Source organism: Arachis hypogaea, chromosome 13, assembly GCF_003086295.3.
Source record: "Arachis hypogaea cultivar Tifrunner chromosome 13, arahy.Tifrunner.gnm2.J5K5, whole genome shotgun sequence".
Taxonomy (NCBI): Eukaryota; Viridiplantae; Streptophyta; class Magnoliopsida; order Fabales; family Fabaceae; genus Arachis; species Arachis hypogaea.
This window is the reverse complement of record NC_092048.1, coordinates 134,602,399-134,673,229: the sequence shown is the minus strand read 5'-3', so window position 1 is coordinate 134,673,229 and position 70,831 is coordinate 134,602,399. Positions and strand designations below refer to the sequence as shown.

General features: G+C 34.5%; 9 protein-coding genes across 9 annotated transcripts in view; 5 read left to right on the top strand and 4 right to left on the bottom strand.

Annotated features, from left to right (window-relative positions):
* Positions 1-31,649: 31,649 nt before the first annotated feature.
* On the top strand, positions 31,650-33,810 carry LOC112733838 (uncharacterized). Its single transcript, XM_025782933.3, has 2 exons — positions 31,650-33,006; positions 33,549-33,810. The coding sequence occupies exons 1-2, from the start codon at positions 32,535-32,537 to the stop codon at positions 33,602-33,604; spliced, it is 528 nt and encodes a 175-aa protein (XP_025638718.1). The 5' UTR covers positions 31,650-32,534; the 3' UTR covers positions 33,605-33,810.
* A 1,678-nt stretch (positions 33,811-35,488) lies between these two features.
* On the top strand, positions 35,489-38,721 carry LOC112736057 (protein NETWORKED 2D-like). Its single transcript, XM_025785416.3, has 2 exons — positions 35,489-35,910; positions 36,112-38,721. Exons 1-2 carry the CDS (start codon positions 35,817-35,819, stop codon positions 38,601-38,603), a joined length of 2,586 nt encoding a protein of 861 aa, XP_025641201.1. The 5' UTR covers positions 35,489-35,816; the 3' UTR covers positions 38,604-38,721.
* Positions 38,722-40,065: 1,344 nt separating this feature from the next.
* Positions 40,066-42,613, bottom strand: LOC112733837 (nicotinamidase 1). Its single transcript, XM_025782932.3, has 5 exons — positions 42,347-42,613; positions 41,971-42,154; positions 41,349-41,482; positions 40,811-40,996; positions 40,066-40,369 (listed from the first exon to the last, which is right to left on the bottom strand). Exons 1-5 carry the CDS (start codon positions 42,485-42,487, stop codon positions 40,292-40,294), a joined length of 723 nt encoding a protein of 240 aa, XP_025638717.1. The 5' UTR covers positions 42,488-42,613; the 3' UTR covers positions 40,066-40,291.
* Positions 42,614-46,213: 3,600 nt separating this feature from the next.
* On the top strand, positions 46,214-46,839 carry LOC112733836 (protein SKIP34). The gene has a single exon (XM_025782931.3). The coding sequence runs from the start codon at positions 46,214-46,216 to the stop codon at positions 46,514-46,516; it is 303 nt and encodes a 100-aa protein (XP_025638716.1). The 3' UTR covers positions 46,517-46,839.
* Positions 46,691-53,924, top strand: LOC112733834 (nucleobase-ascorbate transporter 11). Its single transcript, XM_072212695.1, has 13 exons — positions 46,691-46,831; positions 46,931-47,809; positions 48,372-48,760; positions 49,111-49,918; positions 50,234-50,331; positions 50,416-50,586; positions 51,605-51,705; positions 51,866-52,001; positions 52,102-52,152; positions 52,228-52,515; positions 52,626-52,860; positions 53,000-53,280; positions 53,384-53,924. Exons 4-13 carry the CDS (start codon positions 49,147-49,149, stop codon positions 53,606-53,608), a joined length of 2,358 nt encoding a protein of 785 aa, XP_072068796.1. The 5' UTR covers positions 46,691-46,831; positions 46,931-47,809; positions 48,372-48,760; positions 49,111-49,146; the 3' UTR covers positions 53,609-53,924.
* Positions 53,899-57,185, bottom strand: LOC112733835 (putative U-box domain-containing protein 50). Its single transcript, XM_025782929.3, has 6 exons — positions 56,875-57,185; positions 56,497-56,609; positions 56,295-56,419; positions 55,688-56,207; positions 55,147-55,614; positions 53,899-54,697 (listed from the first exon to the last, which is right to left on the bottom strand). Exons 1-6 carry the CDS (start codon positions 57,041-57,043, stop codon positions 54,119-54,121), a joined length of 1,974 nt encoding a protein of 657 aa, XP_025638714.1. The 5' UTR covers positions 57,044-57,185; the 3' UTR covers positions 53,899-54,118.
* Positions 57,186-65,221: 8,036 nt separating this feature from the next.
* LOC112733832 (AP2-like ethylene-responsive transcription factor AIL5) lies at positions 65,222-69,794 on the top strand. The gene is made up of 8 exons (XM_072212694.1): positions 65,222-65,387; positions 65,479-65,863; positions 65,973-66,055; positions 67,518-67,606; positions 67,729-67,802; positions 67,898-67,948; positions 68,031-68,110; positions 68,190-69,794. The coding sequence occupies exons 1-8, from the start codon at positions 65,273-65,275 to the stop codon at positions 68,531-68,533; spliced, it is 1,221 nt and encodes a 406-aa protein (XP_072068795.1). The 5' UTR covers positions 65,222-65,272; the 3' UTR covers positions 68,534-69,794.
* LOC112733833 (uncharacterized) lies at positions 68,730-69,585 on the bottom strand. Its single transcript, XM_025782927.3, has one exon. It carries the CDS (start codon positions 69,583-69,585, stop codon positions 68,959-68,961), a length of 627 nt encoding a protein of 208 aa, XP_025638712.1. The 3' UTR covers positions 68,730-68,958.
* A 139-nt stretch (positions 69,795-69,933) lies between the features above and the next one.
* The window catches only part of LOC112733831 (receptor-like cytosolic serine/threonine-protein kinase RBK1), a 2,890-nt gene continuing 1,992 nt past the window's right edge, over positions 69,934-70,831 (bottom strand). Inside the window, exons 6-8 of the mRNA XM_025782922.3 lie at positions 70,777-70,831; positions 70,460-70,609; positions 69,934-70,385 (exon numbers count right to left, since the gene is read on the bottom strand). The exon at positions 70,777-70,831 is cut by the window's right edge and continues 84 nt beyond it. Coding sequence (XP_025638707.1) covers positions 70,227-70,385; positions 70,460-70,609; positions 70,777-70,831 — 364 coding nt within the window. The 3' untranslated portion in view covers positions 69,934-70,226. The remainder of the gene's footprint in view (positions 70,386-70,459; positions 70,610-70,776) is intronic.

Genomic DNA, 70,831 nt, shown 5'->3' with positions numbered 1-70,831 from the left:
TGGAAAGGGGGCTAAGACAAGGAGACCCCCTATCTCCACTTCTATTTGTTCTCGTTGTTGATGTGTTGCATAGGATGCTGGGGGAAGCAGTCAGGAACGGGCGCATTGCGCCATTAATGGTAGGGGGAGATCAGGTGGAGCTGTCACACCTACAATTCACAGATGACACAATTTTATTCTGCCCGCCAGAAACGGAAACAATTGTCAACTATAAGAGGTTGCTGCGATGCTTCGAGTTGATGTCTGGGCTAAGCATTAATTTTGATAAGTCAAATCTGATACCGGTGAACTGTGAGCAAGGCTGGATTGATCATGCGTGTGGCCTACTGGGGTGCCAGAAGAAGGAGTTGCCTGTTCGATACCTTGGGGATTCCTTAGGAGCTAATCCGCGGTTGGTAAAGACATGGAAACCAATCATAGATAAGGTGGAACAAAAGCTCAGTTTATGGAAAGCGAAGGTTTTGAATAAAGCAGGTAAGCTTGTCCTTATCAAATCGGTACTAAATAGCTTGCCCATTTATTACCTTAGCTTGTATAAGATGCCAAGGGCGGTAGCGGATAAACTGATAGCTTTGCAAAGGAGCTTTATGTGGTGCAAAGAGGACGGCACCAATGGCATACCGCTGGTCAGGTGGGAGTTGGTCCAGGCTCCGAAAAAGGTGGGGGGCTTAGGGGTGGGAGATGTAGTGCTTAGGAACACAGCACTATTATTTAAGTGGTGGTGGAGATTCTCTAAGGAGGAATGTCCGTTGTGGAAAAAGATTGTCTGCTCTTGCAATAAGCTATCCCTTAATGTCATGCTAGCAACTCAGTCTCTACCATCCAAAGGGGGGCCTTGGAAGGACATATGCCAGCTCAATGTCAAAGAGCAAAGGGTGCGAGATAAACTGGTGAGTGGTTTGGCGATGGACGTCGGTAATGGTAGGCAAACCCGATTTTGGGAAGACAATTGGGTCAAGGGTGGTCCTCTGAAAGGAAATTTTCCACGACTCTTCGCTATTTCAATCCAACAAGGAGCTGTAATTGGGGACTGCGGGTTTTGGGATGGATTAGATTGGATATAGAATTTTCAGTGGAGGAGGGAGTTGTTCCAATGGAAACTTGAACTGGTTCATCAACTGCATGTGAGGCTAAGGCCAGTAAAGCTGTCTTCTGAGAGGGACGATAGTGTGGTGTGGAAGTTTGATAATACAGGGATTTTCTCCACGAAATCCTTCATGCAGGTAATCCAAACGGAGACGTTGTCAGACGAGATTACGAGCTATAGCTTCACAAATGCTCTATGGAGAGGCCTGATACCCCCAAGAATTGAGCTTTTTGGTTGGTTTGTGCTAATTGGTAGAATTAATATTAAGGAGAGATTGATTAGATTAGGAGTTGATATTCATAGTGATAATATCTGTGTCCTGTGCCACAAAGGGGTAGAAACTGTTGAGCACTTATTTATTAGGTGTGAGGTAACATGGAAAGTGTGGTGCTCTTGGGTGCGATTCTTTGGCAGCGTTTGGGTGATTCCTGGGAACATGAAAGATCTATTCGGAAGTTAGATTGGCATGCGTAACAGAAGACAAGGGCAACGGTTGTGGATGTCAGCGTTCTTTGCAGTGATCTGGAACATCTGGTTGGAGCGTAATGCCAGAATTTTCAATAATAACATCGCCAGTATTGACTCTATTCACACAAGGACAGTGTTAAGCTACAACGAGTGGACTGGGGGAGATTCTTTAGGTGTTGGATAAGCATAGACAAGGTGCCAGGAGGTTGTTTCTCTGTCTACATAGGTCATGTTTTATTTTTCTGGTTTATGTTCTTTGTCCTATGATTATGTGTTCTGCTCCACTTTAATGTGTTGAGCTTCCTATGTTTCAAAAAAAAAAAGATTAGTTTCAATAAATTAGAGAATTTTCATTCATTCACACACTCACTCTCAAAATTCTTAGTCACATGAGTCATGAATCTATGTAAGTATTGAAAAATTCTATTTTTATTTCTGTCATTTCAATTTTTTTATTTAAAATTCTGTTATTTTCATTCAAATTTTTATTAATTTTTACATATTTTAATATAAATTTTATAATTTTTAATTTTTTATATTTTATACTTGTTTTTTTTTATTTCTTACTTTTTATAATTATTATTTTTTTATATTTTATTTAAACATGATCTCCAATTTCTACGAGCAACCTACAAAAAAAATTATTTATTTTTCGAATTAAGATCATTGATATAAATTTGATCGACACTTCCTATCGAAATCTAAAAAACAAAATCTATGAGAAACACTTATTTACATAAAATCTCGAATTTAAAAATTTTTGATATGCAATTATCTTATTGAGGGAACCACCTATCATAAGCCAAATAGAATTCAAATTTGCCAATGGTCGGAAGAAAATTTACCATACTGAGCGTGCAAAAGAATAAATTATAAGGCACTAATTTAGGGGGAAACATCTTGCGGATGAAGCTTCTTTAGATCTCAGTATAGTAGGCCAGGCAAAAACTAGGTACGTTGGCGGAGAAGCTATTTTACATCTTATTATTATTATTTTTTAAAAATGTTTTATATTTGGAGAAGTTATGATTAACTTAATCTCCAGATTTCCATGGTCTGCAATGCATTATACAAATCCATTTCATCCTAAACATGATCATTATGATGATCACGTGAATTCAAGATCACATAGATGGTTGAAAGATTGTGATTAAGTTCATCAGTAGCTGATGATTTTCAGTGGCTAAGAGAAAAGGGTTAAATCCTAGTCCTTTTTTCACTTAATAATATTTGTTGGTCTTTGAAACAACTTCTGGAGACTTTTTATTTTTGTCTCGTACTTAGTCACAAGACTTTTTCTTTTTATCTCGTCACCCGGCACGAGATATTTTTCAGTTTTATCTCCTGGGCAGTAGAAACAGAAATGGAGTAGAAGAGAGAGAGAATTACACCAAGATATATTCTGGTTCAGCTGTTAAGTGCAAGGCAGCCTATATCCAGTCTCCATCACAACAATGATGGAATTACACTATAATCATTCTTGATTACAAACACCAATTCTCCCTAGGAACTACCTTTCCTATCCGGGACAAGTTCAGAATCTAAACCCTAATCCTGAACTTGACTTGGTCACTACCAAACTTTCAATTGCTAAGTGCTAACCCAACTTGCAAGGGGATTCCCACAGAATCATGAAACACAACACAGATGTACAAAGGACCTCTAAGGACATCTATGGATTTTTTTTTAATTTTGCACTCTCTGCCTTTTTCCGCTCTATGACTTTTTTCATATAAACTTCACTGTTTGCCTTTTTCCATGAGACTCAAGACAGACAAAATTAAACAGAAAATTACAAAATAGAAAACATTGAAGGAGAAGAACTTCTGTTAGCTTGGGGAGCTATAGGAACTCTGTGCTCACTCTTTTCCTTTTCTCAAGCCCTGACTGTTCTCCCTTACTTATAGGGGGAAGCCTCCACGGTTGAAACCAAATAAACCAAGCCAAACTTCTTCTTCTTCAAGCAAACCGGTTCAGCCAGAGAGGGAGAAGAGATAACCGAATGCTAAAACCCAACATGCAATTACCTCTGAGTCTTCTCTTTACACCAAGTTTCATCAATCTGAGCCATCCAACTTGTCTTGCTCTCCAAGAAGGACTCCTAGCCCTTGATGCTTCTTGATGTATGACAGCTTCTCCTACTCCACTTTTGCTTCCTCCTTCACGCAGCTACCCTAGCTACCTTCTGTGATGAGTGAACACAAAAGTAGAGACGAGCCATCATTGAGATCTTCTTCCTCTGACCAAAATATTCATCTTCCATTTTTGGTATGCAGAAGCTGAGATCTCTTCAACAAATCTTACCATAAGTGAAATCTCAGCCACAACATACTTTTTATTTTCTTTTTCTTGCCATCATTATGATGATCTTGTTGCTTGCTTTTTCTTCTTTTCGGTAGCTAACTTTAGCCTTCATGCTTTCTCTGTTGAAATAACCGAAAGAGAAGAAGGAGTAGAGAGAGAAGAAGAAAAAAAAAAGCAAAGCTATGAGTGTTATTACAAATAAATTAATTAGGATCAACTCTCCATGCTTTGTGTAGTAGCGTGTAAGCTACACTTAATGCCATCAAATCACTTTGACATTTTCTCTTTCATATTTCCAAGGCAATTAACTCAAGCAAAAAGAATTTTAAAATCCACTACATGATGGAAGTGGGATCCGTTGGAAGCATTCCTTGCTTTCTCTCTTTCTTGTTTTCGGTCCAAGCAAGCAAAACAATTTGGGCTCATAGTAATGATTGAATTCTGGCCCAAATAACATAACAACAATTCAGCCACAAGGATCAAAGGGATTTTGTATCTATGCTGAATGTTAATTTTAATACAATTGGGCTTGCAATTTTTTTCTTTTCGGCCCAATAACAAAACCTGCATAGCAAAATTATTTTAATTAACATATTTGAATTGGAATCAATTTAATAATTTTGCAATTAATCATATTAATAATGTTTAGTCATCACTAATTTAATTTAGAGTTTTCCAAACTCATCAATCTCCCCCTTGATGACAAACATTATTAAGAAATCGAAATGGAAAAAGATCAAGAGTTAGAGTACTCCCTTTTGAATACTTGAATTCCTTCATTTCCAATTATTATATGGTTCCCCCTTAATATATGCTATTTCACCAAGGGAAGCTTTATACCTGTAACAATTTTTATCAAGTCTAAAGCAACAATGTTATTCAACATATTATATGTAGGATGTTGAATGGCTTGATTTATAAGTAGAATTGGAGTGATAAACAAAACTCATTTGTTATCATAAATTGATTTTATGCTCAAACACATATAAAGCAATTGAGTACATATCAACCAAAAATATTTTTGATGTTTCAAGAAGTTGCTATTCAATCTATTTGAAAATATTTTTCAATCAACATAGCAGAGCAAAATAATCAGAGCAAGGAAATATTTTTAAGGATGATCATCTCAAAACATAGCAACTATTAGAATTTATTTACATATCACAGTTTAAAAGAACTGCCAAAAATAAAATATTCCTAATCCACTATACAGTACAGCCAACATATTCACCAAGGTAAATCAAATGCATATTTTTAATTCAAAACATAGCAGGCATATCTACAAATGCATCACAAGAATCAAGTTGATCACCACAACAAGTACTTGAAACAAGGGTGATCATAAATCCAAAAAGGATTTCATCCCCTGTTTTCTTAATTTCAATTTCTCAGCCATTTCTCCCCCTTTTGGCATCAAGAGGCACCTGCAAAAAAAATGACATTGGAAGCAAAATATCCAAAATATAACCAAAATACCAAGAGTGTATCACAGTGTCATAGGTCTAAAGTATCCAAGCAGACTACTACAGTATCAAATTGATCATCAGATAAATTGTACTAAGAGCATCTGCCTCCTCTTCACTAGCAGCACCCATCTCCTCCTCAAAATTCTGCAGCATTAGAACCACCCTATCTTTGCACTTCATCCAAGCCCTTTTGTTTTCAAAAGCTTGCTTGCGGGCAGCCTTATAGGATTGCACCATTAGCTCGGACATGTTGGAAAATTCAGTAAGAATTTTTTTGATCAATTCGGTTGTCTTGGAATGCTCAGGTGGCCGGCTCTCAAACTCGCTGTCAGAGGGAATAGACTTTTTCCCTTTGTTCCCTTTCATACCTCCTCCTCCCTTAATAAGTGAAATCTTATTTTCTACAGCTTCATTGATTAGATCAACTTTAAAATACTCAAAAATGCTGGTGAGAAACATGCCATAAGGTAAATTTACCTTTTTGGTACTTTTAACAAATTCCCACATATGCCTTATCATAAGGTATCCAAAAGAAATAGGAGAAGAGGTAACAAGTGCAAAAAGTAAAAAAGAGTCAGAAACAATTACTCTGTTATGTGAACCACTTTAAGGAGTTAGAATATGAGTGATGATCCTATGGAGCAATGAGTTTATGGGACCAAGTGCCTTGTGAGTCGAGATGGTGCCATCCAAACCAGACAAGTTTTCACAGATTTGTTGAAGGACAACCTTGGATGTGACGCCAACCTGAGAGTCCCATTTGTCAGTCATGTACGCTCTTGATCCCTCATCTGTGTAGCCTAGGGCAGCGCCAATTGTCTCTGAGTTCAGAGTCATGTATACCTTTTTCAAGTAGGAATGAATGGTGCCATCGATCAGCATCATATTAGCATAAAATTCACGTACCAATCCAGGGTAAACAGGTTTCTGAATATGGAGCAGAGGAGACTATTTCAGATTTTCAAACAGATGAGAAAAGTTGATTCTTTTGGCTGCCAGTGAGTCTAGATTCACCAGGTATATGGCGCATAAGTGGCGTTTCTCCAACACTTCTTTGTGGAACTCATAGGATGCACACGAATTGAACCTGGCTGGATCAAAGTGTGAATGAGATTTGTTGAACTTATTTTTGAATTCCAATGATTCCAAGTTTGCTGGCTCCCTCGTGTTGTGTAACACAAAGCTCTTGGTTCTTCTGGAAACTTCGTCCAGGGGTGGTATTCTTCGGCGGTGATGGCGGCGGTGATGGCGGAGGTGAGGTGTGGGACTCTTCTTCTTCTTCAGCTACGGGTACCTTCTCCTTCTTTTTTCTTGAGGAAGTCTTTGTTTCTATCATCTTTCTCCTCACGGTGTCCGTTTGCTTGGATGATGGTGAGGGAGAGAATGAGGAAGTGGAATGAATATGTATGTGGGTGTGGGTTTGAGGAGTGGTAGGTTTTTGGGAGAGAAGGACTCGTTCACTTTTCCTTGGAGCATTTTTCTTTTTCATGATAATAAAAATGGAGAAGTGGAGGGGGAAGATGAAGAGAGAACCGAATTGAGTGGAGAGATGAGGGAGGTTAGGGACGCATTAAATGTTGAGTAGAGAGAGAATTGGAGGGAGTTAATACCCATTAATGAGCGGTTATTAACTAAGGGAAGTTTCATTTTATTTGAAATTAAAACTAAAAGTTTGGTTCCTAGAATCAAGGGATGTGAAGAGGAAAAAGATTTGATTTGACAATAACCTCTTCCAACAAGATTTGATGAGACAACAAAAAGGAATTGTGATTTACACAAAGAGGAACTCAAAAACGGTCAGAGTGGAGTCAAATGAATTTGGTGGGCCCAAAAGAATTAATGTCTGCACAGTCTCCCCCTTGATCATAGCCCTTTCAACACATCCTGATTTTTATCTCCTGCTTTCCTACGAGACAAAACTGAGCAGAATCAAAAATTTCACAAGTTATCAATATAGCTTAAATCTATCATTCCCAAACTTTTTTTCAGAGTGCAGAATCTGTCTTCACAGAGGGGTTTTGTAAAAATGTCAGCAAGTTGGTCTTCAGATTTTACAAATTGAATATCAATAGTACCCTTTTGCACATGTTCCCTAATAAAATGATATTTAATTTCAATGTGCTTGGTTCTTAAGTGCAGAACAGGATTTTTTGAAATATTTATAGCACTCATATTATCACAAAATAAGGGTATACTATTGATCTTTAATTTGTAATCTTCCAACTGCGTTTTTAACCAAATTAGTTGTGAACAATATGCAGATGCAGAAATATATTCAGCTTCAACTGTGGATAGAGCCACTGTAGCTTATTTTTTTCTTGACCACATGTTGAGTGAGCTTCCAAGGAAGCAAAACATGCCGGATGTGCTCCTTCTATCCACCATATCTCCCGCATAATCTGCATCACAAAACCCTACTACACAAAAATCATCAGATTTTGGATACCACAAGCCATAATCGCTAGTTCCCTTAATGTATCTAATGATGCGCTTAACGGCTGAAAGGTGGGATTCTTTTGGGTGAGATTGAAATCTTGAACATACACCCACACTTTGAACAATATCCGGTTTAGAGGAGGTAAGGTACATGAGTGAACCTATCATTCCTCTATACCTTGTTTCATCCACATCTTTGCCATCATCATCCTTTTCAAGTTTGGAATTTGGATGCATTGGTGTTCCCATTGGTTTGGAACTTTCTAGGCCAAATTTTTTGATAAGTTCTTTTACAAACTTTCCTTGGTGAATAAAGGTACCACTAGGAATTTGTTTAATTTGTAGTCCAAGAAAGAAAGTTAGCTCTCCCGTTAATCTCGTCTCAAACTCACTAGTCATGAGTTTTCCAAACTCTTCACACAAGGACTCATTGGCCGATCCAAACACAGTGTCATCCACATAAACTTGAACTAGGAGAATATCATCATTAGATGCTTTAATAAATAAAGTAGTGTCGGTGGTACCCCTTTGAAATTGATTTTCCAACAAGAAGGCACTAAGCCTTTCATACCAAGCTCTTGGAGCTTGTCTAAGGCCGTAAAGGGCCTTTGAAAGTTTGAAAACATGGTTTGAAAATTCTTTATCTTCAAAACCGGCGGGTTGAGACACAAACACTTCTCTATCAATAAAGCCATTAAGGAAAGCACATTTTACATCCATTAGAAACATTTTAAAACCCTTATGGGCAGCATAGGCAAGAAGCAACCTAATTGCTTCCATTCTAGCTACCGGAGCAAAAGACTCATCAAAATCTATCTCCTCTTCTTGATCGTAACTTTGGGCCACTAATCTAGCCTTGTTACGAACAACTTTTTCATCCTCACCTAATTTATTTTTGAAAACCCACTTAGTACCCGTAACCTTCTTACCATCCGGATAGGGCACTAGTGTCCAAACCTCATTCTTGTCGAATTGAGCAAGCTCTTCTTGCATGGCTTTGACCCATGATGGATTTTCAAGAGCTTGTTTGACATGTTGGGCTCCATTTGTGACAAGAGAGCAAAATTGCTTGGTTGGATTTGCCTTTTGGATGAAGATCTTGTTGTTACACCTTGTGAGGGATCACCAATGATAAAGTCATGAGGATAACCCCTCATGGACTTCCATTCTCTAGGCTTTTGGAGTAGTGTTGAGCTTTGATGAGCTTATGTGGGTTGTTCTGTTCCAGTTTCTCTTGCTGGCTCAGGAGATAAAATGAAAATATCTCCTTCATTCTGACGAGACAAAGTTGGATTGACAGATTCTTCATTTTGAGTAGACTTGAGATTTTCTTTACTTGTTTCCTTGTTGACAGCGTCTTCACAATCTGAATCATTTTCTATCACAGTACTGGGAATTGAGTTAGAATCACAAAAAGAGACATGTATGGATTCCTCTATGGTCCTATGTTCTTTGAGATAAATTCTATAGGCCTTGCTAGTGGTGAAGTATCCAACAAACATTCCCTCATAGGATTTTGGATCAAATTTGCTAAGGTTTTCTTTATTGTTAAGTACAAAGCATTTGCATCAAAAAATACGGAAATACTTAAGATTTGGAGGGGTTCCTTTCTATAGCTCGTAAGGAGTTTTCTTCAACCCTTTTCTAATAATGGTCCTATTCAAAATGTAACAAGTTATATTTACAACTTCAACCCATAGAAATTTTGGAATCTCATTCTCACAAAGCATAGCCCTAGTCATCTCTTGAAGGCTTCTATTCCTTCTCTCAACCACCCCATTTTGTTGAGGGGTTCTAGGGCATAAAAAGTTATGAGCAATTCCAAAATCATCACAAAATTTTTCAAAGTCTTGGTTTTCAAATTCTCTTCCGTGATCACTTCTCAAATGGGCAATTTTTAAATCTTTTTCATTCTGAATTTTTTTGCAAAGGGTTGAAAAAGCATGGAAAGCATTATTTTTATGAGCAAGAAAAAGTACCCAACCAAATCTAGAGTAATCATCCACTACCACTAGACAATAGTGTTTATCTCCTAAACTTTGAGTTCTTGTTGGACCAAAAAGGTCAATGTGTAACATCTCTAATGGCCTTTTGGTTGAAATTCCATCTTTTGGTTTAAAAGAGGATTTTACTTGTTTGCCTAATTGGCAAGCGTCACAAGTAAGATCCTTATCAAATTTGATATTTAGAATTCCTCTAACCAAATTTTTCTTGACTAGCTTAGAAATTTGGTATATGCTAGCATGACCCAACTTTCTATGCCATAGCCATTTTTCAGATTCAAGAGAAGTGAAACATGTTACATTTTGTTCTTTTAAGTCCTCAAGAGTCAATCCATACACATTATTACACCTTTTAGCCTCAAACAAAATATCCCCAGTTTTTTCACAAACAACTAAGCACATAAACTTTCTAAAAATAACTTCATATCCTAGATCACACAATTGACTTACACTAAGTAAATTATGTTTCAAACCATTTACAAGAAGAACATCATTTATACAAGATGAAAAGCTTTTACCAACTTTTCCAACGGCCACTATCTTTCCTTTACCATCATCACCGAAAGTGACAAATCCTCCATCATACTCATCAAGCTTTATGAAGAAGGTTGTCTTTCCGGTCATATGCCTAGAGCATCCGCTGTCCATGTACCACATGTTGTCCTTTCTCTTGGATGCTAGGCATACCTACAAAACAAGCTCAAGTGACCTTAGGTATCCAAATCTTCTTGGATCATTTTACGTTAAACCATCTCTTATGTCTTAATCCATTATAATAAAAAACAACTTTGTAAACTTTATCACCAATCATCCTTTCACCAAAGAAGTATTGAATAGGAAAGTGTCTATTTCGGTTACATAGTCTACAAAACCTTGGAGTTGCTGTTTTGTTAAAGCGTGTTGGGTTTTGAAACCTTGTGTCATTAGAAGATGAGGCAATGTTTTCAAAATAAGGTTTCTCAACGGATTTATAGAAACCCAAGCCTGTTTTATCATAAAGAGGTTTTTGACTAGTCAAGATTTGATTTAGATTTTCAGAACTTTGAGTAAATTTAGCTAAGTCTTCTTTAAGCCTTTTGGCCTCTTTAAGCAACTCTTCATTTTTTTTAAAACAATTTACATATGCAACAACAGAATGATCACTTCGCAGCTCCTAAGTTGGGCTTTTAATTGCTTGTTTTTTTCAACAAGATTTACAGCAGTTTTGGCCTCCATTAGTTTTTCTTTGAGAAAACCATTTTCTGCTTTAAGAATGGTGATTTTTTGTTCAAGATCTTGATTATCCAGCAAAAAGCATCTTATTTTTTCAGAAAGGTGATCTATCATAAGATGAAGAGATTCAGAGTCAGGGTTAGGAATGACTACCTGTTCAACGTGGTCTGCCATAAGACATGGTTGAGACTTGGTTTCGGACTCTTCATCATCTTCAGAATCGTTTTCTAAGTCCTCCCAAGACGCCATCAGCCCTTTCTTCTTTCCTTTCTTTGGCTTCTCTTCTTTCTTCAACTTAGGGCAATCTGACTTGAAATGCCCAGTTTCTTTGCAGTTGTAACATGTCACCTTGCTGAGATCTTTCCTTTATTTCCTAGAGCTGTTTCCCTTGCTTCTCTCCTTGAACTTCACCATTTTCCTGAATTTTTTTGCAAACAACACAAATTCATTTTCAGAGGAATTATCACTGGATTCATCATCCATGGGTTAGTAACAGATGTAAAAGCAATTCCTTTCTGTTTTGAATCTTTTTTCAAATAAGTGTTTTCAAAAGCAAGTAGGTTTCCTCTCAAATCATCATATGTCATGGAATCTAGACCACTACTCTCAGATATGATTAAAGCTTTTGTTTCCCACTCTTTTGTAAGACATCTTAGAACTCTCATCACAAGCACAGAATCAGGATACGTTATTCCCATAGCATCCAAGCCGATAATGATGATGTTGAATCTTTCAAATATTTCATCTATTGATTCTCCTTCCTTCATTGAGAACATTTCATATTCTCTGTTCAACATGTCTATTCTTGTCTTCTTTACTATTGTGGTTCCTTCATGAGTGATTTGAAGTTTGTCTCAGATTTCCTTTGTCGTTGTGCATCGTGATACCCGTCGGTACTCCTCGAAGCTGATAGCACAGTTGAGCAAGTTGATAGCCTTGGCATTGAGCTCCACCTTCTTTCTGTCTTCTTTGGTCCAGCTTGATTGGGGTTTAAGAGAAACTACTCCTTCAGCACTTGTGGTGGTTGGAAATTAAGGACCCTCCAAGATAATCTTCCAAAGTCTGTAGTCTACTGCTTGTACAAAGATCTTCATTCTCTCCTTCCAATAGGTATAGTTTTTTCCATTGAAAAGAGGAGGTTTGTTGCTTGACTGTCTTTCTGTCAGGTTGTAAGACACCAGATTTGAGTCACTGTTTTCAGCCATCTGGATCTTTTCTCCAAGCTGCAAAGCTTGATCTCTTTGAGACCAAGCTCTGATACCAATTGATGGTTTTCAGTGACTAAGAGAAGAGGGGTTGAATCTTAGCCCATTTTCACTTAATAATACTTGCTGGTCTTTGAAACAACTTCTGGAGACTTTTTTATTTTTGTCTCGTACCCAGCCACGAGACTTTTTCTTTTTATCTCGTCACCCGACACGAGATATTTTTCAGTTTTATTTCCTAGGCAATAGAAACAGAAATGGAGTAGAAGAGAGAGAGAATTACACCAAGATATATTCTGGTTCAGCTGTTAAGTGCAAGGCAGCCTACATCCAGTCTCCATCACAACAATGATGGAATTACACTATAATCATTCTTGATTACAAACACCAATTCTCCCTAGGAACTACCCTTCCTATCCGGGACAAGTTCAGAATCTAAACCCCAATCCTGAACTTGACTTGGTCACTACCAAGCTTTCAATTGCTAAGTGCTAACCCAACTTGCAAGGGGATTTTTCACAGAATCATGAAACACAACACAGATGTACAAAGGACCTCTAAGGACATCTATGACTTTTTCTTTTAATTTTGCACTCTCTGCCTTTTTTCGCTCTATGACTTTTTTCATATAAACTTCACTGTTGGCCTTTTTCCATGAGACTCAAGACAGACAAAATTAAACAGAAAATTACAAAATAGAAAACATTGAAGGAGAAGAACTTCTGTTAGCTTGGGGAGCTATAGGAACTCTGTGCTCACTCTTTTCCTTTTCTCAAGCCCTGGCTGTTCTCCCTTACTTATAGGGGGAAGCCTCCACGGATGAAACCAAATAAACCAAGCCAAACTTCTTCTTCTTCATGCAAACCGGTTCGGCCAGAGAGGGAGAAGAGATAACCAAATGCTAAAACCCAACATGCAATTACCTCTGAGTCTTCTCTTTACACCAAGTTTCATCAATCTGAGCCATCCAACTTGTCTTGCTCTCCAAGAAGGACTCCTAGCCCTTGATGCTTCTTGATGTATGACAGCTTCTCCTGCTCCACTTTTGCTTCCTCCTTCACGCAGCCACCCTAGCTACCTTCTGTGATGAATGAACACAAAAGCAGAGACGAGCCATCATTGAGATCTTCTTCCTCTGACCGAAATCTTCATCTTCCATTTTTGGTATGCAGAAGCTGAGATCTCTTCAACAAATCTTACCATAAGTGATGAAAATCTCAGCCACAACATACTTTTTGTTTTCTTTTTCTTGCCATCATTGTGATGGTCTTGTTGCTTGCTTCTTCTTCTTTTCGGTAGCTAGCTTTATCTTTCATGCTTTCTCTATTGAAATGACCGAAAGAGAAGGAGTAGAGAGAGAAGAAGAAAAAAAAGCAAAGCTATGAGTGTTATTACAAATAAATTAATTAGGATCAGCTCTCCATGCTTTGTGTAGTAGCGTGTAAGCTACACTTAATGCCATCAAATCACTTTGACATTTTCTCTTTCATATTTCCAAGGCAATTAACTCAAGCAAAGAGAATTTTGAAATCCACCACATGATGGAAGTAGGATCCGTTGGAAGCATTCCTTGCTTTCTCTCTTTCTTGTTTTCAGTCCAAGCAAGCAAAACAATTTGGGCTCATAGTAATGATTGAATTCTGGCCCAAATAACATAACAACAATTCAGCCACAAGGATCAAAGGGATTTTGTATCTATGCTGAATGTTAATTTTAATACAATTGGGCTTGCCATTTTTCTTTTCTTTTCGGCCCAATAACAAAACCTGCATAGCAAAATTATTTTAATTAACATATTTGAATTGGAATCAATTTAATAATTTTACAATTAATCATATTAATAATGTTTAGTCATCACTAATTTAATTTAGAGTTTTTCAAACTCATCAATAGCCAACAGTTGATTTAATAGCATTCAATATCTGTATAAAATAAGTGGCAGAACTTGTTATGCATTTTGATTTTTCATTTATGCATTCTGATCTTTATGCATTTATGATATGATTTTAATTTGTTAATTATTATATCTTTTGATTTTCAGGTTTAAATCTTGATTTGCAAACTTTTAATGATGATGAAGATGTTGAAAGTGATCAAGAATAAGGGTTGAAGATTCCTTTATATCTAATATTGTAATTTCTTTATTATGGTGTTAAATTTGTAGTGATCTAATACTTTTTTTATTTCAAGTTATTTGAGCTAATGACATTGTATGAATTTTTATGTTTGTATTTTAATTTATCTATAAATTTTAAGTTTTTGTCTTAATTTAGATATGAATATGTAAAAATTAAAATATTTAAATTTTATAGGGGCGGGTAGGGGTGGGGTGGGTACTCGCAGGGACGGGTTCGGGTACTGCAATTTACTACCCGCGGGTTGTGGCGGGGCGAGTAGTACTTGAGTGACGGGACGGCGGGGCTGGGTCGGGTAGGGTAAAAACCCGCCCCTACCCGCCCCACTGCCACCCCTATTGACTGGAGCTATCGCAAATTACCCACCCAAAACCAGCACAATCATCCCCTAAGTTCACACTCCCATCACAATTTAACTTCCAAGCACCAGGTTCTGGCGGAGACCAAGACAGAAGTTTTAATCCCTGAACTCAACACACTCAATTCTGAGTTGTATATTCAAAATCCACCATGCACCTGCGAGCTTTGTATGCAATTGACCCAGGAGATCCAAAAACTCCCTGAAAATTACTCATATTTCTGTCTTGCCAAATTGACCATATTATAGCTGCAAATTTGGAACAACCTTCATTGAGGAGGCCATGCTTGAACCAATCATGCACCTTGTGAGAGCCAAAGAAACACACATCAGAAAAACCTAGAGAAATCCAAACTGATCGCACCACTTCACAATCCCGAAAACAATGAAGAATTGTCTCCGGAAGTTGATTGCAACGTGTACATAAGGATGAGGAGGAGAGATGTCGTCGAAAACGTGGATATTGAGTTGGTACAGCATCATGAAGGCAAATCCACACTAGGAGCCTCAACTTTTCAGGGACCCGCGCCTTCCAAAGCCAAAGCCAATTGATATTCCTATCCCAATTCAACTTATTCTGAATTAACCATAAATATCCTTGTTTAGCAGAGTAAAGAGTGTGCTCCCATCTCCGACCCAAATTACGACCAGAAGTCGAAATATGTACTAAATTAAGAATGTCTTCCCTTAAGTCCCTAGGAATAAAAGAGTAAATCATCTCTAAATGCCAAACTCCATTACGGTAAACATCTTCAATGGTCAAAGCAGCCTCACAGATATCAAAAAATTTAACCCTCGCTCCTACTGGCCGAGAGTGCAACCAAGAGTCAAACCAAAAATTTTTAAAAAGAGTTCCCACTTTCCAAACAAACTCTTCCTTTAATACGAAAGCTGTCAATAAACTTCCATATAGTACGAGATAATAATAATAATAAGAGAAATTAATGTTATATATAATATAATACTTTTTTTTGGGTGAACTAATAAAAAATATTTATTGCTGAATACTATATATACGTGGGAAAAAAATTCTTTAAAGTAGAAAGATTGATAAAATACTAAAGTAATACTTTAATTATCTTTAAATGTATAATTTTAATTATTTGTGAATTTTATTATTTTATTACTTAACCAAACTTTTTTGTTTAAAAGAGCTTGATCCATATATATCAGGTACTGTTAAAAACTTTTATTGAAAAATGATTGTTGAATTCAGAGATAATATTTTCTAAATAATTGTTTAATAAAAAGATTCAATCTTCAAACAATATTAATATATCACCCTCGAATCAATAATAGTTGTCCATTTAAAAACAAAATTTGTATGGTAATATACAAATAATTCATTAAAGTTATTTATATATGATGATAAATAATTTTTTAATATATATATATATATATATATATATATATATTTTTAATTTTGTCTTTTGATTAGTGTGAGAATGCTACATATATGAGATGAAATATACTGAATATATAAAATTATTTTAAACAAATATTTAATTGTATGACCAATTTACATCATGATTGTAAAAAATTATTAATACAGTGATAATATTTAGATATATGTACGAAATTTTTGTACACACTAATACATCAAAATTAAATGATTATTTTTAGATATATAATTTTGAACAAAATAACTAAAAATATGAATCACTTGTAGGAAGTAGGAATTGATTATGGAGGATATGACAGAGAACTGTAATTCCGTAAGCTTCAAATTGAAACGAAAGATGTAAAAATAAATAGATTTAACTATGTCAAATGAGTCAAATTGTAAAAAGCAACGTTAAATAATAAATAACGTAGAAGTATCGGATTCATATATTCTAATTAAAGACGGTGCACCAAAAAAAAAAAGTTATTCTAATTAAAGACGGATAATTTCCTGAGGAAATCTGTTTTGGTTGACTTTTGCTCGTTTGGCTCACTTTCTTTCTTTCGAAAATGACATGCCAATCTAAGTTTATCAATGTTGATGTTTATTAAGTGTAATATCAAAGGAAGCTGACATATATTTAATTATTTATGTAGTTTATAAAATATTAGAGTGATGTTATTTTAGCATTATAATTAGGACAATTTACTCAAATAAAATAATTGAAGCAAAAGTTTATTATACAACAATCGAAAACTGGTTATTTATTTGTTCTATGTATATTATATAGCAATCGTAGAATTTTTTCCATTTTTTAGAGAAACATATAAATTGTGGTACCCCTTTTACGGTTGACTTAAAAAATATTGTGGGTATAAACTGTGGTATCCCTTCCACGGTTTACGAGTAGCTATATATATACATAATTTGCGAGACCAAGTGACGGATTACATTGTTGGGGTAAAATTGTTGGAGGGGAGCAACGTGCGGATGAGCTGGTGCAACCGCAGCTATTGAACTAGAAGCACCACCCATGACAGTCGAGTGAGGAATCGGAGCTGATGCTTTAGAACTGTGTACAACTCGTGTATTCTGATCTCTGAAAACTCCTATGACAATGAAACAGAACCCGAAGATCTTCATCAGACGCTATTACAAACGTATCATATTTCACACCGGTAGACACAACTGCGATAAAAATCTTATAAAATAACTCCTTCACCCACTTGTTTTCAAACACACCAATCTTATGCAATATGCTGTTCTTTAAATCTGACAAGGTATTCGATGAACCAATAAATACACTCAAAAGTTTTCTCTCAGTGAACTTCACACCATATTTCTTGCTTCTACGAATTTTTCCAGAACAATACACTAGCACTAGAAAATTTTCTTCCTCACTTGCAGTTTATTTTGTGAGAAGAAAATCAATTGTATTCTCTCTAGCTATTTCAATGTAGATGTACAAATATATAGAAAAAAAATATTTACTATTCTAGGCCCTATCATTTAGCTACTGACCCTATAATTTAGTATCCTAATTTATAGCTTCTATATTTACAAAAAGAAATCCCTAAAAATAAGTTATAGAATTCCTATAATTAAGCATAAGAAATCTCAACACTCCCCCTCAAGTTGGTGCATAGATATCACACATTCCCAACTTGCTTAAGAATTTTGAAAAAACTTGACTTGAAACTGCTTTTGTGAGGATATCTGCTAGTTGATCTTCTGATCGAATCTTAGGTAACTCCAAAATCTTCGCATCTAGTTTCTCCTTAATGAAAAATCTATCTACTTCCACATGCTTCGTACGATCATGTTAGACTGGATTATGAGCAATATCACATGAAGCCTTATTGTCACAATACAATTGAATTGGTTGCTTGGGGGGAAATCCAAATCCATCAAGAGGAGTCTTAGCCATAGTGTTTCGCATAGTCCAAGTGCCATTCCTCTAAATTTAGCCTCTGCACTTGAACGTGCTACAACATTCTGCTTCTTGCTTCTCCAGGAAACATGATTACCTCCTACAAAGGTGAAATAACCAGAAGTTGAACGTCAATCATCTATTGTCCCAGCCCAATCAGCATCTGTATATGCATCCACATTTTGACAATCTGCATTTTTAGTGAACAAGATTCTTTTTTCTGGAGAAGATTTCAGATATCTCAGAATACGTACCACTGCATTCATATGTTGTTCTCCAGGATTATGCATAAACTGGCTCACAACACTCAATGCATATGCATGATCTGGCTTTGTGTGTGCCAAGTACATTAACCTTCCAACCAATCTCTGGTATCGCCCTTTATCAACTGGCACTTGATTTGATTCAATTGATAACTTCAATCCTTCTTCCATTGGTGTATCAGCTGGCTGACAGGCTGACATGCCAGTTTCTTGTAACAAGTCTAAAGTATATTTTCTTTGAGATAGAAAAATACCTTTGATGGATCTAGACACTTCGATTCCAAGAAAGAATTTTAAAGGGCCGAGGTCTTTCATTTCAAATTCATTAAACAAGTAACTTTGTAATGCCTTTCTTTCTTCAGGATCATTTTCCGTTACCACCATGTCATCTATGCAAACAATAAGTACAGTTATCTTACCATGTTGTTTCTTCAAGAATAAAGTATGATCTGTATTGCTTTGATTGTAGCCGAAAGCCTTCATGGATTTGGTGAATCTTCCAAACCATGCCCTTAGAGATTGCTTAAGCCCATACAACAACTTTTTTAATCTGCACACCTTTTGAGTGCATTTTTCTGGTATCATGCATCCTGGTGGAAGGTCTATGTAGACTTCTTCAGACAACCCTCCATGTAGAAAGGCATTCTTCACATCAAACTGTTGTAATGGCCAGTTCAAATTCGAAGCTAGAGACAACAAGACTCGAATTGTGTTGATTTTGGCTATAGATGCAAATGTTTCTGTATAATCAATTCCATAGACCTGAGTGTGCCCTTTAGCCACTAGTCTCGCTTTAAAGCGTTCGACTGTACCATCTGCTTTGTACTTCACTGTATAAACCCATCTGCATCCAACTATTTTCTTCTCGGGAGGACAATCAACAAGCTCCCAAGTCTCATTTTTTTTTAAGGATTTCATCTCCTCATTCATAGCTGCCTTCCATCTCGGGTCGGCTAAGGTTTCCTACACACTGTTAGGAATATATACATTATAGATAATTGATTTATAAATGATCGATTTGATTCAGACAAGCGGTGGCTAGACACATAATGACTCATAGGATATTTGACCTTACTAGAAATCTTAGGTTCATATGTGGGTTTAGGGATACCTCTGGTGTGACGTGGTGGTAGTTGTTTTCTAGATGGTTCAGCCATATCAGGAGCATCCTCAGCTGACGAATGGTTGTTTGGTGTATTGATTTCTTGTGGTTCGAGGGATTCGGATGCTGATGATGGACTTGATACTTCCCTTTCTAAGTGCTCATCATTACCCAAGTTCAACTCATCCATATCTCGAGCATTAAGTTCAGCAACCTCCTCTCTAGTAGAGAGTTCTACTTCTTTTGGTATTTGAAGATCTAAAGTCAGAACTTCCTCTTGGTACTTTCCCTGAAGTTCAGGCTGAAGGAAAAAATACATTGTGTCTTCATGAAAGACGACATCCAATGTAATAAACATTCTTTGTGTTGGAGGGTGATAACATCGATACCCTTTCTGATAAGTAGCATACCCCACAAAAATACATCGCAATGCACAAGGACTTAATTTATTGCGCTGGTGTTTATAGAGATGTACAAAAGCTACACAACTAAAGACATGAGGAGGTAAGTTTGTTGTGGTAGGAGCTTCAGTAAGAGTTTCCGTAAGAGCTTGGTATGGTGTCTTGAAATCAATGGTACTGGAGGGAATTCGATTAATTAAATATGATGTAGATGTAAGTGCTTCACCCCAATAACACAATGGCATATGAGCCTCTATCAATAATGTACGAACAACTTTCAATAAGTGACGGTTTTTTCTCTCAGCCACCCCATTTTGTTGGGGTGTTTCAGGATAAGTAGTTTGATGAATGATTTCTTGTGCTTCCAAATATTGTTGAAAACTAGAACTCAAATATTCACCTCCATTGTCACTTCGTAGAACCTTAACCTTTGCATTGTATTGAGTACAAATCATTTTGTAAAATTTTTGGAACAACATATGTACCCCACTTTTGGATTTCATCAATCACACCTAAGTCATCCTTGTACAATCATCAATAAAAGTGACATACCAGCGTGCTTCACCCAAGGTAGCTACTTTGGTTGGACCCCAAACATCAGAATGTATAACCATAAAAGGAATTAAACTTTTATTCAAACTCAAAGGAAATGAAGCACGATGGCTTTTTGCATATTCACAAGTATCACAACGGAAACTAGAAATATCAAATTTTGCAAATAAGCTAGGAAATAATTTTTTAAGATAACCAAATGAGGCATGTCCCAAACGTCGATGCCATAACCAGATATCAGATTTTCTTTTTGTTGCTTCATCGTTGTCCATTGTCAATGCTTGACACAGTTGATTCAAACTCTTTGACTCCATGTCTAAGTAATATAGATTTCCTCTCTTAACACCACAACCAATCGTTTGCCTTGTTTGGATGTCCTTAAACACACAAAATTCAGGCCAAAAAATTACAACACAAAATAAAGCAGAGGTGATTTGAGATACTGACAAAAGGTTATAATCCAAGGATGGAACAACTAAAATAGAATTCAAATTCAAAGTATCAGTAAGAGACAAGGATCCTTCTCCTATAACAGGAGCTGAGGTACCATTAGCAGTAGAGACAAATTTTTGTGAGGAAGATTTAAGGGATGGAACCTGTCTAGAATCAAAGGTCATGTGATCCGAAGCACCAGAGTCAATTATCCATGTACTATTAGAAATAGGTGCGCAAATATTTAAAACTTTACCTCCATTACCTGCTGTTGCTACCAAAGCCGGGCCTTTTTCCTCAATATCTTGTTCTGCCTTTGATTCTACAACTGCAGAAGTGGAGTTCTTGTGTGAATTCTTCTTTCGTGGATCACGATTATGATCCCACCAGTCTAGATATCCCACAAGTTCAAAACAGTGACTTTTGGTATGGCCAGATTGATCACAATGGGCGCATCTATAAATGGATTTGTTAGCACTAGTAGTAGATTTAAAATGATTGGAACCTGTTCGATCTTGCTGATTGGGATTGGATTTGTGTTGAGTGGATCGGTTCCGGCTAACAAGGGCTGAAGCTTTAGGCTTCTCAGGTTCTCCTTTCATTGTTGCAAGCCGCACAGACTCACGACGAACCAGTGAGTAGCATTCTTCTAACTCAGGGATTGGATCTTTTTTCAAAATATCACCACGAATCTGATCGAACTCACAATCCAAACCAGCAAGAAAGATATGCACCCTTTGTCTCTCAATGGATTTGCAATACAGTTCTACATCTTTCTCACATTCCATACTCACCTTATTGCGATGATCCAACTCACCAAAAATTTCGATTAATTCACCATAATAGATAGAAAGTGTTCTGCCATCTTGTTTGGCAGAGAAAGCCCTTTGATTCAAGGTGAAAACTTGCAGTTCATCGGCCCATCATAGAAAGCTTTTGATAAAGCCTTCCAAATTTCACGAGCAGTAGGAAGACGGATATATCGCTTCATGATTTCTGGAGACATGGACATCAATAGCCATCTCTTGACTCTTTGGTTGTCTGTGTACCACTTGTCGTAACTTGTATCTTTTTCAGTCGGTGGTGCTGTTTTACCACGAATAAAGGAGAGTTTCTCCTTCTCAACAATATGCATCTCCATCATCTGGCACCAAACATCATAGTTTGTTTCATTGAGGACAATTCCAGCATTGAAAGATGAATTTTCAGATTAAATAATGATGGGAGCAGTCTTAGTGCCAGAGGGTTCAGAGGGGTCAGACTCTGACTTGCCCATTGTACTAGACGTAACCTAGGCTCTGATACCAAGTTTTTTTTGTGAGAAGAAAATCAATTATATTCTCTCTAGCTATTTCAACGTAGATGTACAAATATATAGAAAAAAATGTTTAATATTCTAGGCCCTATCGTTTAGCTACTGACCCTATAATTTAGTATCCTAATTTATAACTTTCATATTTACAAAAAGAGATCCCTAAAAGTAAGTTACAGAATCCCTAGAATTAAGCATAAGAAATCTCAACACTTGCCATTGTAAAAATAATCCTCTTCTACACAATTAATTTCACTGTGTATATATAGATTTTTCACTCTTCATAAACCGTAATAGAAGAAGAGAGGATTATATATTTTTTTACTTGTTCATAAATTGTGAAAGGAATACTACATGTGTTTTTCCTAAAAAATAAAAAAGATTCTACGATTTTTATATAATATAAATAGAACAAATAAATAATTAATTTTTAATAGTTGTATTTGAATAAATATTTGCTTCATTTATTTTATTTAAATAAATTATCCTTATAATTAGGTATTTGATGGTATATTACTATATTAACAAACTTTAAAAGTGAAAAAGGTATTTAAATGTTAGCAATTCGAAAGATATAGAGTCAATGTCTTTACGCCATATGATGATGTATTGGATGTTTGAAGAACATTTTCAAAATTTTGTCCTTGTATTTCCATTCTTCGAAAAACGAGTTGAATTTTCTAAATTAGTAGTATTATTCTTAGAAGTAAAGTTTAAATTTCATCCTTAATACTTTTGAAATCTATTATATATCTCTAATTTTAAGGTTAAAATGTTCTCATTGTAATTGAAATTAAATTTTTTTTTTTTAAAATTAAAGAATTTTTTCCTCTTCTCTCTTCCTTTCTCTATTTCTCTCATTTCTTCACTCACTCTATCTCTCTTATATATCATTATCAATGACTAATTACGAATTTGACAATCAAAATATACAACATAACATTCTCTAATTATATTTAAATTAAATTAAATTAAAATTAAAATTGAAATACTAAAATTGAAATATAACTATATTATATATTATATTTATATATTACTAACTAATTTAATAATTAAAATGTGTCACATGACACTCTCTTATTAAAATTTAGAGAAAATATTTTTCTCTAAAATTAGTAAACATCCTTCTTATATTTTCTTATCTACCTCTCTCTTTTTTTTCTATTTCTCTTTATCCTTCCCACTCTATATATAATTTATAATTCATATTTTATATTAGTAATTTGACAAATCAAAATGTATTACCAGATATTTTTATTATAATTAAAATAAAAATTTTTCTTAGCTTCCAAAATTAACAAACTCCCTCTCTAATTCTTCTTCTTTATATTTCTCTCTCCTTTGTCTCACTCTTTATTTTTCTCTACCTTTATGTTTTATAAAAAATAAAATTAATAATATAATATAATTTAAATAAAAAATATTATTATATACATATTTTTTATTTAATTTTAAATTTTTACTGCTTATCTTTTGAATATATATTTTTATTTTTTTTTAAATATTTATTACATATAATTTTAAAAAAATACTAATATTGTGATTAAAAGTTAAAATTAAGATTTAATTGTTTTAAAAAAATAAGTTAATTTTATAACTATCAATATAAATTTTTTTTATGTTAATATCTAATTATATTTTTATATATATAGAAAAAAATATTATTTTTAAATAGCAAGCATAAAAATTAATTATTTCTATTTATGCAACAAATTTAATATCTAATCAAATATAAAATGTACACATTAAATTATTTTAAATTTTAGATAACGAATGTTAAAATTAAGTAAAAAAATTAAACTCTTTCATTTGAAAATAATAACAAAAAAACTTATTATTTAATTTTGTTTAAAACTCTGGTCTTCTTAGTCGACGGAAACTTTTGTCCCTTACGACCATTTTATAAAAGTAGTTTAATGTTATAAATTTTTTGTGTCATAGTCTATAATAACAGGATCGACGTAATTTTAAAAGATTTATATTTCCGTAATAGTATTACGGGTAAAAATACTAGTTGGAATAAAAAAATTATTGATTATTGATTATAACAAAAATTGATACTAAAGATAAAATTAAAATGTTTCAAAAAAATAACATTAGAGAAAAATTAACACAAACTAAATAACAAAAATATTTTTGAAATATTTTTGTAGATAGTTACAAAAATTCTTATTCTTAATTTATAATATGTGTAAAGTAAAAATGATCTAAAATAAGTTAAAGAATTTGATCCATGAATAAATAAAGTTAGAAAATTTTTTTTTGATTGAGATTATAATTTTAACTTAAATTTTCAAAATAAAAGTTTTCAATTAAAAGTAATCCAAAATTGTATATTGAAGAATTTTATTATATTTTCGTTGATTAATTCTTACCACATTTTTGTTAGTTTTTGTTTTATAATTAATTCAGAAATTATTTGATTTATTTCTAACAAAAGACCTATGGATTATTAGTACACCACATTTTCATTGTTCCTATGACTTTTGTGTTATAGGCACACTACATTTTAATCAATTAAGCTATTTTACAATTTTTCAATAAATTTTTGGAACTTTTTATTTTTAACATTGAAGTAGTAATGGTGTTTTTTTAAAATGTGAATTGTTGGGGTGTTATTCTTAAACGTGGAGCCATTTAATTAGAGAAGTAAAAATCGGACCGTCCAATTTATTAGAAGTACAGAAATCGGACCGTTCGATTTCTAGAGGTATACAAATCGGACCATCCGATTTGTGTTAAAAAATAAAAAAAATTTGAGGTACAGAAATGGGATCCTCCAATTTATGTACTTTCTACCATTTTAAAAAACACCAAAAATTACAATATTAAAGTATATTACTACTTTTACTTCCATTAAAAAAAAAAATTGCCCATTGTTCTTGGGTGTTTTTTTTTTCTCTCTTTTTTCTACCGGTTTCAATTCTTTATTGATGACACACAAAAAAATTGTTATTGAGATGTTCTTACTGTTGTGATAAGGATACTTTATCATACCTTACGTGGATGACCATTTTCCATGATATATAGTTTCTCAAGAATGACTTCATTTAATATGAAGTTGAAAAAGTTACCTAATGTACGTGTATAAATAGAGGCTTAAGCCTCTAACAATTACACACAAGCAATAATACAAATACAAAATCTTCTCTTTCTTTCTACGTACAAAAGTTCTTTTCTATTCATATATTACAACAACAACAGAATAAATATATTATCCTTCCTTCCTTCTCATACAAATAAATCCTCTTTTATGTTACAATCAAATACCCTTCTCCTTATATTACTATTACAATTCTTCCTCTTCTTTTATTTTATAAGTATTTTAAATTCTATTTTCTATTACTCTTTACATATAATATTAATAGCAATATTAACCATCTTTATTATATTGAGATAGTATCAAATGCAAATCTCTCTCTCTTTATTTTTAATACTTTTTCTTATCTTTGTATATATATACACAATACAACATATAATATTATTATATATATATAACAATTATTGAGCTAATTATATTAATAATAGAGTCTTCTATTTATACATCTTTATTTTATATATCTTTTATTTATTTCACAATACGTTATCAGCACGAGACTCTGATCAAATCTTTAGGAAGACTCAGGTAACAAATTTTCATTATGTCGAAGCTCTCTCATCTTGAATTCAATGCTCTCGATATATCTGAAAACAATTATTTATCATGGATACTAGATGCTGAAATCCATCTTGATTCAATGGATCTTGGAGATACCATTAAGGCTGAAAATAATGCATCCTAGAAGGATAAAGCTAAAGCCATGATTTTTCTCCGTCGTCATCTTGACGAAGGATTGAAAAATGAGTATCTTACATTAAAAGATCCTGCAGATCTCTGGAAAGACCTTGAAGAAAGGTATAATCATCAGAAAACGGTGATACTTCCTCAGGCCCGATATGAATGGACGCATTTGCGTTTACAAGATTTTAAATCTATAAATGAATATAATTCTGCAATGTTTCGAATCACCTCACGAATGAAATTGTGTGGGGAAAAAATAACTGATCATGATATGTTGGAGAAAACTTTCTCAACCTTCCATGCCTCGAATGTGCTCCTGTAGCAGCAGTATCGAGAGAAAGGGTTCAAAAAATATTCTGAGTTAATTTCTTGCCTTCTTGTTGCCGAACGCAACAATGAGTTATTATTAAAAAATCATGAAGCGCGCCCAGCTGGCGCCGCCCCATTTCCTGAAGTAAATGCGGCAAATCATTACCCCAGAAGAGGTAAATGGCAAGCTTTTAATAACAAGAAAAATTATGGAAGGAAAAGGAATTATGTTCAAAAGAGAGGATCTCACCAGAAGTGGGACAAAGAAAAGAATATCGGGCAGAATAAATCAACCGAGGAGAAGTGTTTCCGCTGTGGTGGAAAGGGCCATTGGTCTCGTACCTGTCGTACCCCAAGGCACCTAGTCGATCTTTACCAGGCATCTTTGAAAAAGAACGACAAAGGAAAGGAAACAAATTTTGTTTCAAATGATGCTGAGAACTCCACCACTCATTATGATGTATCTGATTTCTTTGAGGATCCTGAAGGAAATATTGGTCATTTGATCAATGATGGAATAGTTTAATATGTGGGATTGTGAAGTATATATGTAAATAAATAATGTAAAAAAAACTTATTGTTAAGTTTTATTTTCTATGTATTTAAGTTTCAAATGTGATGTACATAAATAATGAAATATTAATGAATTTTGAAATTATTAAATGTGTCAAATTTTAAAATAAAATTTTAAGTATATGACATTATTTTATGTACAGTATTTCTTAGAAAATAATTCTGATCAAGTATTCAATTTAACTATGCATACTACTCATTTTATTATTATTTGTTTTTGAAGAATGGTAAGGATATGTAATGAAGATGTATGCCTTGCGGATAGTGCAAGTTCACACACTATTCTCAAAAGTGATATATATTTTACCCATCTTGTACCAAAAGAAGAGTGTGTTAATACTATCATTGGCTCAGGCAATGTGATTGAAGGCTCCGGAAGAGCTGTAATTTTGTTTCCTGGAGGAACAAAATATATAATAAATAATGCACTATTGTCTACCAAGTCTCGAAGAAACCTGTTGAGTTTTAAAGATATTCGCCGAAATGGATATCATATTGAGACGATGAATGAGGGAAATCATGAGTATTTATGTATCACAACTCATGATTCAAATAAGAAAGTTATATTAGAAAAATTACCCTCACTTTCATCTGGGTTGTATTATACCAAGATTAGTGCAATTGAATCACATGCCACTGTAAACCAGAAGTTTACTAGCTCAAATGAGTTCATAACTTGGCACGACCGATTGGGTCATCCGGGAACAACCATGATGAGGAGAATTATTGAAAACTCTCATGGACATTCACTAAAGAACCAGAAGATTCTTAAATCTAGTGAATTTTGTTGTGCTGCATGTTCTCAAGGGAAGTTAATTTTAAGGCCATCACCAGTAAAGATTGGATTTGAGTCCCCTGAATTCCTAGAAAGGATTCAAGGTGATATATGTGGGCCTATTCATCCACCATGTGAATCTTTTAGATATTTTATGGTCCTAATAGACGCATCTTCGAGATGGTCACATGTGTGCTTATTATCTTCTCGCAACCTGGCGTTTGCGAGATTACTGGCTCAAATTATTCGATTAAAAGCACAATTTCCAGAAAATCCAATCAAAGCAATTCGTCTTGATAATGCTGGTGAATTTACTTCCCAAGCTTTTTATGCTTATTGTATGGCTAATGGAATAAGTGTTGAACATCCAGTAGCTTATGTTCACACACAAAATGGGTTAGCAGAATCACTTATTAAGCGCCTCCAATTAATTGCTAGACCCTTGCTTATGAGAACAAATCTCCCAACCTCGGTTTGGGGGCATGCTATTTTACATGCCGCAGCACTTATTCGTTTGAGGCCAACGAGTTATCATCAATTCTCTCCTATACAATTAGCTTTTGGCCAGCAGCCAAATGTTTCCCATTTAAGAATATTTGGGTGTGCGATATATGTTCCCATTGCACCACCTAATCGCACCAAAATGGGACCCCAAAGAAAATTGGGGATATATGTTGGATATGATTCTCCCTCTATAGTGAGGTATCTTGAGATACAAACTGGTGATGTGTTTAAAGTCCGGTTTGCCGATTGTCATTTTGATGAATCAAAATTTCCAACATTAGGGGGAGAGAATAAGTTTCCTGAAAAGGAACTTAATTGGAATGCATCATCGTTGATGCATTTAGATCCTCGATCAGCGCAATGTGAACTAGAAGTTCAAAAGATTGTACATTTGCAAAGAATAGCAAATGAATTGCCTGATGCATTTTCCGATACAAAGAGGATAACCAAATCTTATATACCAGCGGAAAATGCCCCAATTCGAATTGATGTCCCAGTAGGACAAGCAGCTACTGAAGCGAATTCACGCCAGAAGCGTGGCAGGGCGGAAAATGTCCCAATTCGAATTGATGTCCCAGTAGGAAAAATAGCCACTGAAGCAAATACACGCCAGAAGCGTGGCAGGCCTGTCGGTTCTAAAGATAGAAATCCTCGAAAGAGAAAAGAGGTAAATACTATTCCTGTTGAAAAAGACATAGTAGAGACACCCGCAGTTGTCCAAAATTCTGATATAACGCCAGAAGACGTTCAGGTACCTGAAAACTGTGAAAATGACGAGATCTCGATAAATTATGTCTTTACAGGAGAGAAATGGGACCGAAATAAGACAATTGTCAATGAAATATTTGCATATAACGTGGCATTAGATATCATGCATGAAAGTAAGGATCTTGAGCCAAGATCAGTTGAAGAATGTCGACAAAGAAATGATTGGCCAAAATGGGAAGCAGCCATGAAGGCTGAATTAGACTCACTTGCAAAACGTGAAGTATTCGGACCTGTAGTCCGTACACCAGAAGATGTAAAACCTGTTGGATACAAATGGGTATTTGTGAGAAAACGAAATGAGAAAAATGAAGTTGTGCGCTATAAAGCCCGACTTGTGGCACAAGGTTTTTCACAAACGCCCGGTATAGATTATGAAGAAACGTATTCCCCAGTAGTGGATGCGATAACATTGCGTTATTTGGTCAGTTTATCTGCATATCATAAACTGCATATGCATTTAATGGATGTAGTAACAGCCTATTTATACGGCTCATTAGATCGGGATATCTATATGAAAGTCCCCGAAGGACTAAAGATATCTAAACCATCCAATGAATATTCGCAAGGGTTATACTCAGTCAAATTGCAAAGATCTTTATATGGTCTAAAGCAATCTGGACGAATGTGGTATAATCGTCTTACTGAGTATCTGGCCAAAAACGGTTTCAAGAATGATGATATATGCCCGTGTGTTTTCATAAAGAAAACTGCTTCTGGATTCATTATAATTGCTGTGTACGTTGATGATTTAAATATCATTGGGACTCTTCAAGAGATTCCAACAATTATAAAAATTCTAAAGGAAGAGTTTGAGATGAAAGATCTTGGAAAGACTAAGTTTTGTCTCGGCCTGCAGATCGAGCATATAAAAGACGGGATCTTTATCCATCAAACAACATACACAGAAAAGATCTTGAAAAGATTTTATATGGATAAGTCACATCCGTTAAGTACCCCAATGATTGTAAGATCTTTAGATGTGAAAAAGGATCAATTCCGTCGTAAAGAAGAAAATGAAGATATCCTTGGTCCTGAAGTACCATATCTTAGTGCCGTTGGAGCGCTAATGTATCTTGCTAATAATACACGACCTGACATATCATTCGCGGTGAATTTACTAGCAAGGCATAGTTCCTCTCCAACCAGAAGACATTGGAGTGGAATCAAACAAATTTTTCGATATCTTCATGGAACGGTTGATATGGGATTGTTTTATCCCTACGGATCCAAGTCACAACTAGTTGGCTATGCAGATGCTGGATACTTGTCTGATCCACATAAAGGGAGATCTCAAACAGGATACCTGTTCACATATGGTGGTACAGCTATATCATGGAGGTCCACGAAACAAACGATTGCAGCAACCTCCTCTAATCATGCTGAAATACTGGCGATTCATGAAGCTAGTCGCGAGTGTTTTTGGCTGAGGAGTTTGATTCAATATATTATGTCATCATGTGGACTGATTGATCATAAGATAGCTCCAACTGTCCTGTTTGAAGATAATACAGCATGCATTGCTCAACTTAAGGGTGGATACATCAAAGGTGATAGAACAAAGCATATTTCTCCCAAATTCTTCTTCACTCATGACCTTCAAAATCAAGGGACAATTGATGTCCAACAGATCCGTTCAAGTGACAATCTGGCAGATTTATTCACAAAGTCACTCCCAAAATCCTCCTTTGAAAGATTGGTACATGAGATTGGGATGCGCCGATTTCGAGACATTAAATGATGTCGGCAAGAGGGGGAGACTGTACTTTTTTTTCCTTGGTCAAGTTTTTTTTCCCATTGGGTTTTTCTTGACAAGGTTTTTAATGAGGCAGTCCCCATCACAAAGGATTTTGTACTCTTTTTCCTTCACTAAAGTTTTTTTCCTATTGGGTTTTCTTTAGTAAGGTTTTAACGAGGCATAATCCTAAATGGTCATCCAAGGAGGAGTGTTGTGATAAGGATACTTTATCATACCTTACGTGGATGACCATTTTCCATGATATATAGTTTCTCAAGAATGACTTCATTTAATATGAAGTTGAAAAAGTTACCTAATGTACGTGTATAAATAGAGACTTAAGCCTCTAACAATTACACACAAGCAATAATACAAATACAAAATCTTCTCTTTCTTTCTACGTACAAAAGTTCTTTTCTATTCATATATTACAACAACAACAGAATAAATATATTATCCTTCCTTCCTTCTCATACAAATAAATCCTCTTTTATGTTACAATCAAATATCCTTCTCCTTATATTACTATTATAATTCTTCCTCTTCTTTTATTTTATAAGTATTTTAAATTCTATTTTCTATTACTCTTTACATATAATATTAATAGCAATATTAACCATCTTTATTATATTGAGATAGTATCAAATGCAAATCTCTCTCTCTTTATTTTTAATACTTTTTCTTATCTTTGTATATATATACACAATACAACATATAATATTATTATATATATATATAACAATTATTGAGCTAATTATATTAATAATAGAGTCTTCTATTTATACATCTTTATTTTATATATCTTTTATTTATTTCACAATACTTACTTCTTTTGTCATGTACTTTTTTTTTTTTAAATATAACTTTTATTTTTCTATTTTAAAAAAAGAGGAGAGATATCTTTTATTTTATTATTTAAAATTTTATTAATTTTATTTTTTTATTGAGCAATAAATATTATATTTAATTCACTATAATTAGAATTGGTTTATTAATTACATTATTATTTTAGGGGCCTCAAATTCACCACGCTATTGGGCCATCGGAAATTGATTGAGGGTTTGCAGTAAGACCCTGCTGCTCCCCGCGTAGGATCACAATTAACGACGAAATCTCAACCGTCAGATATGACAAGACAAGAAAATAAAAAACAAAAAACAAAAAAGAAATAAAGAAATAAATATCTTCTTCTAATCTTCTATGACTTGAAAAGAAAGCTTCTTCTCTCAATTGTTTCTTCAGCGTAACCCAAGGGTTTTGGGGAGACCATTTTGCTCCATGGAGTCACACTGAGTTACCGAGTTAAGGTTCCCAACTCACCGAGTCACTCTCAACATTATCACCACAATTTCTCTCTTTCTTTCTCCCAATAAATTAAGAAAACAAAAAAAGAAAAAGGAAAAGAAAAACTCTGCTGTGTGAGTGAAAAAAATAAGAAGCCTTGTTCCTCCATTGCCTTTGATTCAGCTCTTCCTTTTGGTTTATTGTTTATCATTTTGTTTTTACAATAAACAAAGAAAATGATGAAATTTTTTGTATTAGAATTCTGATAGTTAGCTTTCTGTTATCTTTAAACTCTTAAGATACACTTTTTTATTTGGTAGCCTTACGAAATTGGGTTAGCAAATTCTTCAAAAAGTTGAAGGCTTTGTTTTTTCCCCCGTTGTGTCTCGGTTTCGTAAATGGACCAGTGATTCTAGATTAAGTATAATTGATTAACTTGCTGAATTGGTTTTGATATTTGAGGGAGAAAAAGAAGGACCTTGCAAATTTTTTTACAGAAGCTGTTCTCCAAGTTATTGGTTTATTCATATGAAATGAGCTTGTTCTCAGCTGGGTTAGATTCATTCATGCCCCCATTTTTGTTCTTGTTATATTGATCATTTCCTAATATATAGTAGTGACTGCTGCAACTGAAAAGGAACCATTTTTTGTTGACCTCAAAGTTTGCGGCTTTTTCCTTCATTCTTTCACATATTCGCTTGAAAAGAGAGCTTAGCTTCAGGTTTTAATTGCTGCTATTTGGAGTTTGAAAAATCATGGCTTTGTCGTTGACCCGTTTCTCATGGCCCTTGTGGGGTGGGAAGGAGAAGGAGCCAGTTTGTAATAATAGCACCACTGTGAATTCACCACTATCTTCTTCTGAGATGGTGAAGTTCCCTTTGGTGAGGGAGACAAAGATGGCCCCACCAACAGCTCGGAGAGGGGTTAGAAGGAAATGGCAGAGAAGGGAAGAGAGGAGGAGGAGGGTTGATAGGGATGAGTACGAGGATATTGTGTTGGTTCCATCTGATGGTTCTGACTCTGATTATGATTATGATTCTGATTGGTCCATTGGGTGGTTGGAGCCACTTGGTTCTGATTTTCAGAGTAGTGATGTTGATGATGATGACGATGATAGTTTTGCAGTCCTGGTTCCTTGCTATAGACATGGCTGCAAGGAGGTGGAAGAAGCTTCAAACAAGGTGCTCTTGAGTGCCATCCAGAACCTCCCTTATGAGTTTTCTTCAAGTAAGTTCTTTTTTTTGCTTCGCATTTTTTAATTTCTTCCCATATACTTTTGGTTTTATTAATTTTACTAATTTTGTTAAAGGGAACTTGTTGTATGTATAATGTATTGTTATGTTGAGAGTAATCTTTCTAATATTTGGGGTTGGTTTGGCCTTTTTGTTCATTGATTATATGAAGAAATTTGTACCATTTTCACAAAAGTTATAGGAATGTTGCCTTTTTTATATTTTTGGCCCTTTTGTAAAATTGGATTTGTTATTTTCTGTTATATTGATTCTTGGGAATTAGTTATACAAGTGAAACGGTTTAGAGGCTTATGTTTCGCCAAATCCAAGTGCACAAAGTCAAAGTCATCCCTTTGGTCATATTTCCTATAACTGTTTTGAATAATGAATATATATGATTTTCTTTTTAAGCCATTGATTTTGGGTTAGACATCTCTTTGTAAGTTCAAACCTCTATTGATTTCGGTTCTTCTTACTCTTATCATTTTGAGCATTTTTCCTTTATTTAGTCGCTTACACAGTTGTGAAAATATGCAGCTGGGAAGAATTACATGGAACAATGGCTGGCTTGTCTTCAGAATTTTGAAGCGTAGGAAGAAACCAACCTCATCTTCTATGATTCTCAACCCTATTGGTAGCTAGAAAGATAATGAAGACTACAATAAAAAAGTGCTAGAGACGCTTGAATGCCTATTGCCTAGTCCCTTCGTTGTAGATACCGTTTTCTATTGTCTTATTTATATGTACAGATGAATATAAAAAGGTAGCAAAAATATGATTAAAAAATTGTATTGGTAAACTCTTTTTTTTTTCTCTTTATATGCTTCTGTGTTATGAGTAGATTTCTACGGTTGCAACTCAAAAACTAGTATAACAAGAAGTCAACAACACGGCCTTTTGCCCTTTTCTATTTGGATGGATTAGCCGAATGAATCAAATAGCAAAAAAGTACATAAATTATGAGATTATAATTAGTGAAGTGCAAAATATATTTTGTTCTTTAATGTTGGTGGCTTAGTTTGCCATTCATTTCTCTTTTCAGTCCAATGCAATCAGTTAAAACTCTTTGTACCAAAATAATGGCCTATGGATGTAGTGGAGCACATGAAGCTGAAGTGAAGCCAAAGGCTACATGATCGCATCACATGTAGAATGGTGGCAATTTGCCGGCTGAAAATGATCTGTAACTGAAAGTTCATTAGGTACTATTGTCATATCTCCATAAATGTCTTAGAGTAGTTTGATTCTTTGGCATTCTGTCACATTCTTGGTAAATGTATTATCTATACACTTCCATAGAAGAAACACTTTTCTTTTAGATGAGATGAGAAAATGACACTTTCTTTAAGCACAAGGCTTTACAAGGAGAATGAGTTAAGTAATTTGGAGCTGGATGGGGTGTCATGCAAGAAATAGGGTATTTCAAACCCCTCAATGATTTGGGTTATAACATTTCTTATTTTCTGGTATAGGTTGTTTTTAAAGTTATCAAACAATAAATAATTTTCTTTAAAAATTATAGAATAATATTATATATATGACCAATAAAATTTATTAGTTTAATCAACACTTGACTAACTCTAAACATTAAAAATTAAATTCTAAATTCTAAATTTTAATAGAATAAAAATAATATATTAACTTAAACTATTGACTAATATTAATAAAAAGTGTTCGTTCATAACCTCTCTTTAAATTATATTCACCTCTCAACTCAATGTTCCTAATATAAGACTCTGCCCTTTATCATCCAACAAAAATTCAAAATCTCTTCAACCATGAATAATAATCAAGAAATTAAAATATATCTCGCCCTTCAGAATATCATAGAGTAGAATTATCTTGAAATACAAAAAAAAAAAAAAGATGCCATACAAATATCAACCATAAAATCAAGATTTGGTTATTTTAACAATTAACTATGTTATTATATTAAAATTTTACTATGCGTATGTAATTTTTTTAATGATTAATTATCAAACCAAAATTTGATCATTTGGATAATTTTGGTTAACTTTATTAAAAAGTTAACTAAATAAAATCAAGAGTGTGTTCCTTTATTCACGAAAAAAAAATTAGATAAATTATTTGATCTGAAACAAAAATTTGTCCATAATAAAAAAGATAAATTATTTTTTATTTTTAAAAATTTCAGATAATTTAATCTCTCAATCATATTCTTCTTAAAAAAAATTCAAGACTAATTAGTTATTTTAGAAAATGGAAATGGATTCTCTCCATTTTTTTTAACACTTGAGAGAATAAAGTGTGATCTCTCACCTTTAATTCTATAAGTGGTACTAAAATTAAATAGGAGAGAGAGAGCAATAAAGGGCGAGATTCTACACTGGACATCATTCAGTTTTTTTTTTCACTGGAGATGATCCAAAATAGATTTGTCTGAAACCAAAGTATTAATTATTGAACATGTATATAAATTAGCAAAGAATAACTATATAGAATATTTTTATTTTTAGAATAATGATGAGTTGATGTTTTGAATTGGCAAAAGAAGTGAGGATGGAGAAGTGGCATGAGTTGCGACGTGGATGGATGATTTAGTCTATGTTTTGCAGTCAAAGGAGGAAGGTTGGGACATCAACTTCGGGCGAGGATCACTCTCTTCCATGTTCTCATTACTACAACTTACTCATCACACTTTCTCTCTTCCTCTATGCTGAAACCAATCTTCCATGTCCTCTGTTTCCTCTCTAGACACATGGAGTGTGTAGAAAGATATTCAACGTTTGCATGTTCTTGATTCTCATTTTTACACAAGAAAAGAACACCAAGTAACACACCAATATGTTGCAAAGAGCTGCAAGCAATGCTTATACATGGTGGTGGGCCAGCCACATCAGAACAAAGCAATCCAAATGGGTGGAACAGAACCTCCAAGGTCATTTTTATTTTCCTGCTTTCATTTCAATACTATCTTGTTATTATTATTATGTGCTACATCAGTTTGATAAGTAGGATCGGAATCAATATAACCAAATTATGCTTGATTTGTGTGCAAATAAAATGGTATATATATTATAAGGTTGAGCGGAACATGATAGGTTTTGTGTGAAGCTAAAAGATATAAGAAAAAGTGCAGATATGGAGGAAAAAGTGCAAGCTGTTCTGAAGCTGTTACAGGAAGAGGGAGACTCCTTCGGAAAGAGAGCAGAAATGTACTACAAAAGGAGACCGGAGCTGATCAACTTTGTGGAAGAATGTTTTCGTGCCTACCGATCTTTGGCTGATCGGTACGATCACTTATCAAGAGATTTGCAAAATGCCAACAACACCATAGCTGCTAACTGTCCAGATAAAGTCACATACATTGATGAAGATGAAGATGATGGTGGATCACCAAGACCCAATAAGAAGACCCCCCCTGAAGGCTTCATGCAGGGGAATATTCCAATGCCTCCAACAAAAGAGTTGAAGAATCTCTTAAAGACGGCAACAAAGAAGCTCAATCCTACTAAGAAGCCAGCCACAAAAGTTAAATTCACTCTTCCTCCTAAGAAATCTGGTTTGACCAAAGACGAGTTAATTGAGCAGGTTGACAAGCTCCAGAAACAGATTCTGGCATTACAAACTGTTAAAGAGTTTCTGAAAAGCTCTTATGATAATTCCGTTGCTAGGTACAAGGACACGGATGAGCAGATCAAGAAGCTTCAGGAGAAAGTTTCTCAGTTTCAAGATGAGCTTGGCGGCCAAGGTGTTGCTATTGAGGACGAGGAAGCTCGCCGTTTGATGGCAGAAGCTGCTCTTAAATCCTGCCAAGAGACATTGGCTCACTTGCAACAGAAACAGGCAGAATCTCAAGATGAAACCAGGGTTGAGTCCAAACGGGTAAAGGAAACCCGGGGGAAGTTAATGTCTCTGGTGAATGAGTTACATGACAATCCAGAGGATGCAAAAGATGATGCAGAAACAAAGGAGTTGGAAGAAGATGCTGATAAAATAAGTCAGCATCAACAGGAGGTGCAGTTACTACAGGAGAAGATTAAAGAACACTTTGAGGCTGGTTCTCATACAACTCTCACTGTGACAGAAATGGCAGAGAAGATTGATGAGCTGGTGAGCAAAGTGGTCAGCTTAGAATCCGCTGTTTCCTCACAGTCAGCTCTTGTAGCGAGATGGAAAGCACAAACTGATGAACTTAATGCTCTTATTAAAGTTCTTGAATGTGATAAGGAAACTATGATGAATGACAAGATTAAGTTGAATGAGCAACTGAGAGAAATGGAAGAAAAGCTGCATGGAGTACAGAATCTAAACAGAGTTGTTGAAGACCAGAATAGCAACCTTGAAACTCATTTCACGGAAGCACAATGTAACCTTGACAATCTGTCGGAGAAAGTACAGAATGTGAAGTCTGATGAGGAGGAGAAGGTTGAGGCTGAGGCTAAGAATATGACAGCACAAGAAGAGGCAACCCCGGCAGAGAGCGAATCTCCGTTAGACTCAAAGACTGCTTCGACACAAGCACTAGGAGATAGCCCAGATTGGCAGCAGTTGTTTACAAGGGGATTGGAAGGCAGAGAAAAGGTTTTGCTGACGGAGTATACCAATGCTCTTAGGAATTACAAAGAGGTGAAGAACCAGCTTGCTGAGTTAGAGAAGAAAACTCAAGATGCTCTCTTTGATTCATCTTTGCAGCTTAAAGAACTGAGGGGTGCAAATGCCATGAAAGATGAAGAGATTAGACTCCTGCGTCAGAAACTAAGTCTCCTGCAGAAAAGTCTAAAGGGAAGCGAGGCTATGAAAGATTTGCCTCCAGAGCAGACAGCAGAGATTCAAGCCATTGAGGAAATTTTACAGAGAGAACTCACCCTTTCAAGGGGTTATCCCATTGAGGAAATGTTAAATATGGAAGAGCCTGAGCCTATATCAGCCATTGAAGAGAAGTTCCGAATGAGCATTGATGAACTTCTGGAGGAGAATTTAGATTTCTGGATGAGATTCACTGCTACTATCACTGAGATACAGAGATATCAAACCCAGGTCAAAGACTTGCTGATTGAGGAAAGAAAACTTGAGGAAAAATGGAAATCTTCAGAGGGAAGTAGCAGCACAAGATACTCTTTGAGATCAGATGTACGGCCACTTTACAAACACCTTGCAGCGATCCGAATCGAAATGCAAGCGTGGATGGAAAGCATTGTAGGGCTGAAAGAAGAACTTGATCAGAGATTCAGGTCCTTGTGTGACATGCAGGAAGAAATACTAACAGCCTTGAAATCCAGTGCTGAAGATGATGAAATCACGTTCACAAGCTATCAAGCAGCCAAGTTTCAAGGCGAATTATTAAACATGAAACAAGGGAATAACAAGATTTCTGATGGACTCCAAACAGGTCTTGATATCATAACAACTCTCCAGATTGATGTTGAGAAGGTTCTTCTAAAGATGGTTGAGAAATTTGGGCTATCAACTCACAATAAAAACCAGCCAACTAAATCTTCCGAGACTTATAACCGGATTCCTCTCAAGTCATTTATCTTTGGCGGCAAACCAAAGAAACAAAATAAAAACATCTTCTCAAAAATGACCCCGGGAATGCATAAAAAACACCGTGGTTCAAAAGATAAGTAGCCATGTGTACAATTTTTGTACTGCTTCTATTTTACTTTTCGGCTCTTCTTTTATTATTCTTTGACTGGTTTCATTAGATAGCTGAGTTGAGATATTAGAGTGCCTTTTCCACTTGAAAGGAAGATATTCATTTTGTGCTTGTTTATTCTGTGCTTTATCTCTGACATTTTCAACTATTACATTTTCTGCATGTCTTTTAAACACCAAAATGCTATGTGCAATGGTACTACTTTGAAATCCTCATTGAAAGTGAAGTAAACAAATTCTCATTTTCCTAAAAAGAAAAAGTTTCCTTCACTTGAATGTTCACATATCATGGAATCAACCTTGCAGATGAATCTTTGATGTTCGTGACATATTAACACTAAACCACTTGTAAAGACTGAGCAGAAATAAGACAGAAACAGCAGATATGTGTGCCAATATTTCTGAGTCCTCCACTGGTTTGGTGCATCTTTAAAAATTGAAATCTCCAAAAAATTATTTATGCATCAGCATCATTATGTTTGTTTCTTGAGAAACTCTATTAGACTTGGCTTTTATTATTTGGTTATTCAAAGGAGGACAATGCCACAATGGATCTTGTTAGTTAGTTGATAAAGCTGAAGAAGTATGCACTATGCAGTATCAGAAGTGGAATCAATCCAGCATGTAACCTTCAGCTATGTTTGTTTGGAGGATAAAAATGGTAGAAATTTTCATAGGCGAACTGTATGTGTAATTTTAGACTAGTTGCTTGCAAGCTAAGCATTATGGATAGAGAGAGAGTGTTTGGAATTTTGGATAAACAACTTGGTTAAAATTTTTTGAAAAAAGAATTTAAAACATAAGAATCTATATTAAAAATAGTTTGTAAATAAATTATTTTGTGTTTGCTTTTTAATCACAAAAATACTTATTAAACTTGCAATGATATGACAATGATACAATAGCTTTGAGAAGAGAAGTTATTTTTTTTTAGAATAATGTTATACATCCAAGTCTTTTTGTTAACTAAGTCCAATCAAATTAGTTTAATATAACAAAAATTAGTTATAACTAATATTATTCCAAGTCTTATTATTTAATTTGGTTGAACTTGATTCATAAAAAGACTTAAATGTTTAACATTACTCTTTTTTTTAAACTTCTTCAAGAGCACTTTAAATAACTTTTTAAAGAGTTCGCAAGTTAATTTTAAAAGTTATAGTACACCAAACTAGAGTGAGACTTGTGTCATGCACACCATGTAAAGGTCTGATTTTTGTAGTACAAAAATTAGAGACTACAAAAATCGAAGGGCTCAATTTCTGTACCTCCCAAAAATTGGAGGATCCGATTTCTGTACCCTAAATTAAACCGTTCTACATTTGAGATTAATATCCCAACGATCCACTTATAAAAAATACTATTGTTAACCTAATATCAAAAATAAAAAGTGCGATGAAAAGACATTAAATCATTTGAGTATTGAAAGAAAAACTTTGCGCCACTCGTAAGAGATTATTTATTCATAAATCTCACTTATAAAGAGCTTCATATTCTACATGTTATTATAAGGCCAAAGATTGAACAAGGACTGATTTATACAAATAAGTTTATGTCAAGGACAAGAAGAAAACAAGTCCAGAACAATAACATTCGTCCCAACACTTTTAAAACTATAATAACAGCGTTAACACACTAAAACTTAGTTAATGCTCTTTCGGTTAATCAAATAAGACCTCTGATGCTATCTTGGCTCCTCTTCCCCTGGATATGTAAAGGCCAATGTGATGCATCAGCTCCTGCAACATCAAAGGGGGGAAAAGCTTTTACAGAAACGTTTTTAAGTAATAACATTAGTGTGTCACTTTCAATCTTCTAAACTTTTTGCAAGACCAAATTAATCATATTTAATGCAACTTGATTGTCGATAACCATGTATGCACTGCCAAATATTATTCACTGTCTCTGTTCCATTTCATGTAAACTAGAGAAAAAGCGTTGTTTATCCCCCTTTTTTACCCATAGGTGTATACAATAGATAGATGTCATCTATCAATTGAAAGGGCAAACTGAAATAGTATCCTTTCAGCCTTAGACGTCTATACTCTATACCCACATTTTAGGTTAGTAGACTCATTGTAATGCATTAAACTATGAAAGTAATCCAGAATTCCAGAAGCAACCTAGATTTGCATGTTTGAAGTTGTCTATATGCAACAAAGCAAGCCTGGATAAAATACCTGTGGATGGGATATAACATCCTTGTTAGTTTTGGCTACATGTAATGGAATATCATAAGTTGCACAAGCTTTGGAATACACAATCACATTCTCCAGAGGAGGAAGTAAGCCCCTGTTCCTTGCAGCTAAAGCTGAACTGACAAAATCCATCACGCATATATCCGTGCATATCCCAACAACCAAGACCTATTACATGAAAAAGCCATAGTCTCATAGATTCAGCAAAAACCTCAAGATTGATGAAAAAAAATTGTGGGTTCGAGAAATGACTCGGCAACCATGAGTGTTCGACAAGGGAAGATACTAGATAGGTTTGGTGAAGATACTATTGAGCATGAAATAATTTCCATGCGAATGAACTACATGATGTTACCAGTTTTAAAACTACTAGAAGTTCCTATAGCAACTTAAACTTAGTGAAATACGGTGGCACTTATTTTTCTGGTAGATATATCATGGCACTTGCTTGCTTACTTCTACTGTAAGAAAATTTCCAGAAAAAGGATAGAATCAAATTCAAACTCTAGGAAATACTTACTTGTTTTATCTGATTATTTTTCACCCAATCAACGAAGACATTAGAGCCATCTTTCTCAATTGAGCCAACGAATCCATCAATGCAATCTTTGCGCCTGAGTGTTGCATTTGGTTCATTTTCCAACCACAGGAGTTCTTTGCATTTGGTTCATTCAGCCAAACGAATCAGCATGTGTCTTCAACACCAAATAATAATTTTATGAGAAAAGGACAAATAGATCCTGACCTTTTATTCCGCAGACATTTTCGTCTCTGACCATTGAAAAATACTTTTAAGTCCTGACCTTCACAAAACTTGGACGGATCAGTTCCTGACGGAGGCATTTGGACGGAGGGACTGATTCGTCCAAGTTTTGTGAAAGTCAGGGGCTTAAAAGTATTTTTCAATGGTCAGGGACGAAAATGTCCGCGGGACAAAAGGTCAAGGACCTATTTGTCCTTTTCTCTAATTTTATGGATTCAAACCATAAACATGTTATGTGTACATATACACACTGTATGTGCACATAACATAACTAACCGCTTACTAGTACTAATGCGATTACTGCATTAACAACATGAGCAATAATAGCAAAGTAGCAACAAGAGAAAATCACATTATAAAACTAAACCAAACAACTAACCAGGAATCAAATTTGCTTCATGTGTTCCCGCAATACAGTGAGGAGGATAGGGAGGCTCAGGAATGTCCGGGTGATGGTTATCAAGGAAAGCCAAAATGGGCCAATTCTTCTGAGCAAAAACTTTTGAAAGCCTCACCGATGCATCCACCATCCCAGAAATCTGTTTATCCGGTTGCCTTGGGGCCTACACGACAAGATTGAAAAAAGGATTCTTTTACATACAGACAAACCCATAAGATAAAAAAACACAGCAACAACATAAGAAAATGAGACAAGAACAAAAGGCCAAGGAAAAAGACAAAAGAAAGAGTGGATCAAAATCACAAACATGTGGTGTTCCAAACTTCAAGGAAGAAGAGAGAGAAAACGAAAGTACCAAATTGCCAGATCCAACGGTGCAGAAGCCATTGACAAGGTCGACGAGCACAAGACCTGTTTTGATGTCAGAGGACAAGTGCAGAGGTTGTTGTTCGACGGGGAGCTCCTCCCTCAAGAGGTCAACCGTCTGAGAAACCATTGTTGTTTGTGTTTGGAGGCAGGGATAACTAAAAAGAATGAAGGAAACCTTGGCCTGGACTCAAATTTCTGTTCCCTCTTATTCAATATTTCAAGGAGAATAATCATTTTAATTTTTTTAAATTATTTTGTAAAGCGTAATTTTTTATTATTTAATATATATATTTGTTTCACTTAAAGAATTTAAGATAAAAAATTAGTTATAAAATAATTAATTCTTTTTAAAAGCATCCGAGTTCTCCAAATAATCCAATATAACTTAATATAGAATGCGGTGAAATCATGAATATTTGTTAGGGTTGACAATAGAGATGATAGAGTAGGGTATGAATTTTATCTTAATTTTATTTGTAAGTTAAATTTTTTTTTTTAAATTTTAGCTATATCTTATTCATAGGTTGAAAATCTATCAAACCTAATCCTACTCTCACTTTAAAGTTCTCAATCATATCTACTTGATTCTATATGTAAAAAAATTAAATTTTTTTAAATAAATATAAAATTTAATCATTCCATATTGTATACGTATTAATAAAATAGAATTGCAACGATAAAAAAAAAGATGAAGAACATATGAATTTAAAAAACTACAACATTAACTTAGGATTTCTAAATTCAGTTAGTAGTTTGTGAAATTGTCATATATAAATTTCATTTTAGGTTAATTTTATAAAAAAAAATACTAAGTTAGTAATTTAAATAATTAACTTGATAGTTATTCTAAATTTGTACAAAGAAATTATATGTTTAGTACCCACTATACCCAATCTTACATGCATACAATGATACAAATTTGCACTATACTTTATTCTATTTAAAGTAAGTCAAGTACTCTAATCGAATTGGGTCAAGTACCTCAATTGAATGAGTTAAGCTCCATTTTGGTCATGAGATTGGCGACTTGCACTGATTTAATTCTTCAGATTCCGATTGCACTAAATTAGTCACCCAAATTAAAAAAATGCACCACATTAATCCTTAACGTATTTTTCGTCACCGGAGCACTGACGCCGTTAGTGACGTAGCCGAATATTGCCACGCTGGACACACTAATGGTTAGATGACGTGACTTAAAATTTGATTTGCTCCAATTTAGTCCTTATCCCCTTTTTAAAACCTAAATTCATCCCGTGACTTCATCATCATCTTCTTCTTCTTCCCGTCTCTCTCTGGTTCTTCGTCTCTTACTTCCTTCCGAGTTTACCATCATGATTGCAAGTGGGAGCCAGAGTTCCATGCGGTCCAACACAAGGAGTTCGAGTCGAAGTAGAGTATCGGGTGTTCAACAGTGGTGTTGGTGTGGGTGCTGCCCTGTTCTTCGGTGGTCCACAACAGAGGCTAACCCTAACAAATCATTCTTTGGGTGCCCTAACTACAATATTAATGGTAAGAGGTGGTGTGGTTTGTTTTTTTGGGCTGACATTGGAGAAGAAGACCTCAGAGAAAATGTAATTTCTATTGTGGATGGTGACCAAGTTAGGATGGATTTGGCTTGGAGAATTGGGAAGATAGAGGCTGAAGTTAGAACCCAAAAAATGTACATTTTATTTTTTGCTTTGTTTATAGTATTTGTTGTTGGTTTTATGTTGGTAGTTAAAGATTGAAGATGATTTTGTGTTACTGCGTTCAATGTTAATGTGTAGTAGAAGAAAGAAAAAGTCTCCTTCTCAAATTTTCAAGTTGTTTTCTGTCATCCAATGAAATTATTTAAAAAAATTACAAAAAAAAAAAATTGAAATAACATAATTAAAGCTGGAACAAATTGTCATAATAATAATAACCACATCAATAAATTTTAACAAAATTAACAATACTCCTGCCATATTAATGACAACTCTCCCAGACAAGTAAAGAATAGTTCTAAATCCAAAATACACCCATGCTAAAGGACAGAGAGTGCCATCATTGTTATATTGTATCTAAATATATAAACAGTCTACTGTCATAAATTCAGGCCACAAAACAAAAAATATGATTCACAAAAAGATTCACAGTTTCATCCAAAATAGGCTGCACAGATCAACTACATCTTCATTTCTTCTTTCTTGGTGGCTTGAAGCCAGGTGTTGGGACAAATTTCAGGAAGTTGGCCAGTCTGAAAGATGTGGCTGAACTTGCTCCTTGTAGTGGATCTATAGTGACCGATCCTGATGCGTTAGTTCATTGTTGTTAGTGAATGGAGTCTCATCAGCAAGGGCAGTGGGTATATTAGTTTGGTTTGAGATCTTGTCTTTTAGGGGTTCATTGTCAGGTTCATCACTAACCTCTCTCAACTCATCATGGTCATCCTCAACATATACCACAATCTCATTTCCCTCAAGAATTTCTAGTGATGAAACTGCATGCTCAAAGTAAGCATAAACCAGCCCATCATTCTTTTCACCCATGAAACACATCTTTCTTAACTCATCATCACAATTTAGAACTCTTAACCCACTGACTAAACTCCTCTCTAAAACATGCCACCAACATTCTCCTAGCCTATCATATCCTAATTCTTTATAATAATTTCTCACCCAAAAAACATCTAAAGTATCTACATCAATGTCACCAATGCATGCCTTTTTATCAGGAGAATATATAGTCATCTCATTTTCATCTTTCTGAAACTTTCTCCTATGGTGGAACATAATATCTAAGTGCACATCCATTTGCATGATTCAAAAAATTTTTTCAGCACCAGTTCCACACAATGATCCCTTTAAGATAGTTTTCATCAACTACATTCATACATGACAAAGAGATATATCAAAATAAAATACAGTTATCCACCATCGGAACAGAGCATGAAGACAAATCCCAAAAAAACAGTGGTGCACAACATCGAAATAAAACCCTAGCACATAATCGACTACAAACCTTAGGGAATAACAATATACAAAGCAATAAACTATGATCAACAATCATCCACGCATTCCCTAAAATTTGAAAAAAAATAAAAATTTAATCTCTTCACTAACCTCAGTGACGGAACAGAAGTTCCTTCTAGCGGCAAAGTAGTTCCTCAGACAACTAACACTCGTGATCCAGCAGTCTCCAGGAATCCTATTGCAGTTACCCGTTCCTATTTTGGATCACTCATGGAAGAGAGACGTTTTTTCACTGCATCACTCTCATGGAGGAGTTGAAGATGAAGAGTGGAGACAAAAGAGGGATATGCAAACGTTTTGTTTTCTTTCGCATACAAACGACGTCGTTCAAAGGAGTTTTTAGCGCCAAATTAGAAACGCCACCGTTTCTTAGTGTCCAGCGTGGCAATATTCGGCCATGTCACTAACGGCGTCAGTGCTCCAGTGACAGAAAATAGGCTAAGGACTAACGTGGTGTATTTTTTTTAATTTGGGGGACTAATTTAGTGCAATCGAAATTTGAAGGACTAAATCAATGCAAGTCGCCAATCTCAAAAATCAAAATGGGACTTAACTCCAATTGAATTGGGTCGAATTAAATACTTACAGGTAGAGTACATGTTGTCATTTGAGTTTTCACCCCGCTATATTTCCTATTCTAAAATATTGACAAAATGCAACAAATTTTCGGTCCTTTTGTGTAGTTTTATTATTTAAAAGAATTCACAGCAACAAAAATACAAAATACATTGTAAATTTGATTTAAATTTTATAATTTTTTACGTAAATTTTTTTAATTAATAAAAAGCGTGGGTTCAATCAAGTAATACTCATACCCTCAATCGTCAATTCCCAATTCACAATCTTGACCCTCCACCATGTGTTGCGGGCAGCAGCGATCCTTATCCAGAGACATCTTCAGCGCACCGCCGTCACGCCGTTCCGGCGGCCACAACGGATCGGCGGCGGTGGACGATCTGCGGGATCGGCTGGCGGAGACGGAAGCTCGTCTTGCCCGTGCCAGGGCTCGGGAAGCGGAGCTGAGCCGCCAGCTGGAGCAGATGAAGCGCTTCGTCTCCGTCATGGAGATACTCGAAAACTACCTCAGGCGACGCTTCCGTGAGCAGCAGCAACACGTCGAGCGCCTCTTCTCTCCTTCACCTTCCGCTTCCGCATTCTAGAACAAAAACCCTAAGATCAAGATGTCTATATCCTATTACAAAATTGTGTTCCTTTCTTCAATTCGTAATCGAAAAAGAAAAATTGTTGTACAATGCTTGTTGCAATCTTCATCGTGTTGATAATCCAGATCTCAGGGTGTTTCATGTATTGGCAATCTCTTCGTTTCCTTAGTTTTAGATTGTATTGAATTTCGTAATTTGAAAGTTAGCAATTTGGCGAATTTCAGTCCGAAATTGAAACTAAATTGTAATTGCTGTGTTAGAATTTGAGTTGGAGTTGGATCACTAGAAGAAAGATATCAACGGGATTTGGTGGTGTGTCACTTTGTCTTCTTGTTTCTGGTTGTGCTATTTTAGCAGAGTAAGAATTCTGCAATTGGTCATGACTAATTTTTTTGTTTCTTGTTACACTAGGTCAGCAGCGGAATTGATGAAAAGTTAGCTAGCTTAATTAGGAAATGACCTTGATGATTCAACCCTGTGCTGCAGCCTGCATCTTAGTTAGTAAAACAACCCAACTATAGTTCAATCCTTTTAACTATCTGTCAAGTGGCTTGTGTGTTACACAAGTAGTCATATAGGAAGGAGAAGAATGATATCCATATGACCATATACAGTTTCTGACCCCTTTGGTTGGAAACATTGTTCTTATTTTGTATTGCTTTCTCGTTTTCAAATGTTTATCTTGTCATTTTGAGTACCTGAAAGCTTTTTGGTCTAATCTGATGGGCGTATATATCATTCCTTTTGCATCTTTTACAAACTTAAGTTGAACCATCTCTAGCAAATTAGCTTGTTTGTTTGGATCTTTTAACGCTTGTTTTATGTTAAGTTTGTTTAAGCATAAAGCATTTTTACGAGATAGTCATTATTAGAGAGTCTAAAAAATTTTGGATAGAGTGAAAACACTGATTTGTCAATCTACCAGGAATTAGGTGTTGACAAAAGTATCATCAGCAGGGAATTTATTGTCATAAGTGCTGGATCCTAACATGGCAACCTACAACGTGCAGATGTTTCTGGCGCAGGTGGTTTTGTGCGGGACATGAATTTACAAATGTCATATCATTATGGCATTTATAACCATCGTGCACTTAAAATCATGAAGACAAATTACCCTACTTCTGCCTACCATGTTTCCAGTATTCAATTATTCATAGCTCTCCAATCGTTTTATCCTTTCGGCGCTTGCTTTTCTTGGGCAGGGATGATAATCAAAGCTGCAGCACCACACCGTATAGTTGATGTATATAACCACCACTCGAGGATGTATTTAACATAACCATTCAAAAGGTAATATTAACAGAGTGATACTACAAGTTAGTTTCATGCTTGATGCAATATATTCACTATAATTTTTCTTTTCTTTATTTTATTTTGAAAGCTAAGCCCGAAAAAATAAAAGAAAAAGGTTCTCTTGTGGAAATCAGAACCCTTGGCCTTGAGTACCGGATTCTCATTCTAATTACATACTAATATACATTGCTTTAACGTAACGATTAAAGTATAACAAGAAAAAAAGAAAAAAACTTTTCCTCCATTAATCATAACTTAACAATAAACTCATACTATCAATTACCAATAATAATAAATGAAGGCTAAAGTTTCACATGCAGTTGGCTGATTCTTAAAGTTGTAGACTTAAACAAACACTTTTGCAGTATTTCAAACGAAAAAGGAAAGTATGCTCTTTTCTTCTTCTTTTGGATGAGCACTTTACAGAGACAAACTTATCTCTGAAGCTCAAAGTCTTAAAAATGTAACAATTTATGTCCAAATTATACACTTTCTTATTGGTCCACTTGACCATTCTAATCCATCACTAAAAATATTAACTAATGTGATTTTGACACAGCAATGCTACCATATTCTTTTACCATCAATGCTACCACCACTAAGTTCTATATTTTCCCATCATACAATCATCATCGTTGTCATGCACTGCACACACCTCAATTAAACTACTCCACTTCTTCCACTCGGTGATGAGTCTCCCTGAGATCCTGCAGAGAATTATTATAAAAGAATAAGAATATGAAACTTCAATCTAAAGTAAAGACTCACACATAGCTCCTCCAAAAAGCAGCCAAAGAGAAATGTCTACGAGAGAACAAGATTTAAAATAATAAAATAGAGACAAAGTGAAGAGCTTTGGTGGCTTCTTCCATTTGAGGATTCTTGTGCAGTTGTGGTAGCTGGTTCCTCTGTCAACATCAATACTTGACTGTATCATAGAATTTATCGGTAAGTTTAATGTCACGCTTGACGGTTACTGAATGCAACTTGCGAGCTGCAATGAGTTTAATTTAAGATAAAATATGTTTTCATGTCTCAATAGTCAGATTGTTCATTCTGCATCCTTCAACACTAACCGTACATCTATTCCACAAAAATTACATCATAGTACTCTCTTTCTTCTTGTCTCATTCATCACCATTTAGGCATTTACTCATCTCACTGTACCTTTGCTTCTACTCTCACTGTATGGAGTTTGTTCACTTGCTGTGATGTGATGCCTATTGTTCCTGTTCATTAAAAAGCTTCAAACTTTGTTCCTTGTAGTATATTGGGTTGAATTTGTTTGCATTGTCTAGGGGAAGTTTTGAGGTAGATAAGAAAAAAAGGTTTCAATGGAAACTGAGTCAAGCTCAGAATTCTTCGGCAGGGGAAAGATTATGAAGGGTGGGAATGGCAAGAGGAATGGTCCAAGTAGCGGCATCAAAGTTGAGCCCTTTGTGCCAAGAAGTGAGCACAATCCAAAGGAGTTAAGATCATGGGCAAAGAGAACTGGCTTTGTATCTGTATCTGATTACTCAGGGGAAGCTGGGACTAGTGCCAGTGAAAAATTTGATAGTGTTGGATTTGATGTGGAGAATGGTGTTGTTGATGATCATAAAGGAGAAGGGTCCTCTCCCAAGATTGAGATTGATCCGGTTCTTGGGCTGGCAAGGCCTGTTAGGGACAGTGATGAGATTGAACCAGATTCTGGTTCGAATTCAATGCATGGAGCCATGAAGAGTGACAAGGGGAGAGTTCTGAGGCCAAAGGATGCTAATGGATGGGATGGAACTTTGAGGAGCCAAAATAGGAAGAGGAGAAATGGGGATGAGCCTGTTTTGGCTTCGGTTTCAGCTGCTGCTGTTGATGATGGGAAGAAAGTTGAGTTAAGAGGGGATGGTGATGCTAATGCTAATGCTAATGGGATGGTGAATATGAATTGGGATAGAAATGGCCATGGAGCCTCTTCGGTTGCTCTGGTGGCGGATCAAAAGGAGGAGGAGGATGGTGTAGCTGATGGAGATGTTAAGGTTAATTTGTATCCTGAGGGTGAGGAACATTCCGTTCTAGGGTGGCAGGAACCATCAGAGTTGAAGTATGGTGTCACAGAAAACCCGGGTCTAGGTCAGTTTAAATTCATCATTCTATTTGTCATTGCTTGCCTCTTATAAGCATTATAGTCAGGATACCAATTTTGGATTCTGAAAATACTGTGGTTTTGTTTAACTTGAATTTTGGTGGAAAATTTCATGATGAATCTTTATGCCTAAGTAATATTTCAATGTATTCTGTTCCTATCAGTTTCATATATGAAAATGTTTGAACATAACACTATTACACTATAGTTTAGGCATGTAATTACTAATATGTTGCAAGGTTAATTAGCTAAAAAATCAGTACTTCGTTATATGACTTACATCTTTGCCTCTTTAATTGCAGTATCTCTTATATATTACACCCTGCAGCACTACTTATCATTGGCTGGCTCACTAGTATTAATCCCATTAATCATGGTACCAACAATGGGTGGATCAGATGTAAGCATCTGCTGTTATATCTAATGATTATTATGCACAAGGAATAATATTTAATTTTCATTGTTCTTACACAAATGATGACAGAAGGATACTGCTAATGTGATTTCTACGGTGCTGTTTCTTTCTGGCATCACAACAATTTTGCATTCCTACTTTGGTACCAGATTGCCTCTCGTTCAAGGGAGCTCATTTGTGTATCTGGCACCAGCATTAGTTATCATGAATGCTGAAGAGTTTCGAAGTCTTACAGAACATGTGAGTTTACTGACAAACAGGAAACTTTGATTCATCATTCTTAAGATCTTTCAGGCTTTACAGTTACATCAAATAATATAAATCATGCTAAGCTATTTACAATTGCGTTGTAAAATATTGCTACTTTTTGAGCCAACAGAACCTTTTCCGTTGCACTGCTTTGTCCTTTGATGCATCTACCTATCTATCTTATCTATACAAAGGTTGATACCCATGTTTTCTTGCAATTAGAGAATGACATCTCTTATAGTTATTCTATTTTGCCAAGCTATAATTTTTGTAGAATTTTAAATTTATTTTCTTTATTATCTTTCCTCATCTAATGACATTTACTAGCATTATCTCTTAGTTAATAATGAATTTAATACTATTGTCAGATTATTTTCTAAGAAAATAACTGTCATATTATTTATTTGTTATTAACTAATTCTATTTATTAAAATATTACTCTATTCTTATATATTTTGCATTATAGATCAAATAATCTATATATTATATTTTCATTATAAATTTTTGAATTTTCAAGATAAAATTATAAGTTGTGAAGTTAATTGATATTCAATGATATTAGGAGGAATTGTTACAAAAATACTATAATTTATCAAAACCAAATAGAAAAAAGATTGACTTTTTTTTATACTTTATCAAAAATTATACTTAAACAAGTACTCTATATATATATATATATAATAGATTGGTAGAATTAGGTTTTATTATACTACAAAATTTATTATAATACAATTCTTTTTTTTAAGAGTTAAAAATACTACAAACAAATACTTCAATATATATAAAGTATAGATTGATCGAATTATTTTTTATTATATTATTAAGTGTAGTATAATATAAAATTTATTATATTTGTTTTAAGAGCTATATAGATTGTTTTATAACTAATTATAAAACTCAAAATTCCTCTATTATCATTTTAATCATCTAAAAAATTAGTATTAATTTCGCATATTGTACGGGACTAAATCTAGTTATTATAATTCTGTTTGTTTGTGGATAAATGCAGAAATTTAGGCACATAATGAGGGAACTCCAAGGAGCTATAATTGTTGGTTCAATATTCCAATTCATCCTGGGGTTTAGTGGTTTAATGTCTATTCTTCTCAGGTAACAAGAAGCTGCATATGATCCTCCTTTATGTTTATGTTGAACTGAGTGAATTTTACTTTGTTATTTTGCTAATCTGCTACCTTATTAAATATGAGGACATTAAAGTATAATAACAATGTTTCAGTTTTCTAAAAAACTTACAAAAGTTTTGTTATAGGATAATCAATCCCATTGTGGTGGCTCCAACTGTTGCTGCTGTAGGTTTAGCGTTCTTCAGCTATGGTTTTCCAGAAGCTGGCACTTGCTTGGAAATTAGCATTCCACAGATAGCATTGGTTATAATGTTCTCACTGGTGAGTCTATAAGCCATGGATTATTTATTTATTTATTATTAAATTATGTCAATAGTTTTCCTACACTCACACCATTGTTCCTTTGTTTCCTTAATTGAAGCATCTTCGAGGAATATCTATCTTTGGACACCACATATTTCGAATTTATGCTGTAAGTATACTAAATTTCCATAATTAAATGTATATAATAAATTCTGGTGTTTAACATACTTTTTAATATTTACAGGTTCCCCTGAGTGTTACAATAATTTGGATATATGCATCATTTTTAACCGCTGGGGGAGCATACAACTACAAAGGGTGCAATCCCAACATTCCAAGCTCAAACAGTCTGAATGATTCATGCAGAAAGCATGCAGATACTATGAAGCATTGCAGGACGGATATATCAAATGCATTGTCAACTTCTGCATGGCTCAGAATCCCCTACCCTCTACAATGGGGCCTTCCTGTTTTCCATCTTAGGACTTGCATAATCATGGCCATAGTGTCACTTGTTGCTTCTGTTGATTCAGTAAGTACATTACTCAATACTTGCAGAAATGAGATTATCATGAGTGTACTAAAAGTCTAAAACCCACAGATGAAACTGCAAGTGTAAAGTATCAATTATTATTTTTGCAGGTTGGGACTTATCACATGTTATCTGTGAGAGCTAATTTGAAGCCTCCAAGTTCAGGAATTGTGAGTAGAGGAATAGCATTGGAGGGCTTGTGTAGTATATTGGCTGGTCTTTGGGGTTCAGGTACTGGCTCAACAACTCTCACAGAAAATGTGCACACAATTGAAACCACTAAGGTGGCGAGTAGGAGGGTAGTTGAACTTGGAGCAGCATTCCTGATCCTCTTCTCATTTATGGGTAAAGCATCAAGATTTAGTGAAAAAGAACAAATGTATCAAGATTCAAAATTATTATAGGATGTCAATTTCTATAGTCTTGTACAATTTTCAATAGAAAAAATATTTAGTGGCCTAATCTATTCCATTTACTTTTGTAGGAAAAGTAGGTGCCCTTCTTGCTTCCATTCCACAGGCTTTGGCTGCTTCTGTACTGTGTTTTATGTGGGCTCTTGTTGCAGCATTGGGTCTGTCAAACTTACAGTATGGTCAGTCAGGAAGCTTTAGGAACATGGCAATAGTTGGCATTTCATTGTTCCTTGGTCTGTCCATCCCTTACTATTTTCAGCAATATCAGCCTCAAGCCACTCTCATACTTCCCGGTTATCTAGTCCCTTATGGTGCTGCATCTGATGGACCATTTCATTCAGGCATCAAACAAGTAAGCACTTCTCCAAAACAACATATGAGTAAGAATGCACTTTCTTTACTTGTAAGTATGAATATATATGAGCTAATCACTTTAGGTGTTTAAAATGTTTCAGCTTGATTTTGCAATCAATGCTCTAATGTCATTAAACATGGTGATCACACTGTTAGTGGCATTCACTCTGGACAACACAGTCCCAGGAAGTGCACAAGAAAGAGGGGTGTACACATGGTCACAAACACAAGACATTGCCACTGATCCCTCACTCAAATCTGCATATTCTCTGCCAAAGAAAGTTGCTCGGTGCTTGTGTTGGGCTAAATGTTTAGGAGGAATCTGAATACTAGTTTTTTTCTGATTCATCTGTCTATTAGGTTTTGTGGGAGAAAAACTGAAACAGTAGGTCATGGCTTGGCACATAGAAGATATTGCAGTTCATGGAGAATAAAGATATGACACACATGGATTTAGCTACATTTCACTAGATAGGAACTGGCTTAACTCTAATTTTGAATGTAAAATCACACAGATACTTTCAAATACATATAGGTCAAATTGTTAGGTGGATATAACAAAAGAAGAAATTCATTGTACTTGTACATTTATAACTTTTTTTTTGGGACAAATTAATAATTCAATTTTGTAATTTCAGGTGCTTAATGTTGTAAGGCTATAGTAGTAAGGTTTTTGCTTAGTACCATAAAATGACTTTAAAGAAATACATTAGATTTTTCTTTAGAAGACCATACCATTTATGCACTCATGAGTAAATTCACAAGAAAGTTTATTGCACCTATGTCTATCAATGAAATTGAAGCTTCTAAAGGCTCTAAATCTTGAATAAGTCCCACTAATCAATTCTTGTCCAAGCTATACTATCATGCTTTCTTCTAATCTCATTGAGTTCCTCCATGACCCTTGCAATGCTCATGTCTTCATTGGACATGCTCCTCTTTGCTAAGTCCTCAACTTCCTTTGCTACATCCAATGGCCATTTCCCACCACTTCCATCCAAAATATCCTCCCTAACCATACCCAGAAAATTTCTTTTTCCGGTCAAAAGTTGCATCAACAAAACCCCTACCGCCTTTACATCAGACCCAACATTGCATTCTTCACCACATCCATGAAGCCCAAAGCCTGTGATCTTTGCAACAAGGTTGTGGTCTAGGAGGATATTGGATGGGTCAATGCGACAATGAATAATGGGCCTGGGCTGAGATTCATGGAGAAAGCCCAGGCCCGAGCAAACTTCGATCGCGATCCTTATCCGATCATGCCACCATAAGGACCATTTTCTTACCCTGCAATGTAGAATGTCTCCCAAGCTCCCACTGTCCATGTATTCTAGAATTATGCATTTGGGCTCGGAGCAGAAGCCTAGCATATCAACTAGATGTGGGTGCCGAATACTGCCAAGAATCTTCACCTGAAAATGTTCAAATTTTCAGGTTCATTGAAACAAAATGCCAAAGGAAAGGAATTAAATTTCCAGATCCCAAGCCCATGTTGAATTAATTTATGAACTTTTTTCTCTTTGGTTTAAGATATAAGTTTTTATTAGTGACTTGAAAGAGAGATATTTTTGGCACCTTGCTTCAATCACATGCTGTAAAATGGTATCAAAGACTTGCAATGCAAGAAATGAAAGGAGAAGAAACAGCAACAGAATATTGCAGAGAAGATAGAGCAAGAGAGAAATCTATTTTCTTGGCATTGGTAGTAGCAGTTAGAAATTGTGGTGAAAACCTCTAAATAACTAATGCAAGTGACTTCAAATACTGCCAGCTGGAGCCAGTACCTAACTAACTGATTTCTCAATTGGGTTGAACTAAAACTAAATTTACATTTCATTTCAAAGCCTTCATATTATGCTACCTTAGCTAAGAAATAATGTAGTTGGGAGAATGCAGGAAGAGAATTGAGCATCTTGATTGCAACTGTATAACCATTGATCCTTCCTTTATACACATTACTCCATCCTCCAACGCTACCTTTCATCCTCAACTCATCCCAAAAGCTGTGTGTGGCCACCACGATCTCCTCCTCTCTGTACTCCCTGAAAACACAACAACCATTATTATTCACTGCCTCTGCCACCACCCTCCTTGATCTCCCCATTATTCTTTGTTTCCTCAACTCTTCAATCTCCCCAAGAATCTGTGTTTTCACTTCTATTACCTTTCTTTGTTGTCTTTCGGTTTCTGACACTTGTATTACCATTTTCTTAGTCTCTTCAACTTCAACACTTATTTCATCTACTTCTTCCTTTTTTCTCTCCAGTTCCTTCTTTAGTTCTTCCCTTGCAGCAACCTCTTCCTTGATTCGATTCTCAAGCTCTTCTTCCTGATGAGAATTGAAATAATTTTGAATATCAGGTGCTACAAAGTACAAAACTGATAGAACATATATAACATACCCGACGGTTGCAGAACCAAATAGCCCATTCAGCCTTTTCATGTCTTTCTATATTCTGCTTGGCTTCCTTTCTCTTTGTCTGGATCCTATTGTATGCTTCATTCAGTTCCTCTCTGAGGCTCTCATATTGAGAAGGTGGAAAATCTGAGTTGTGGTTTTCTTCCTCCAAATTCAAAGACAGCAATTCCTGATAATAATTTTCAATCTCTCGGAGATAAAATTCCCAGAGGTTTTGGTTAATAAGAGGGAACACGGAGGATGAAGAAGAACTTGTAGGATCGGAATCAATGCTTCTACTGTTACTGAATATTAGTCTTTCTAGGCACCATTTGGCAATTGACTTATTGTTGTTATCTTTCATTCTTGCAACTGTGACACCATTATCATCCTCCATTACTGTCTCATCATTATCCTTCTCTCGGAGGAACACTTGTATCCCTTCACACACAAAGAACAGTTCACAGAACCCAGGCTTCTGCTTATGAACATACAACATTGCGTTCATCGCATCTTTTTGTTTCCTAAATCATACATAGCAAAAAGTAAATAATATTAATTAAGTTTTCAATATTTGAATGAACAAGAAGCTAAGGCCGGAGAATACGTACAATGAAGCCTTCATGAATGAGAATGCCATGACCAATTTGGTAATTCCAAGACCATAAATTAAGTCTATTGTGCGCTTTTGAACAGGTTCATCAAATTGCTCTATGTCAAGTATTTCAGCTGGTACCTGAAAATATGCTTCAATATAATATAATATAATTCCGTCATTTTATTTCATTTACAATTTGAATTTAATTTCCTCACATTGTCACAGAAGGATATATACTTGGAAAGCATCTTGTCGATTTTGTCTTCCTCGCCTTTCCGGATTCTCTCCATTTTAACATCACAAGCAATGCCTTCTGGGAAATTCCCAACTGAAATAAGATCACAAAACAATAAGCTATAAGCGAAAACTCAATTGAACTCCACTTCAATATAATGTTAATTATTAAAGCCATTTTGTATTTTTTATTATATTTATTTTGATTAAAGTAATTTTAAAATGTAATTTTTATAGATATAATCATCGAGAACTTCAAGAAACTATCTTTAAAACGCAAATTTCAATATGCTCTGTTTTTAGAAAGTAAAATGTTGATTAAACTGATGATACAGAAATGTGTGAGGATCAGAACTTACGTAGTGTTGAAAGATGGTTGCAAGTGTTATTGTATTTGACATGCAGAATGATTATGGAAATTGGGTGAGAGTGCCATTTACTGAGAGTCCAAGCCAAAGTGTGAATTCCTTCAAGCACATTATTCCCAAGGGCGACATAGATTTTCTCTCTCTCTGCTCTACCATTCATATTTACCTGCTTTGGCGTGAGGAAAAGAAATTGAAGTTTGGGTTTGGAGAGTTCTTATCATTCCCAAGATATGACACTTGCTTCGTCGCTTTAATTTCCACGTTTGTCAAATTAACAAGCCATCTGCTGCATTTGGACGGCAATTTCCACGCCTCTAATTAACAAGAAACCAATTTTTGTCTTATGTACTTACTATATATAGTTATTATCAATGATAGTGTTCATTCGCGTATCTTAAACTACTATATATGCTGTTTATAAAATAAAATACTTTAAAAGATAAACAATACATTCATTATTAAATTTTTATTATAAATTTATGATAATCACAAATAAAACTTAGCTTAAGTATTGACAAATGCAGAAAGAAAAAACAACAGCTCAACATACAGCTAGGTTGTAATTCTAATATGATATATTTTCTTTCAAAAAAAGCTTTAGAAATGATTGATTCCACATATATACTATCGATCAATGATCGTCGTCTAACAATTCCAGTGTCTTTTTCGGCTTCTTCTATGTTACATTCCACTGCGATTATTATTTTTCGACCTCTATGCATTTGTCATGGACTCATGGATGGGCGCCAGCAAGTAAGACGAAAATCATTTTCCCCATCAATTTTATATGAAAAATGATGTTTACTTTTCTTTTTATAAAAATATGTTTCCATTTGTTTATTTTTTATTAGTCACTTTTAATATAAAAATAAAATAAAAATATAAAAAAATTTACACAAAAGTACTACATATATATATTATTTCTCATTTTATATACTTGAAACCATACATGTCTTTTATTTTTATTAAGTCTTAATTAAAAGATAAACTAATTGTATTTTTTTATTATATATATGGATTTAGTTAAGGATTAATCTATACATACAAGTGATTCTCTTATACAAGTCTTACAAGTCTTCTAATTGATATTACGCTCAAACGCGCCTCTAACAGATTTTTAATTTTTGAAAGGATTCTGTTTCCTTTTTTGAATTTCTTGCATTCTCTTTCTCCTTCTTCATTTACGTGCTTTTCTCTCTGTTCTCTTTTTTCGTTATTCTCGATTTCCATTGTTTTTTGACATCAAACTCTGAAATCGTTTTTGAAGTGTTTCTCCTTGTTCTTCTTTTGATTTTGCAACATTATGTATTTTTTTTCTTTTTTATTTGATTTTTTCCTCCAAAAAAGAATTATGAGAATATGAAATAAGAAAATGAAGAAGAAGCAGCAGAAGATGAGAAGGAGAAAGAGGAAGAGTTCTGAATTATGCATAAGGTGTACTTCAACGAATTTTAGGTATATTTCTGTAATCTTTTTTGTGTATTTCTGTAATCGTTTGGGTGTATTTCTGAAGTTCCATTATATTCAAAACGATTTCACAGCTTGATTTCAGAAACCATGAAAATCGAAAAAAAACGAAGCAAGAATACCAGCGATAAACGCAGGTAAAACAACGAATGAAAATGCGAAGAGAGAACGCATGAAGGAGATCGAACAAATTTGACAAGAAACTCGTTTTCATAGAGGAAGAAGAAGAAGAGTCGTTCATAATGTATGGTGAATAGCGCGCTTTGGAAAGAGGAAATGATTGAATAACGTGCGTGTATTTACTCTTGAATGTGGGAGTGTAATGCGTGTGTGTTTTGTTGGGCTTGTGCCAACTTGCAAGACTTGTAACTTGTAAGCCAAAAAGGCTTGTATGTGTAACTGCTCTTTAGTTAATATGTGTTTTTAGAACACATAATAAATTTATTATTAGTAAAAAATTTTAAATATTTTTATTTAATAAATATAAAATAAATATATCAAAAATTTAATTTTTTTTTTTAATGAAAAATTTTTATTTTTGTAATGTTAAGATAAACCATATATATACATAAAATATTGGGTTGAACCAAACGAATTATTATTATCATATCAAAATTTGGAAAAATGGTCTTGTGTTGGCCTGGTGTGACACCTACGAACAAATGATGCATGGCCACGTTTGAGGTTGGGCTACGTGTAGAGAAGCATGCATGCAGAACACAAAGAAGAAGAAAAGCAGTTTGTTGGAATTTTCAGAGTCAAGTTCGTGCGGAAGGTCGCACTATACTGCACCTCTCCTTCAATTCATCATCTCATACTATATATGCATCATGCCATCATGCATGCATAAGCTGATAAGCACAAATATAACTTTTTTTAATAATAAAAATTTACATACAAATATTTTTATATAAAATTAATAGTTAAAATCTATTAAATTATTTAATAACTTTTAAATTTTAACGATCAATTTCATATAGAAATAATTATATTTAAATTTTTATCTTTTTTAATTCATTAAAATATTTTTATTCACTCAAGTTTACATTAATAATAAAAAAAAATTTGATACACTGCAGTCGCATTTAAATAATTTTTAAAATAATATTTTAAAATTAATAAATTTTATATAATTAATACTTCTTGAATGCAGTTTTCAAATCATGTATTAATTCAAAATGTTTGCGTATTAAGGTAAACATTTATGTATGTAAACTATATTGAGTCTAACCTTAGAAATTTAGCACCGTTTATTATTAATATTTAGTTATTTACACAGTTCAAAATTATTTTGATTGGACATTTATATTGTAACACTCCTCTTTAGATGTTTATAAAAAAATGCCTCATTAAAATTTTATTAAAAAAAAATTTAATAAAAAAAATTTTAATATAAAAAAAAAGAGTATAATATATTTTTTGTGATGATGACTATTTCATTAAAAATCTTGTCAAAAAAAATTTAATAAAGACAAAAATCTGATAAAAAAAATAGTACAATCTTCCTCTCTTGTCGACGTTATTTATTAATATCTCGAAATTAGCGCATCTCAATTTGATGTACCAAATTTTCAAGAAGGATTTTAGAAGTGACTTTGTAAATAAATCTATCAAATTATCGCTTGAGTGGATCTGTTGGACATCAAGTGTTCCTTGATTTTGAAGATCATTAGTGAAAAAAAATTTGAGAGAAATATATTTTGTTTTATCACATTGATGTATCCACCCTTAAGTTGAGCAATGCATGCTGTATTATCTTCAAATAGAACAGTTGGAGCTATTTTTCTATCAGTTAGTCCACAAGATGATAGAATATATTCGATTAAACTCTTGAGCCAAAAACACTCGTGACTTGATTCATGTATCGCTAGTATTTTAGCATGATTAGAGGATGTTGCTGCTATCGTCTGTTTTGTGGACCTCCATGATATAGCTGTATCAAAGTATATGAATAGGCATCCAATTTGAGATTTTTCTTTGTATGGATCAAATAAGTATCTTGTATTTATATAGCCAACTAATTGTGACTTGGATTCATGTGAAAAAAACAGTCCCATATCAACTATTCCATGGAGATATCGAAAGATTTGTTTAATTCCATTCTAATATCTTCTAGTTGGAGAGGAACTATACCTTGCTAGTAAATTTATAGCAAATGATATGTCAGGTCGTGTATTATTAGCAAGATACATTAGTGCTCCAATAACACTAAGATACGGTACTTCAAGGCCAATGGTATCTTTATTTTCTTTTTTAGGACAGAATTGATTATTTTCCACATCTAAAGACCTTGCGATCATTGGGGTACTTAATTAATGGATGTGACTTATCCATATAAAATATCTTCAAGATTTATTCTGTGTATGTTGTTTGATGAATAAAGATATCATTTTTTGTATGCTCGATCTATAGGTCGAGACAAAATCTAGTCTTTCTAAAATCTTTCATCTCAAACTCTTCTTTTAGAATTTTTATAATTGTTAAAATCTTTTCAGGGGTTCCAATAATATTTAAATAATCAACGTACACAACAATTATAATAAATTTATATGTAGATTTTTTTATAAAAACACATGGGCAGATATTATCATTATTGAATCCGTTTTTGGTCAGATACTCAGTAAGACGATTATACCATATTCGTCTATATTGCTTTAAACCATATAATTTTTTTTTACAATTTTACTGAGTATAACCCCTACGAATATTCATTAGATGGTTTAGATATCTTTAATCTTTCAAGAATTTTCATATAGATATTAGGATCTAATGATCCGTATAAATAAGTTGTCACCACATCCATTAAATGCATATGTAGTTTATGATATGTGGATAAACTGACCAAATAACGCAATGTAGGAGAATATGTTTCTTCATAATCTATACCGGACCTTTGTGAAAAATCTTGTGCCATAAGTCGAGTTTTATAGCGTACAACTTAATTTTTTTCATTTCATTTTCTCATAAAAATCTAGCTGTATCTAATAGGTTTTATATCTTTTGGTGTACGGACTACAGGTTCAAATACTTTATGCTTTGCAAGTGAGTCTAACTCAGTCTTCATGGCTTCTTCCCATTTCGGCCAATCATTCCTTTATCGACATTCTTCGATTGTTCATGATTCAAAATCCTTACTTTCATTCAGGATGTGTAATGCCACATTATATGCAAATATTTCATTGACAACTATTTTATTTCGGTTCTATTTTTCTCTTATAAAGACATAATTTATCGAGATCTTATCATTTTCACAATTTTCAGAATTTTCAGGCACCTAAAAGACTTCTAGCGTTAAAACTATATTAGAATTTTGGACAACTATAAGTATCTTTACTATGTCTTTATCCTTTTCAACATAAATAGTATTTACCTCTCTTCTTTTTTGATGATTTTTGTCTTTGGAACCGACAGGCCTACAACACTTTTGATGTGAATTTATTTTGATAGTTATTTGTCTAACTGGGACATCAATTCGAAATGGAGCATTTTCAACTGGTATATAGGATTTAGTTATCCTTTTCGTATCAAAAAATGTATCAGGCAATTCATTTGCTATTCTTTACAAATGTATAATATTTTAAACTTCTAGTTTACATTGTACTAATTGAAGATCTAAATGCATCAAGGATGATGCATTCTAATTAAGTTCCTTTTCAAGAAACTTATTCTCTCCTCCTAATGTTGAAAATTTTAATTCATCAAAATGACAATCTGTAAATCAGACTTTAAATACATCTCCAGTTTGTATCTCAAGTACCTCACTATAGAGAGAAAATCATATCCAACATATATCCTCAATTTTCTTTGGGTCTCATTTTGGTATGATAAGGCGGGACAATTGGAATATATATCGCACACCCGAATATTCTTAAATGGAAAACATTTAACTGCTAGCCAAAAACTAATTGCAGATGAGAGAATTGATGGTAACTTGTTGGCCTTAAACGAATAAGTGCTGTAGCATGTAAAATTGCATGCCCCAAACAGAGGTTGGGAGATTTGTTCTCATAAGTAATGGTCTAGCAATTAATTAGAAGTGTTTAATAAGTGATTCTGCTAATTCATTTTGTGTGTATGTAAACATGATTTACTAGATGCTCAATGCTTATTCTGTTATCCATACAATAAGTATCAAATACTTGAAAAGTGAATTCACTAGCATTATCAAAGCGAATTATTTTGATTGTATTTTCTAGAAACTGTGCTTTTAATCGAATAATTTGAGCAAGTAATCTTATAAATGTCAGGTTACGAAAAGATAATAAGCACACATGTGATCATCTCGAAGATAGGTCTAATATGACTATAAAATATCTAAAAGATCCACATAGTGGATGAATAGGTCCACATATGTCGCCTTGAATCCTTTCTAGAAATTCAGGAGACTCAAATTCATTTTTACTGGTGATGGTCTTGAAATTAGTTTTTCTTGAAAACATGCAGCATAACAAAATTCACTAGATTTAAAATTTTTTTGGTTCTTTAGTGAATATTCATGGAAGTTTTTAATAATTCTTTGCATCATGGTTGTTCTAAAATGACCCAATTGATCATGCCAAATTATAAATTCATTTGGGCATGTGATTCAATTGCACTAATTTTAGTATAATATAACCCAAATGAAAGTGAATGTAACTTTTCTAATATAACATTTTTATTTGAATCATGAGTTGTAATATATAAATACTCATAATTTTCCTCATTGTTTCAATATCATATCCATTTCGACAAATATTTTTAAAACTTGACAAGTTTCTTAGAGACTTAAATAGTAGAAAATAGTGCATTATTTATTATGAATTTTATTTTTTTGGAAAACAAAATTATGACTCTTCCAGAGCCTTCTATCACATTGTCTGAGCCAATAATAACTAGTATTAATACATTCTTCTTTTGGTACAAGATGAGTAAAATATATATTACTTTTAAAAATGGTATACGAACTTGCACTATCCATAAGGCAAATATTTTCATTATATGTTATTGCTATTTTCTTCAAAGACAAATAATAATAATAAAATGAGTAATAATACATGCACAGTAAAATTATATTCCTAATTAAAATTATTTTTTTTAAAAGTACTGTATATAAAAATAGTACCATATACTAATTTTTTTATTATTATTATAATAAAACTTGACATATTTAGTGATTTTGAAATTCTTAAATATAAACATTAATATTTTATTAAATATTATTTATATAAATCATATTCAAATATATAGGAAATAAAATTTAACAAAAAAAATTTACATTATTTATTTACATAAGTATTTAAAGATCCCAAATATTAAACTTTTCCACTATTTATCAAATGACCGATATTTCCTTTAGGATCCTTAAATAAATCAGATACTTTATAATAAGTGGTGTAATTTTTAACAATAACCTTTGAAACAAAATTCGTTTCCTTTCATTTGTCATATTTTTCAAGAACATTTGATAAAGATCAACTAGGTGCTCTGGGGTATAACAAGTATGTGACCAATGATCCTTTCCACCATAACTAAAATATTTATCCTCTATTGATTTATTTTTCCTATTATTTCTTTCTTTATCCCACTTTTGATGAGATCCTTTATTATGAACATAATTTTTTTTCTTTCCATAATTTTTGTTAGTACCAAATGTTTATCATTTACCTCTTATGGGATTATAATTTGCTACATTTGCTTCAAGAAATGGGGCAGTACCAGTTGAGCGCGTTTCATGATTTTTTAAAAGCAATTCATTATTACGTTCGGCAACAAGAAGGCAATAAATTAGTTCAGAATATTTTTTAAATTCTTTTTCTCGATACTACAGCTGTAGGAGCACATTCGAGACATGGAAGGTCGAGAAAGTTTTCTCTAACATATCATTATCAATTATTTTTTTCCACATAATTTTATTCGTGAAGTAATTCAGAACATTGTTGAATTGTATTCATTTATGGATTTAAAATCCTATAAACCCAAGCGTGTCCACTTATATTGAACTTGAGAAAGTATCACCGTCTTTTGATGATTATACTTTTCTTCAAGATTCTTTTACAGATCTGTAAGATTTTTTAGTGTGAGATATTCATTTTTAAGTATAAACTATTATTGCTGTATGTATGTACCGTCTCACACTATACTTATTTATATTTGCCTCCAAAATTTACTTTTTAAATTTTATTAATATTGATTCTAATTTTAAAAATTAAACACTATTCTAATAATATTTGTACTGTCCAAAATTATCTCAATTAGACATCTATATTGTAACGGTTTTAATTATTTTTCCAAAGCGCGATAGTTTGGGCGAAGTAAACATTCTTACTTCTCCGTGTTTCCTTTTTTTTTTTTTTGTTTTGTGGGGGTGTGTTTAGAAAAGTTACATCAAATATTATTTAATTAAAAAGGTGATATATGGAATATAGACTATAGATAGAGTATGGACAATTCATTGAAAAATAATAAAGATCTTAACTCATATTTTTATTTTTTAAATAAAAATGTTAACTTTATTTTCTAAATTTTTTATGTATTTTAAAATAATATTTACATTTTTATTCTTTTAAATATTGAAAATATACATTAAAAATTGAAAATAATTTTTGAATCCATCTTGTTTAATAAAAAAATTTGGAGAGAAAAAATAATTATAAATAAGTAATACTATATGTATATTAAAATTAATCACTAAAATCAGTTATTAGTATAAAATATATATTAAAAATAAATTAAACCACATGTATTTATATATAAATATATTAATAATTAATTTTAATAATTAATTTTAGTATAAAAATAATATTTTTGAATTAAAAAAGCGAGGCGGTGTAGCGTGTGGCGTGTGTCGTTTGTTTATACGCCGGTTGGAGGCGAAACCGCTAAAACTCTGCCATTCATTTATATAAACTCAAGGAGTCAACCTCTTCTTCTCCTGCATTGCACCATGCACTCTCACTCTCTCCTTTCAATGGAAACGCTCACCACCTCCTCCTCCATCTACCATCACTCTCTACCTCCTCCTCCTCCTCCTCCTCATTACTACTTCCTCTACGCCAACGGTACGTAATAACTCTACTATCACTTCGATATCTTATTGATTTCTCCATTTCTACTCATTTAACAATCAAGTTTAATTTCTTCCTTCCACAGGGACCACTGACCTCAAGCCTGAGGGACTCGACGGTACTTCCCAACTGGATCATAACATCATGCCCCAACAACCTTCTTTCTTCGTCAACCCAAACCTTCAGCCACCACAACCCCTCCTGCCCAAGCTCGAATATTTCTTCCAAACCGACACAAATGATGATGATGATTCCTCTTCCCTCACCCAAGATCTGAAAGCGCTTGCTGCTGACGCTGCCTTCCTAGCTTTCTCCTCTGCCAATTCGGTCTCTCAGGTGCTGGATGCTCACTCATCCCGGAACGATGACTTCGCGTTCTCCGCTAGTGGAGGCGGTAGCTCCTCCAACTCCAAGAAGGTTGTTGGTGATACATTTGGCCAGCGAACTTCAATATACAGAGGTGTTACCAGGTACGGATATGGGTAATAATCAATTCACTTCTGTCTCAATCTTGAAGGTCATGGATTTCAGCTGCTATTTTAAATTTCTTTATTGTTTGGTTTGGTTGTCTTTGTTCAGACACCGATGGACGGGACGATACGAAGCTCACCTGTGGGATAATAGCTGCCGCCGAGAGGGTCAAGCCAGGAAAGGCCGTCAAGGTCCGATCCTCTCTCTCTCTCTCTCTCTATTTTTTTTTTTAAAAATAGAACTAATAAGAAAATAATAATAATAAAAGGCGAAAAATATAATATGAATGTGGGGTGGTAGGGTAGGACACCTGATGAATTATGATGGGTTTATTTCTCAAGACTCAACAGTGTTTCAATGGATTACAGGTGGTGTTGGTAGGTAGGATACACACACTTTCTCAATGTATTACATCATGCTCATGCATGCATACACCATATTAAAGCATCTGTCATTTGTTGCTTCAATGTTAGATGTCATTTCTTTCTTTCACTTGATTTTGTATATCCAATGTGCCGCCATTTTTGTTCTTAAACTCCCTTGTCATATATCTCTGCCCGTTAACAATAAAAATAAATTGATAATTATTCAACAACAAATTTTTATATCAGATATGTCAGCTAGCTAAGGTAGACTTCATTTTCTCTGTTTCTATCTTCTCTCACATTCTCAATCACATACATATGTCATATGCCCTGCATTATGACGATGCAAAGTGTTGTGTTGCTGAGTTTAGCTTTCACTTTAACTTTTGCTTTCTATTCGCCACAAAAGCTGGGTTTGACCACATGCGATGAATCCCCTCGGCTCTCTGCACATTGAAATTTTGTACTTACATGAATGTAGTGGGAGTGTCCTTTTGTCTTTTCCTGAGACTCTGTGGCCCCTCTCTCATAATGATATCCTACTAGTGATTCTGAGACAAATTCACGGGATTTCTTCCATTCATAGATAGGTGTTTTTAACTGAGAAAATATGAATAACACAAGGGAGAAAACAAAAAATGCTTATAATGATAACTTTTTTAAGAAAAGAAAAAAAGTGTTTTGTCCTAATCTATTAGCTAGCATTTTAGCTAAGTAGAAGTAGGCCATTTTTTCGCCGGGTTTTAGGAGGATGGGTCTGTGCTGTCTTAATTAAGGCCTTAAGGGTATATAGACTTTGACAATGAGACAGCTAGTGTGGGATTATTGAATTTTAACCTCTAGGAAGCTAGTGCTAATTAACCTTTCTAAATAAACATTTGATTGGCCCTTTTGTACTTGTCTTAAACAAGAGAAAAGGGTGGGGAATGAGGATTGATGGATATACTCCTATATGGCACAGTGAAAAGAAGAGAAGGAAGCAAGTGGTTGCATGCATTTGATAACTTTTTCTTCTGTTCTGACCCCCCTTTTTTTTCCTGTTAGTAAAGTTTAGTTTTTGCCAGAATATATTGACCACTCTATTAGATCAAATTTGATTTATTCGTTTTTTTTTCCTGCATGGATTATGGCTCGATGCACGTCACCCATATCTTTTAACTACTTCTGCAGTATATTTGGGTAAGAAATATTTTAACAACCAACATTTTTTTCTCATTCTAAGCTTGATAGTATCTAGTTATTTGAATTGTGATTTTGTAATGTATAGTAAAATGTCATGGTTTGTCAGGTGGATATGACAAGGAAGAAAAGGCCGCAAGAGCCTATGACTTGGCAGCTCTAAAGTACTGGGGCCCCACAGCTACCACTAACTTCCCTGTAATAATCTTTTGATTCTATTCTTTTTAGATCATTGTAGTAATCAGTGTGCATAAGAAGTTAAGGCATAGACTTCATATAATCAATATGACTTGACAATTTTACGTTATTTGATTTGTCAGGTTTCTAATTATATAAAGGAATTGGAAGAGATGAAAGATGTGGGGAAGCTTGAATTTATTGCATCACTACGAAGGTTTTACTATGCCTGAGTTAGCCTGTTATACATATTTAAATGCATTTTAATGCAGCAAGCAACTAAACCTGTGTAGTTGTTCCTCCTTGTTGCAGGAGAAGTAGTGGTTTCTCCAGGGGAGCTTCCATATACAGGGGTGTTACAAGGTTATTTCCAAATTCCAATCTTCGAATTAGCAATTCAACATGTTATTGATGCTCATACATGCCTTTATTTTTTTGGATCCAGCAGGCATCATCAACAAGGTAGATGGCAAGCGAGAATAGGCCGCGTTGCAGGGAACAAAGATCTATACCTAGGGACATTTGGTCAGTTCCTTTCTGCCCTTTCTGTCCAATTTGTAATTTTAAAATCTCCAATCTACAAATTATGGTACTTTTGTGACAGCAAGTGAAGAGGAAGCCGCGGAGGCATACGATATTGCGGCAATAAAGTTCAGAGGGTTAAATGCAGTAACCAATTTTGAGACGAGTAGGTACAATGTGGAAGCCATAATGAATAATTCTCTTCCCGTTGGCGGGGTAGCCAAACGGTTGAGGCTTTCCCTAGAATCAGAGAAGGAAGAAGCTGCTAGTACTCATACTCATCAGCCACCTAAGACTGAGAGTGAGAGTAGCATCATGACATTGTCAACCATTCCGGCTCCTCCTGCACAGTTTGATTCTGTGACACCATATTGCTACCAATTTCATTCCCCCGATGCCGTTAACGATGCTATCATGCCAATGTAACTGCAGCTCCAGCAGCAACTGACTTCTATATGCGGCCGATAATTTGAATGAGATCGAGATAGCAGGATTGTGTTTGTGATACAGTTATACTAGGAAACGTAAACTGGATTATGCAAGTAACCTGTCATCTCAGAGATGAGCATTGAGCAATCATTTTATACAAGTTTCTAATTGCAAAAATGTGGCAACTCTAGCATAACAAACTCAAATCATATCAACCTAGTTATATCATATACATTTTTTTAGTACAAAATCACAAAGTACATCATTGTGTGACTTCGTGGAATGTGCTTACATTCCATTTTTATAATTAAATTAAATACTTATTCGTATTGCACAAATAATCTATCCAAACAATTCAGATAATTCGAATTTGTGGAAGAGAACTTCATCTTGAAATGGATAACCAAAAACAAAAAACTAGTTCATGGGCCTAAACGGTCCAATCCATTACGAGCCTCAATAGAATCGGGTTCAACATCTAGAACCTTCCGGAAAGCCTCCTTGGCCTTCTCTTTCATCCCCTTCGATTCATAACACTTCCCTAACAAACACAGCGCCTCCGAGTCAACTCGTTCTCCTTCACTCAGTTCCACGGCCGCTATCAGGTCCTCCACCGCCGAGTCAATTCGCCGCCTCCGGTTCACCGCTAATTTCAGCTCTGCTCTCTCCACTAGCGCGTCCGCGCGATCCTCCGTGGAGAGCAGCCGTACCGCCGGAGGCCAAAGTGCGAAATCCATGGATCTGAGGGCGGCGGCGTGGTGGCCCATGATTCGGAGCGCCCGGGCCCGGAGTATGTGTGCCGTGGGCTCCCTGGGGTTGAGGGAGAGGGCCCGGTCGGCTTCTGTGAGTGCAGCCCTGGCGTCTCTGGGGCGAGCGAGAGCGAGAAGGCGGGATGCTTGGGCCAGGTGGCGGTTGGCCTCTGGCTTAGGGTCTCTATTTCGGGCTCGGGTTCTGGCGTGAAGTGTTTGGTTGCGGAGATAGGTCATTACTAAGAAGAGGGATAATGTTAGGATTAAGATTCCTAATTGGAGCAACGCCTCCGTTGCCATTCTGTTATGGCGTGCTACTTGCTTTTGATTTATTTATTTTTTGCTGAGCGAGATGATGGAATCAAGTGTATAGACACTGTATAGACTATAGTAGATATTAAGATAAGACATAGACACGCCCTTGTATAAAGTAAATCAAATTGTATCTTTTCGTTTTTTAATAAATCAATTCCTATATATATATATATATATTTAATTTGTGCTGTTAACTTGTTATTGTATGTACTTAGACATAACTGGTATCAAAGATTTTGGATTACTCTAATATCGAGTTCGAATAACTTGGAATGTAAAAATGTTTGCAAGTAAAGATTGAAGAATTGTAGCAACAACTTGTGATGCAAAATCTGTAAAAAGTAGATCTTTGCATTAAAATTTATGTCCGTTAGAAATTGTCAGTCATCTAAACAAACTATTAACATTGCTTGGTTCTTGACTAATGCAGAGTACAAGAAGTTCACGGCAAATTACAAGCCTAAAATTACCTTGCAAAATTTGAAATTGAGACAAGCTTGCAAGTTCAATTGTTAACTTCAACCCCACACAACAGAGCTACAAATATTACAAAGTTCCAATGAATATCAAGATTATACAACAAATAGGCAAACAAAAAAGCAGAGGGGAGGTCAAATAATGCATCATCACTCCATTATTAATTGCTTGTGGCGATTAAGATCATTTAAGTAATTAGAGCAAGTATAGTCTTCAAGATCACATGCATCTAACAATAATGATCTTGGGGATTTTGTTTTTTGAGTGATCTCAACTGCTACCTCTTCGCCCTTGAGCAGCTTCACAACCTATATTCAAATTAAGTCATCATTTAATATTTTGTTTTTGATTTGCAATGGCGTGAAAGGATTCATATTGTTACCTTGTTCATGTATGGCCGCATGGAGGGCTTGTGGTGGACACATAGGGAAGCCGTTGTCATAGCATTCTTCATTTCAATAAGATCATACTGATCTCCTAATCTTGGGTCTACTATTTCCTTAATCTGCTTTGCATCCAACAGTGGTTTTGCCTAATCCATATATAGTGCAATATATATATAAGCCACGGTCCCTCTCAATATTTCTCAATCTAGTCCTAGCTACTGTGCAAGACTACTCAGAGATATAAAAGGAAATTTCAGTTGTTCATGCCATAATGTAACGTTAAATTTGTATTTTTCTTGCTATGAAGACATACCCAGATCACAAGACTCTCCCTGCTGTTTGAATCGACTGCGCGACGCCCAGTTATG

Coding starts and splice junctions, on each gene's coding strand:
- LOC112733838 (XM_025782933.3), top strand. CDS start 32,535: ATGGCTTTGTCGTTGACCCGTTTCTCATGGCCCTTGTGGGGTGGGAAG. Junction 33,007..33,548: donor CCCTTATGAGTTTTCTTCAA/GTAAGTTCTTTT, acceptor GAAAATATGCAG/CTGGGAAGAATTACATGGAA.
- LOC112736057 (XM_025785416.3), top strand. CDS start 35,817: ATGTTGCAAAGAGCTGCAAGCAATGCTTATACATGGTGGTGGGCCAGC. Junction 35,911..36,111: donor GGTGGAACAGAACCTCCAAG/GTCATTTTTATT, acceptor GAAAAAGTGCAG/ATATGGAGGAAAAAGTGCAA.
- LOC112733837 (XM_025782932.3), bottom strand. CDS start 42,487: ATGGTTTCTCAGACGGTTGACCTCTTGAGGGAGGAGCTCCCCGTCGAA. Junction 42,155..42,346: donor CCGTTGGATCTGGCAATTTG/GTACTTTCGTTT, acceptor CTTGTCGTGTAG/GCCCCAAGGCAACCGGATAA. Junction 40,370..40,810: donor ATGTTATATCCCATCCACAG/GTATTTTATCCA, acceptor TTGATGTTGCAG/GAGCTGATGCATCACATTGG.
- LOC112733836 (XM_025782931.3), top strand. CDS start 46,214: ATGTGTTGCGGGCAGCAGCGATCCTTATCCAGAGACATCTTCAGCGCA.
- LOC112733834 (XM_072212695.1), top strand. CDS start 49,147: ATGGAAACTGAGTCAAGCTCAGAATTCTTCGGCAGGGGAAAGATTATG. Junction 52,153..52,227: donor ACATATTTCGAATTTATGCT/GTAAGTATACTA, acceptor TAATATTTACAG/GTTCCCCTGAGTGTTACAAT. Junction 53,281..53,383: donor TTCATTCAGGCATCAAACAA/GTAAGCACTTCT, acceptor AAAATGTTTCAG/CTTGATTTTGCAATCAATGC.
- LOC112733835 (XM_025782929.3), bottom strand. CDS start 57,043: ATGAATGGTAGAGCAGAGAGAGAGAAAATCTATGTCGCCCTTGGGAAT. Junction 56,610..56,874: donor CAACCATCTTTCAACACTAC/GTAAGTTCTGAT, acceptor ATCTTATTTCAG/TTGGGAATTTCCCAGAAGGC. Junction 55,615..55,687: donor TTTGGTTCTGCAACCGTCGG/GTATGTTATATA, acceptor AATTCTCATCAG/GAAGAAGAGCTTGAGAATCG.
- LOC112733832 (XM_072212694.1), top strand. CDS start 65,273: ATGCACTCTCACTCTCTCCTTTCAATGGAAACGCTCACCACCTCCTCC. Junction 65,388..65,478: donor CTACTTCCTCTACGCCAACG/GTACGTAATAAC, acceptor TTCCTTCCACAG/GGACCACTGACCTCAAGCCT. Junction 65,864..65,972: donor ATATACAGAGGTGTTACCAG/GTACGGATATGG, acceptor GTCTTTGTTCAG/ACACCGATGGACGGGACGAT.
- LOC112733833 (XM_025782927.3), bottom strand. CDS start 69,585: ATGGCAACGGAGGCGTTGCTCCAATTAGGAATCTTAATCCTAACATTA.